We start from the raw sequence: 71,188 nt of genomic DNA, 5'->3' as shown, positions 1-71,188 counted from the left end.
AAATATTTATTAACAGTTTGCAGAATTACAGTACATTTCAAGCACAAACTCAATACAAAGACTGTTAACTGTGAGTGGACAACCCAATTAAGCATTACACTTGTTTACAACAGGGTCCACCATGTTCAATTCATCAAAACATTTAGTGTGGTGCCGTCCACTCAACAGTTTTTGTATTGAGTTGTACTTGTAATTCTGCACTGTTAATAAATAAATCAAATACACACACACACACACACACACACACACACACACACACACACAATAGGCCAAATTTTAAGTCTCACTCAGCCCTGCAATGTAGCCTATATTCTATGTATATATATATTGACGTATGTCAAAAGCAGAGATGCATATGCTACATACAAATTGCATTAAAAATAATAATTTAAAAGAATTACATTAAACCAGTCATTTATGATTTTGTGAATTGTGTTTACTATTTCAAAACTGACCACCCTAGCCTCAGTCCCAGCCTTGACCCCACCGAGGAAAACACTTCCCTAAAGACATTCAGCTGAGCTGTTCTTTTCGACATGCACCCTTCCAACTACTGAGCAGAATGCAGATCTGATGAATGTCATTTAAGCCTCAGCTAATGTCCCAGGTCGAACCAAGCCATGCATTGTCCACTCCAGTCTCCAGAGTCCAGACTTGAGCTTGCTTTTGTACTACAAACCTAAAAGCTCAAGCAAGGACAAACATACACAATCCTATATTCCTAATAAGTAGCAGAAGTTATAATTGGACCCTGCATGTAGCATAACATTTATTAAAAAAACATAAATACAAATAAAATGTATGCATTCGTGTTATTATTCACCCACACTATAGCATTCAATGATTGCTTCGAGAATGGCATTGTTTCGCTGGAGGGCGCTAACACAAAGCACCAGGTGGTCACAGGGAGAACTTGAGAAAGGAGGAGGCCATTCACTAGCTTGTTTGCTAAACCAGCCATAGCTAATGCTGGCTAGCGAGCTAAAACACCAGTTAATCTAATGTCGTCTTTCTTATCAAGTGATGGCAAACGAACAGTGTTCGCAAATCGAAGCTGGTGAGTATCGGGCCCCAACTTCTCTAATTCAAAATATGGTGTGTTGTGATATATATTATATATATATATATCAGTTAGCCAGCTTAACCATTGCACCCGAACGCTAGCTAGCATGGCTGACAAATAACCTTAGTGCCTAAATGCACCCTCTTTCCCATTTCAGAGTTGTATTACCTCATTGCCAGATTTCTGCAGTCTGGACCGTGCAAAAAATCAGCACAGGTAAATCTATGAATAGAAAAAATTACAACTCGCATAGATTAATCGTAAACATTGTCTTGAGCGTGTAGCTTTATAGTGCTAATAACTAACGCTACCACCGACTGTTTCATAGATTCTAGTTGAAGAACTGGAAGAGTACGAGGTAAGTTAAAGCTGCCCTTTCTGTTTTTATTCTCATGTGTGTTTCCGTACTCCTGCTCAGCTGCTTTTTGGTCACATTGTACTGTTTGGATTATTAGCAATGCGCTCAGCAGAGGAGCTGCTGAGCACCGTTGCAACATTGTATCCAGGTTTTTTAACAACGCGTTTCTAATTTTAGTTGATTCCTAAACGATGGAGTTGGGACGGGAAGATATACAAAAGGAACTTCGAAGACTGGGTGAGTGTACATTTGCAGAATTAAGTTTATTATATTTATTTAAAAAAATAGGCTTGGGCTTTTTTTTATTGGTTTTTTTTTTTAATCAACATTACTTATTTAGACTGATGTAGTAGTGCAACCGTGTAATTGTGTTTATTTGTCATTTAAGCTTTTCTAAAAGTGTAGGCCTATAGATAATAATTTTATCCAGGCTTATCTATTGTGTGGCGTTCTCAGGGGAGGGTCTAAAGGCTAATGCTAAAAGTAGGCTGCTGCAGAAGGACACAGAGGCTGTCAATCTTCACGTTAGAGCCAATCAAATCGCAGTTACCGTTGTAGAAAGCGGAAGAATTGGAAGGGGAGGCCTATGATTGGCCCTGAGCCCTGATTAGTATGTGTGCGTGAGCGTGCCATGGCGCGTGCATGTTTGTGAAAGAGAATGCTTATATATAAGCTATTACCATGCTCTTTGTTTAATATTTCAGCAAATGCAATTATGCAAATAAGAAATATGGCTATTATGGAAGGGGGGAACACAAAAATATCCACAAAATGACAAAACAGTGTTTTAAAATTGTTTTGAAATCTTCGCACATATGGCCGTTTGTGCCAAAATTTACATGTGTAAACTTATTTACTTATTGGTAGTAAAATAAGTAGAATAATATTATATAAAAAAAAAAAAAAAAAAAGGAAAAGGTCTGGCTGCTCGGAAGTAAAAAAAAGTGTGTCAAAGGTGCTCTTTGGCGGGGGACTGGGAACTTGCAACTAGGCAAATCATCTTCTGGTGATTTTTTTAAAAAAGCCTTTTATTTTAGTGGCTAGTTCAAATAAATAAAAGAAAACGTAGCGGCCAGCACGGCCTTCTTCAGGGTTTTTATTTTATATTATTGGTATTGCTACCTTGGTATTGTCCATTTTCAGGCGTTGGCCTCATTAGAAGAGTTGTTTTAGGGCCAGGCTTAGCCTTATTATGCAGAGTTCGACTTACTGGATGTTATTGTGCATCATTGATTATGTTGTCTTTTTTTTTTTAAACTCTTTATTTTGGAATTTTTGAATAGGCAAGACAGACACCAAAGACAAACAAGAGTACAATATGACAGAAACATTGACAGTAAAAGAAAACTGAATAAAAAACAAAAGACATTAAATAAAATTTTACATTAAATGACAACTGGAAAGACACCACCCATATTCACTCACTCCACATCCACCCCACCAGCTAAGTACTCTGTCCATTTCTCCCATCTTCTTTCACCCAGCTCTTTTTGCAGTCTTAAAGAATAGGTCATCTGTTCTAGGTGATGAAGTTGTTTCACAATGTTGAAAAATAGATCGGCAGTAGGACAATTATTTTGTAACCAATTTCTTGTAATAGCTTTTTTGCTTGCTACAAGTAGAATCTTAAGTAAGTATGAGTCATCCCGATTTAACCCGTCTGGGAGTTGTCCCAGGTACAAAGATGTGAATGAATCATCTATTCTAAAACCCATAATGTTTGAGATAAGTGTTGTCACTTCTTTCCAAAATGGCTGAATTACAGGACAAGACCAAAAGACATGTGCATGATCAACCACTGTATCTCCACATTCTCTCCAACAGTCCATATGGTTGCCAGTCTGTTTGGACTTCTGTTTTGGAGTAATAAAGAAGCAAATCTGGTTTTCCAACAAAAGTCTCTCCAAGTCAAGGAATTAGTGGTCGTTGATTGCGTTTCCCATATATTCATCCATACTTCATCACTTATATCAATTCCCAACTCTTTTTCCCATCGCTCTTTCACATATATTGTAGAGTCCTTTTTCAACGACATAAGCCCATTATATAGTTTACTCACAAGACCCCTGTTGCTTCCTGAGCCATAGGCATTTATAAATACAGTGATTAGGCTTGTTGTAATACCTGGAGTAGACCCTTTTACTTTTTTACTAAAATAATCCCTTACTTGCAAGTATCTGAAAAAGTCCTGGTTAGCCAACCCATATTTCTGCTTTAGGTTTTCAAAACTGTCAATATTTCCATTTTTAATCATAGTACATATAGAAGTGATGCCATTGTGGTGCCATTGTTTATATCTATTGTCTAATACTGCTGGTATGAAGTCAGGGTCATATGCTGGCCAACTTAAAAGTTTTGCCTCCCTCTGAAGCTGGAAGCGTTTAACAACTTCCAGCCATATTTTGAACGACAAATTTACCCACTGACGATTATGTTGTCTTAAACGAATTCATCTGGTATGCAGGCGTTTTCAGACTGTATATATGATAGCCGTTTCTCTGATCTTTCTAGGTGATTGTCAACCAGCACATTCCTGCCGACTACCTGCTGCGTATCTGTCAGCAGATTGGTCCGCTTATAGAGAAGGAGATCCCACCTAGCGTCCCTGGCGTCCAGACCCTCCTGGGTTTGGGAAAACAATCCTTGCTTCGTACCACCAAAAGTGTGTGATTTTGAAGTCCTGTTCTTCTCTGTATTGAACTTAAATGCACAATAAACTTAACGGCACAGGTTTATTCTTCTTTTTAGAAAAAACAATATTGGTTGGTTGGAAAGCAATTCTAAATGAGTTTGTCTCCAAAGTAGCCAACTGTATGTCTATTGATCTACTGTACCTATTGTACTGTAGGTTGTAGCCATAAAGTATGTACCGGCTCAGCTATTGCTGCACTCCACCGAGGGCGACCGCCAGAACCACCAGTCAGCCATGGAAACCCTCCCAGTGTCGGTATGTGAAGCGTGTTTTAATTTACAGTTAATGCCATGATGGAAAGTACTTAAGCCAGTAAAACAATATCTGGCCTCTTATCAATTGCTGTTTTGTTTTCATATTTAATTTATCTAGTGTCCACCATGGGTGCTCGCCAGGCCACAGGCATGGCCCGATTCGACCACATCCTGCCGTCTTCCAGCTACCAATGTATGAAGATACACAAACGTATCCTGGGTCACCTTTCTTCGGTCTACTGTGTAGCATTTGACCGTACTGGCCGGCGAATATTTACAGTGGGTACAATATTTCTTTGTCATCTGATCAAATTACAATCGAGTTTCTTTTTATTGTTTTAAAACTTTGTCATGGCTGCTGTTTCTTTTTTATATCAGGGATCTGATGACTGCCTGGTGAAAATCTGGGCTACAGACGATGGCCGTCTCCTGTCCACACTGCGTGGCCATGCTGCAGAGATCTCTGACATGGCTGTGAACCATGAGAACACTCTCATTGCCTCGGCCAGCTGTGACAAGGTCATCAGATTGTGGTGCTTGCGAACCTGTGCTCCCATCACTGTCCTGCAGAGCCACGCTGCCTCCATCACTTCTATACAGGTCAGATTGTATTCGTGCTATGTTTTAAGGTTATGCTCATTCTGTGAGGTCTACGAAGGGTTCCCGTTTCCCAAGATATGACACATTGTGAACATAATTTGCACTGGGCATCTGCGATCACAAATATTTTGTCTAGGTCTTAAATTCCTCAATCCAAAAGTGGAATACATGTGATAGCCTTTTGTAATTGAGATGTGTGTGTGTGTGTGTGTGTGTGTGTGTGTGTGTGTGTGTGTGTGTGTGTGTGTGTGTGTGTGTGTGTGTGTGTGTGTGTGTGTGTGTGTGTGTGTGTGTGTGTGTGTGTCATTAAGGGGAAAAATATTTTTCCATCCTGGCTTGCTTCGGCTCTACTTGGTTTTCTTTGCTTTCCCACTGTACTCGGACTGTACTGCCCCCCTTCTACTAGTACCCATGTCTAAACAATGCTCAGTTAATACTTATGCTACCTGGACATGATCTCCGTTTTAACCTAGGCAGCTCATTTCTGCTAACAATAAGGCAAGAAATAGGCCACGATGTTGCTTAAACAGCTAGTTTAAACATGTTTTAATAATTAAGAAATAGTATGCTTCTAAGTTAACACAGTGCAACACAAAAGAGAGGGCTGTATTTTGCGTGTCTTAAGTACCAGGTCTTATTACTTAATTTAAGACCTGGAGGCGTGATCAATGCCATTTGGCCAAAGAGCATTGACCACGCCTCCAGGTCTTAAATTAAGTAATGGCAAGGCACAAAATTCAGGATAGAGCCGTGGCGTGCCGAGCCAGGACTATGCAATGTATGTATATATATAAAAAAATACCTTAAAATAAGGTATGTTTGCTAATGAAGCCAATGTAAATGTTTGCACTAAGTACTAACCCTCAGTTACCGGTTCTCTGCCCATAGTTCTGCCCAGCGGTGAAGGGGACGACACGGTACCTTGCCTCCACTGGTGCAGATGGCATGGTGTGCTTCTGGCAGTGGCATTCGATCAGCATGAAATTTAAGTAAGAACCTTTGTGACCATTGACCACTGTTCTAGAGTACAGTTATTGCTGTTTTTACCTGTGGTTCAGCTGAAGATCTTTCAAAGCAAGTCAGTGTTTCCACAATGTTCCCTTTCTCCTCAGCGATCAACCATTCAAGTTTGTGGAGCGTTCACGTCCAGGTGTACAGGTGTCCACGTCATCCTTCAGTAGTGGTACGTGGTCAAGCACTCACCTTGAATATATGCATATATTTTATTTCATTCCAGATGTATGATTTAAGCTGCAGTGTCAAACTGGTGGAATCCATTCATTAGCTTAAGTGTGTGTGCGTGCGCTCCTGTGTGCGCTGTCCCCGAACATTCAGGGTTCGAACCTTCGCTCGTTAGGGTTGGCACTCGAAACCTTTTTTTTTAATTCTAAAATATTTATCGGCGAGAATGCGATATGCATAATAAGAGTACTATGTTCATTTTGTGTTTACATGTTTAGATGTTATTAATAATCAAGGGGGCACACAACCGGTGCGTCAGTGCACATAAGTGGTCAAAATGTTTTCTGAGCGTTAGATCAAAGACACCAACAGCTGAGACGGTTATGTAGAGAAATCTGACAGGCATTCAAAAGGAACTCAAATGTGATGTTAATGTCCTGTAAGTAGACTTAGAAATAAAACTAGTGTTGACTAATCATTACTTGTGACTCTTATTTTGAAGAGGACAGGTTAGTGCACAGGAAGTCTGTTTCAGTTGTAAACAAGCTACTATGACACTCCTCCCTCCCCCCCTTAAAAATACGAAAGCAGCTGCTGCACGCACACGTGAGCTTTCACACTTGCACAACAGGTCCGTCCTGCTGCCACATTTTGCCCAGGAGGGATCTTGTGCCCTAAAAATGTCCCTAGTCTATTTTACATGGCTCGTGTCTTAGAATGAGTTTGACACCCTTGGTAATAACACACAGTTGAATTTAGCAATGATTGGATCTTGCCATGGCTTTCTAACACAAAGTAATTTATAATAATTGTAATAATCCAAAGTCCTGCTTTACCCGCACATTGTGGACCTTTTTTTATTTTAATCCTTGTAAGAAATTGGAAAAAGTAGACGACTAGACATGGCAGAGGACGTTGTGCCATGTATGTCAAGTCCCCAGAAAGGCTTGCCAATGTTGAAGCTGCGAGACGCATGACGTAGTGGTGAAGGCTTGGTCCAAATGCGGAAGTAGACGGTTCTTCCGGGTGCTTCAAAACGCCACTGAGCAACTTCCATTGAAATGAACAGCAGGGGGGGGGGGGGGGGGCAGTCCGCCATCTATCGTTTTATAACTCTGATGTAGTGATGTATGTTCATAAATTGCCTAAAGCCATGATCAGGTGTGGAGTGTGGACTGCTGTGTAATGACTTCCATGTTTGTTTCATGGCCAATGTTCACAGGAGGGATGTTCCTGGCTACTGGTGGCACAGATCATGTGATCAGGGTGTACTACCTTGGTGGTGAAGCTCCCATGAAGCTCTCTGAGATGGATGCGCACACGGTGAGAAAATAAATTCAAAGCGGTTGACGCAAGCTGAATGGTATGCTAGTTTTAAAATTCATAGTACTCATTTTTGTCATGTCTTTTTCTAGGATAAAGTTGTCGTCGTCCAGTTTTGCAATAACAGCGACAGGTGAGTGTGTGTGTACTGTACTGAATATCTGAAGGTATCAACGCTCATGGTGTTTGTTGTTCTTGAATTCTAACAAATGTGTGTGAATGTTTCTTTTTGTGCGTTTGCTTGTCCTAAGCCTAAAGTTTGTGAGTGGCAGTCGTGATGGCACCGCCAAGATCTGGCAATACCAGCAACAAGAATGGAAGAGCATCACGTTAGACATTGCTGCCAGGCTGCCAGGGTAAGTTAAGTTAGTGTTTCAGATAATTGCTATGTGAACTTGTCTTCTACCATGTCAGATATTTGGCTTTCCATTTTTACCTGCATTACACAGTTGTTGTTGTTGTGTTTTTTTTTTACAGCCAAGCCAACAAGGTTTGTCTGTCCCTCAAAAATAGAGCTCATGCTGCTATGTACATGAAAAGGCAACATAACCACTTTTGTCCATAAAAGCCTGAAATGCCTTATATGTGCAAGGGAAAAGTATGAACAGTGTGAAAGTTGGTTGCACACAAGCATCCAGCCTGTATGGTGTGGCTTCCCCACTGAACGCCATCATGTGTTTGTGTAGTTTAATTTACAGAAATGCCATGCCGTTCTTAGACACTCTTCTTTTCTTTTTTTTATACCATGATCCCTTTGACCCGGTCTCCTTTGTAGTAAATTGGCTACGTGTGTGTGTGATTTTCATTTCTTTGTCTTCCTCCAGGAGTGCTGTTGTCAATGGGGATGATAAAACCAAACTGGTTGTGACCATGGTGGCCTGGGACCGCAGAGACCAGAGTGTCATTACCGCTGTTTCCAACTACCTGCTCAAAGTGTGGAACTCTACAACTGGACAGCTACAGCATGTGTTATCTGTGAGTACTGAATTGTATAATTCCTGCCGATTTCCTACTAGTTTCAACACTTCGTCAATTCGTGTTCGTTGCTGGGAATTGAACCTGGGTCTCTGTGGTGGCAGGCGATACGTTATACCTCTATGGGTACTCCCAGACAGTCGAGTCACGAAGATGCCAGATGCAGCTAAGAGCAGGAGTCACTTCCTGGTTTTTAAACAGCTGGTGGATGGAAAATAAGCTTGCGTGCGGCTGCAACCACGAAGTGACTCCTGCTCTAAGCTGCAGCTTGCGTCTTTGTGACGTGCCTGTCTGGATGCAGGTTATGCCAGCCAGATGCAGGTTATGCCAGCCAGATAACCCCCCCCCCCAGACAGGGGGTCTTTTCACAAGCTGATGTCCAATGTTCTGTCACTCTTCCAGGGTCATGATGACGAGGTGTTTGTGATGGAGGCTCATCCGTATGACTCTCGCATCATGCTCTCTGCTGGCCATGATGGCAATATCTTCGTGTGGGACTTGTCCAAAGGAGCCAAGATTCGCAATTTCTTCAATATGGTAAATGACCTGCAGTAAACAAAAGTGTGTGTGTGTGTGTGTGTGTGTGTGTGTGTGTGTGTGTGAGTGAGAGAGAGACCTTGTCTCACACGCACACACACATTGTTTAATTCAGGTAGTTTAGAAAAAGCATGACATTGGAATATATCAAATAGCGACACTATAGTTCATATTTAAATTATTTCTTTTTAATGTTACAGATTGAAGGACAAGGCCACGGTGCCATTTACGACTGCAAGTTCTCAACTGACGGACAGCATTTTGCCTGCACTGATTCCCATGGTCACCTGCTTATCTTTGGCTTTGGCTGCAGCAGGCCCTATGAGAAGGTGACAAGCCCCCCTCTCGTCTAATGTTCAACTCCTTTTTGTTTTAACTCCTCTTGTCAGGAACCATGATCAAATGATCAAAACCACATACATAATCAAAAATAGTAATGTGCCCCTTAACTCCCTTTCAGATTCCTGACCAGATGTTCTACCACACGGACTACCGACCTCTCATCCGCGACGCCAACAACTACGTCCTGGACGAGCAGACGCAGCAGGCCCCACATCTCATGCCTCCGCCCTTCTTGGTGGACATCGACGGGAACCCCCACCCGCCTCACTACCAGCGCTTGGTGCCGGGCAGGGAGAACTGCAAGGAGGAACAGCTCGTGCCCCAGCTCGGCTACATGGCTAACCGTAAAATACGATATTTTTCTCATTGATTTACATTCACAAAAACTGTCAAAAAAATGTCTACTTAAAGGAGAATTCCATGCTAGAAGGCTTTCTTACCTTTCTTTGGAGTCGTTACGTCCCCACCAAAGATGTCCAGGTGTTTTGTTTGTGCAAAAACTCCTTATTGGCTATTTTCCCTACCATAAGCGCTCAATGAATTGCATTGAATGGAATGGGAATTGAATGGGGCTATGGGGTGTTGTGCTAATTCGCTTATTTCCATCGAAATAAGTAGTAAACTGTGCCGCTTGGGATATTATTTACATTATGAAGAGAGGATATACAAATTAATTATAATTTTGAGCGATGGAAATAAGCGAATTAGCATAACACCCCATAGCCCCATTCAATTCAATGCAATTCATTTAGGGCTTATGGTGAGGGAAATAGCCAATAAGGAGCTTTTGCACAAAATAACACCTTGGACCTCTTTGGTGGGGACGTAACAACAACAAATAAAGGTAAGAAAGCCTTCTAGCATGGAATTCTCCTTTTTAAAAGCAAACGCTGTTGAGACGATGCTGAGTCTGGAGTCTTGTGTCTTTGCTGCTTATAGGTGATGGAGAGGTGGTTGAGCAGGTGATGGATCAGCAGACGGCAGAGAACGGAGAAAGTGTCCTGGACAACATCATCAGACAGCTTCAGAATCAGCAAGATGAGCAGCAGAACACGGAGGGAGCGCCTGAAGAAGCAGCAGCGGGTACGTCACTGTGTTTTACATAATACAAATGGGTTATCGTTGGATGTCCCCGAGGGCAGCATCCCTCGCTATAGAAAAATAATCTCATATCTATTACCAGCCGGAGACGTGGCTGAGATGGAGGCGGCTGACATGGGGGCGGCTGAGATGGAGGCGGCCTCGCCCCCCGTTGGGGATGATCTACAGAGGAGCGGCCAGGGGACGGACGGTGTGCGGCAGATCCCCCAAAGTACTCTCCGCAGTGAGGTGGCCACCGAAAGGGACCTGCTAGCCTGGAGCCGGCGAGTCGTGGTCAATGAGGTCCCCCGGGGGACATTGAGGTAGAAAGCAGGGCACAGCTACAGGCACTATACACATTTGACCCCCCCCCCCCCAGAAGTTTGTTTGGGTGTTATGGTTTGTTTCATAATATGGTTGTATTTATTTTTTTACTTAGGGTGATGACGGACTGCAGACGAGCCAAGGGGGAGGTGGAGTGCTCCCTGTACAATACGGAGAGGAAGAAGAAACCGGTGACCACCACGCCTAAGGTTCTTATTGTCTTCACACTGCGTCGTCGTAAACTAATAATACATTTTGTTGCCGTTTATAATGTTCTCCTCCTCCTCCTCCTCCTCCTGGGCGGCAGACGACAGGCCCGCTCACCAGGCGCATGCAGTCCCTTCGGCCTGCCAAGAAGAAGCCGCAGCAGCGCCATGCCTATCAGACCCGCTCGGCTCAGGGCAGCCGTCGCGGCAACAGGAGCAGGACCGCCGCCGTCGGCAGCCCCCGTAGTTCCGACAGTCAGATAGACTCGGACAGTGACGCAGAAGTGAGTGGTGGGGAAAAGCATGTCTGCACTTAAAAAGGGGACAACTTTATTTTTATTATTTTTTTCAACCAAGGCTCATGTTTTAGGTTGTTATTGGAGAAAGTAAAATATGGGTGTTTGTCATGTGTTTTTCATTTGCCGTTTTCTTTTGTTTTTAGGGATTTTTTTTGCTGTTTTTGACAGGGGGGGGGGCGGGGCATTCGAACATGGGGCTAAATATGTATTTTTTTACAAAATGTTATAGCGATTTCTTTTTTTATTATTTACTATAGTCCTACTAGACCCCAATAAATTACATCTGGCCACAAAAGATCTCAGGATCTACTGAATGTGAAGGTAGCCTACTGGGTGCAGCCACACTGTGTGTCATAGGCGCTCAATATGCCAGTTTGACACATTCAGTAGATCCAGTGATGTCAATGACAAATGACATCATCAACTTGTGACCCTCTTGAGTGAAAGAAGGTATTTTTTAATTGTAGTTATATAGAGCTGTATTAAGGCTTATTAGCCAGAAAACCTGAAAGTCACCCCAAAGTGTCTGTCTAACAGACACAAAATAACATTGAACATTTATTTAGGCCACCCTACATAATACTGAACAATATTGATGAATCTGAACGACTGAATCATGAATGGTATATACAATGTGTGGGTCTGTCTGTTCACAGGCAGTGGAACAGCAGGCCAGTGATGCTTCCTCTGACGGTGAAGCGCAATGGCAGAGTGACAGCAGTTCCAGGTAAACCGTCTAAACGGAGTAATGTCCATATGAGCCGAGTCCTTGTACAGTACACAGCTACGTTCCAACCAGATCTCTGACTGAGATCGACTGAACTGGTCGTTCTGGGATCTATGTAAAATATAAAAACGGGGGTAATTGTCTGATTGAGCCAGGGCACCAGGCTCTGGAATAGCCTTCCATATTAGATTGGTGCAGTGAGTGGTCTTTTCTGTTAAAATGAGTGTTAAATAGGACCCCTGTTATTGAACAAACACTATTGTAGTGGTTCCCGAATGTTTGTGCCTCGTCGGGACCCAAACTTATTAACCCATTCTGACCTGAGATCAGATTCATACGAGGTTTCCACTGGACACACACTGGTCTGATTAACCAATTCTGACCTGAGATCAGATTCTAAAAATGTCAGTCGTTCCTTAGATTTTTCAAAAATAGCAGACCTACAAGCTCGTAGCGCGCCACTCGGTGGCGCGCTATGAGCTTGTAGATCTGCTATTTTTCAATAGCTAAAGCATAACATGATGCTAACACCAAAATGGGTTTCCGGTCAGAATGGGTTAAAATACATTCTGAATGAACCATTTTTGAAGCCCCATTTATTAGTGAAAAAAAACTTTTTTCCTATTTATATAGAAATAGTTTATATTGTTTTGAAAAATCCTTAAATTATTTTTGAATAATGTATATCACAAATATACAGTAGAAAATAAAACGTGAAATTATAAAACAGATTTGTATGTAATGTTTAAAAAGAAAAAGGGTCAACTTGGTCCCAACCCAATGTTTGGGAAATACCTGCTCAGAAGAAAAATGTGTTATAACTTTAAAAAGAAAAGAAGAAAAAAACCTTTTTCTCATACACCCTTTGTTTTCTCAGTGAATCTTCCAGCGAGTATTCCGATTGGACAGCCGACGCCGGGATCAACCTCCAGCCCCCAAAGCGGTCGAGCAGACGGCAGGCACCGCCGCAGGCCGACAGCAGCTCGGAGGAGGAGGAGGAGGAGGAGGAGGAAGGGGACGCCGCAGACGCTCGGGGAGAGGAGGCCAAGAAGAAGGAGATCGAGAAGAGGAAGAAGAAGCCCAAACAGGCTAAACAGGTGAGCGGACTGGGGGGGGGGTCCTAGATGATTGGAAACGTATTTTGGCAAGATCACGTGAGCGAGTGTTGGTGCTGAACATCATGTCTCTGCTCAGAAACCCACCTCCTCCCTGGCTGGGGTCGATGCGGAGGAGTGGCTGCCTCCGCCGTGGATAATGGAGACGGTCCCTCGCCGCTCTCCTTTTGTTCCACAAATGGGAGATGAGGTAAGGGAGCGAGAGACTACTTTTGGGGGAAACAAAGTTCAAGCCAAGGCCTCCATTATTCCTTTCTTCCAGATATGACCAATAACATTTACTCAAATAAGTGTCTTCCCCCACAGGGGGGGGCAGTCAGACAGATATTTTGTGAAGCCACTGAGGAAATCGGGACTTCCTGAAAGTTCATATAATGGCCTGTTGTGGCGCTGTCATTGGGCCCAAAAAAACCCATAGCCCCATAGAGGTCCATGTATTTGGGCCCAAGTTCACCTAGACTGTATTACCTTAATAAACATGGTCATGAATACTTTCTGCTTCCAGTCACTAGTTTAAAGTCTCATTTCTCATGTCATAATATTCTTTTTGGAAAACGATGGTCCCATTTATTTAAAAAATGACCATAAAGTCGAGTATGTTCTGAGGGGCGTGGCTACCGTTACAGTCTATGATCGGGAGCCAACCCCCGTTCGAGTCAAAATAAAAACCAAGGAAGAATAAGGGGGGAAGTCCCGCCTCGTTGTCTGGGCCAGCCAATGGCCAGCTGGGCCCAAACGGATCTAGAATGATGGCGATTTACAATTCAAGGACTGACTGGCTTCATCTTACGTCCATATCAGACCCGGAGAACGCTTTGTACATATTCTTTTTACAGTCTATTCTTCCCCCTCACCCTACCAACAATGACCCCACCTTAACTACAACACTTAACCAAGACAAACCAGGCCAATGAGAAACTGAAAATATCAAAACAAAATGAAGAGAATTCTATTCTTACTCCCAACCTTCCTCCTCCAGCTCATGTACTTCCATCAGGGCCACCAGGCGTACGTCAGGGCTGTCCGTAGGGCCAAAGCTTACTCTATCAACCCTCAGAAACAGCCCTGGAACAAGGCCGACCTCAGGGTGAGATCCACTGTTCATTACTTAACCACCAAACGTTACGTTCCTTCATTCTAACCCTCCTCTAAACGTAACATTTTGCGATTGTGCGTTTCAGGACCAGGAGGCAGTGAAGGTGGTTGGCATTAAGTATGAGGTGGGACCTCCCACACTCTGCTGCCTAAAGCTGGCGTTCCTCGACCCCATCTCGGGGAAAATGACCTATGAGTCTTTCTCTTTAAAGTGAGTGTTTTAAAGCTTGTTGTATGACTGTGTGCGACGTGTTTTAATGATGAATGAATTCTCCGTTTCTATGGTCCCAATATATTCCGTTCCCATATTCCTCGCAGGTACCATGACATGCCTGATGTCATAGACTTCCTGGTACTGCTGCAATTTTACAACGAGGCAAAAGAGCGCAACTGGCAGCCAGGTTTGTCACTCCCCCCAACCCCTCCCCTTGCTATATTAAGTGAAGTTTGTGTTATAGCTTTAGTGTAACATTCACACTACAACTCCCCCCTTCGTCCTAAAAGGTATGCGGTTTCGCAGCATCATTGATGATGCCTGGTGGTTTGGCTCCGTGGAGGAGCAGCAGCCTCTGCAGCCAGAGTATCCAGACAGCCTGTTTCAGTGCTATGCAGTAAAGTAAGTTGTGTTGATGACTGACACTCCCAACCTTTTTGTATGGAGACGTGAGGGTGATTCTGACATGGGAGTGCATTGGTTTGAATGGCCTCATGATGTGGAGGTGTGATTGTACCAAGACATCAGAGACACATACTTCCCACAGATTACAACCACACGCGGAGATTTTGAAAACATGACCAATGACAAAAAACTCCCATATCTGCTGGGCGAAGTACAACAATGTGCAAACACAGCAGCAAGATTTGTGAGTTGCTGTGATAGGAGAAGGATATCAAATGGAACACAACCACCCTAAAGATGATCTATTGAAGATTCTGACCTTCAAAGTACATAATTTTTGTTTTGATTGTATTGCTGTATTGTTGTATTGTTCTTTCTGCTTTGGCAATGTAAATGTATGTTTTCTCATGCCAATAAAGCCCTTTGAATTGAATTGATTGTTCACTCTTCAGGTGGGATAATGGGGAGAGGGAGAAGATGAGCCCATGGGACATGGAGCCTATTCCCGAGGAAGGTCAGTCTCGTGATTTTACTGTAGCTCTGATAAAGATTCAACATACCGTACTTCTGGCATAACGGTGGCCAAAGAGAGTGATATCTGTAGTCGTTTATCATTTACTTGCTCATCTCATGGCTGATTATTTTCGAGCTTTTGGTGTCCTCAGTTTTAAACATCATGTACGGTTTATGTCAAAAGTTACGTTACAGTAAAGCTTTAAAAATGAACTGCATGCTGATTTTGATTAGTAGCAAAATAATAGATTCCATTTCGCCCATGTCATTCTTTTCTTGGGGTTTTCTTTCTCAACTCAGCCGAGTTGCCAGAACAGGTTGGCGATGGGGTGGAGGTGTCCGAGGAGGAAGTGAAGGCTCTGCTCTACAGCCCCCAGGAGGGGGAATGGGGGGCTCGCATACGGGACGAGGACTGCGAAAGGGTCATCAACGGCATCGACGACCTTCTCACACTGGGTAAGGTCAATGGAAAGAGCAGAGGGATCATTATGTCGACGTCATATCCTGTATGTAGCATGGAGCGTCGCAGTCCCGCCCGCCCCCCTTTCACGACGACGCTAGAACCCGAAGTGAATTTCTCGTTCATTTTCCCCGTAGACTTTTCCAAAAAGTATTTATTGAAAGACTATTACGCCGCGGACAAAGCCAACTGGAGGTTGTGACACATCATGACAATAAACACCATGTTTTTCGCTGATCAAATAATTAGTAAGAAGAAAAACAAAACAACAAGTGTTGTATCCTGCCGTGTTTTTCTTCTTACAAATTATTCGATCGGCCCAAAACATTGTGTTTACTGTTATTTGTCGTCACAAAAGGTGACCTTTTGAAAAGTCTATGAGGAAAATGAACGGGGAATTCCCTTCTGGTCCTCGGGGAGGGGGCCGGGGACTGCGGAGCTCTATATCATCAGCTGTTACCGGTAATGAGGCTTAACTGTAAAGTAAAGTTGGGCTTAAAGGTATATTCAGTGATTTCACTCAGGATAGAGGTTTTTTTGACCCCAGGGGTTAACTGGGGACAGGGAGGAACTCCTTATATGGTCAGCACACTCTATAGTAGAGAGGATTATCACAACAAAACAAAAAAAATAAGTGATATTTGAATTAAGTGAAATCACTGAATATACCTTTAGCTAAAGTAAAGTATATCTTTAATAGGCTTCGGAGTGAGAGTTTGTTATTTCTCTTTGTTTTACAGACGTAGCCAAGGCGTTTGCTTCACCGGTGGACTTGCGGGACTACCCTCTGTACTGCACCGTGGTCAGCTACCCCACTGACCTCCGCACCATACGCCGTCGACTGGAAAACCACTTCTACAGGTCCCGTCCCTTCACCCCGTTGTTCCATATTGTAACAAAGCGACGTCACACTGGGGGGGGGGGTTTGAGTTGGAAGCTCTGAGTTTAAAATGACTGCCTCCTCTCTCTCCCTGTATAGGCGCATCTCTGCGCTGATGTGGGAGGTGCGCTACATCGAGCACAACGCCCGCACCTTCAACGAGCCACAGAGCCCCATCGTAGCCGCCGCCAAGGTGGTGACTGACGTGCTTCTCCATTACATCGGGTGAGACGCCAGTGAAAGAATAGTCCCCGTGTCTACCCTCGTTAAGTGGGCTTTTTTTCCCCTAATTCCCTTATTTAACCCTAAACGTGTCCATTGTTATTTTGGCCAGTGACCAGAGCTGCACAGACATCTTGGACCTGTACCACAAACTGAAGTCTGAGGTCAGCAGTGGAGGCGAGGCGGAGGTGAGAGAAGTTGATCACAATGGGTTTGTGGGGCATCAGAGGCTGCTTTGTCTTTGGATTGTTCTGAACAGGGTAATAATAATAATAATAATAATAATATGCATTTGTGTGTCTTGTCGTTCTGCAGGCGGTTGAGGTGGATGTGGACTCTGACACTCCAGGGACATCCACGGGCCAACGGGTAAAGTAGAATGAATGCTAGTCAAGCTGCATGCTTTCTTAAGCCTGATATATATTATATGCGCCAGTGTCGAACACTGAAAAATGTGCAATCTACAAGCCGATCCGAGCTTGTAGATCAGGTATTTTAAGCGCATGGCACCTCATACGATGGCGTGTTAAGTTAAACGATAAATTACACAGATATAGCAAACAATGTGTAGTCTCTTGTCTATGTATAGTGGAAGAGTTATTTGTTATTAAAATAATAATCTCAATAAATGAATGCATACATTACACTGGCAATATTGTAAATCTTTGCTTCTAAAGAGACCCATTCTCAGCTATGCCTTCTCTCTGTGTCTTATCAGCGTTCCAACCCTAGTACGAAGAAACGCGGCGTGGTGTTGAACGTGAAGGCATGGCGAGGCCAATGTCGGGACCTGCTACGTCGCATGATGGACAACCCAGATTCAGAGCCATTCAAACAGGCTGTGGATCTCTTTGTTTACCCTGTAAGACACAGAAAGATAATTACCACCAGCTACAGAATGACTGATTTCATAATATTCTTTTCTATTCTTTTCTATTCATCTGATGGGAAATAATTACCTCTGAATCAAAAGCAGTGGCCGTAATGAAACTGTCTACTAAACGTCACTTCTCTAAATCCTCTCTCGCCTCAGGACTATCGAGACATTATCGACACTCCGATGGACATGGGCTCGGTGTCGGAGACACTGCTCGCCGCGAACTACGAGAACCCGATGGAGTTTGCCAAAGACATGCGGCTCATTTTTAGCAACTCCAAAGCATACACGCCCAACAAGAAATCACAGGTATAGGCAAGGGGCCCCCCGGCCTGCGGTCGTAGATATAAATCGTGTCAAATCCCCTCTGTGACAGTTTGATTCTAACGGTCGCCGGTATGTCAAGTTAAATTTACCTTCTTGTTTATTCCCCAGATGTACACCATAACTCTAAGTCTGTCGGCCTACTTCGAAAGGCACATTATCCCCGTCATCTCTGACTACAAGTCAGCCCTTCAGAATCAGCGACGGAGTCGCCAGAGACTCAATTACAGGAATAGAGTGCCCAGTGGAGGCAGCTCTCCTGCCACCAGTCCACCTCCCAGGTAACTGGACACCTACCACAGTAGAAGATTATACCTCTACAAACATTCTTTACCGTCTATATAAAGTAGTGCTCGTGTAATCATTATTTTCTTTACTTTCTTAATGTTCAGCCCGAAAGGGAAGCACAAGTCGTCGGGGAAGGCGTCGTCGAAACCAAAAAAATCCAAGCCCACCTCAAAGAGCCGCTCTCGTCGGCCGAACGACGGTATGAATCTCATGTGGTACAGTGGATGGTATGAGTGTGGTGCAGTGGTATGAGTGTGGTGCAGTGTACGGCACCTCTGTGGCGCGGTGGTTTTTGCTGCTCAGCAGTGTACTTTGCTCCCCTCCCCTTCATGCAGAGTGCAGCGGCGTCGCCATGGACGAGGACAGCCAACCCTCCTCTTCCAGTTTAGGGACGAGCAGTCGGAGCGGGAACCAAGAGCCGAGTCGGCTAACCCGCAGCCAAACAACAACGCCAACTAAGAAATCAGGTATATTAGTTGCAAAGCAGCCCATTTCGTTAAAAAAAGAAGGGGGGGGGAAGATACCACTTCCTTTTTTTCTGTAGAAACGGGAACTATATTTGGCTCCTCACCTTTCTTAGTCCACTTCCTCCCAGTGGCTTCTTACTTTATTTATTACTACTAACAACAACACTATACGTGTTTAAGGCAGTGACGTGTCTTGTGAGATTAGTCGCAAGGTGAAGGTTACAAGAACTCCACCCCTTAACCCATTTAGACCTGTTGTAACCGTATTCGTTGTTATACCTTTCAATCCGGGAGCTACCTCTGTGTCTCATTAGTTGTTGATGATGTAGCAACATATTAATTAGGTTTTCAGAAAACCTAGGTTAGGTTTTAGAAGGCGTTTTTAGAGTCTTAAAGGACCACTTCACCACTTTTCAACCTATCTTCATATAATGGGTCCTCACTAATAATCATGAAAAAATGGTGCAATTTCTTTCTTCTCTGTCTGCGTCTCATAGGAGGGCTGTGTAATAGAAACTGCAGGCTTTCTAGTCCTGAAAAGTTGCAATGCGAAAATGGAAGCCATCGTTCTCACGATAATGAAAATCGAAATATTTTGTAAAAAAAATCTTGTTTAAAAAAAGAAATCTGCCTAATGATGACTGCCACAGCCGTCCTATGAGACACAGACAGAGTAGAAAAAAACCATGCAATTTTTTCATGATTATTAGTGAGGACCTATTATATGAAGATAGGTTGAAAAGTGGTGAAGTGGTCCTTTAACCCATTTTGGGCAGAAACCCCTTTTGGTGTTGGCATCATGTTATGCTTTAGCTATTGAAAAATAGCAGATCTACAAGCTCATAGCTTGTAGGTCTGGACGACTGACATAGAAACATAGCTTTTTCAGAAAACTGTCACTGTTAGAAGACAATTTTAGAATCTGATCTCAGGTCAGAATTGGCTACGGGCAATTTATTTTCTTAAAGAAGGAAATTAAGCACCGATGTATGTGTGACGTTTCCAATGTCGTACAGAGATGAACTATTTGTTTCTTCCTTTTTTTTGTGTGTCAGGGCAACTGCTTAACATGGCTTTGACCAACGGATCCGGCCAGAGCCACAGCAGGCGAGCGTTAACGCAGTCAAACGACAACGAGGGACGCGCGTCCAACAGCTCCACGTCGGAGTCGTCGTCGTCGTCCTCGGACACCTTCTCCTCGTCCTCGGACACGTCCTCGTCCGACAGCGACAACAGCTCCGATTCGGAGGCGGCGGCGGCGGCGGAAGGGGGAGGGGGAGCGGGGGACCATGACTACAGCAAGGCCCCCTGCTCCTCGTCTGTGCCTAGTACTACCCATGACTACAGCAAGGCCCCCTGCTTGGCGGGGGAGCAGCATCTGCAGGCCTCTAAGGACCACCAGGCGGCAACCTCAGGGAAAAGGAGGCACAAGGGAGGGGAGGACGTCTCGCAGAGACCCAAAAGGCTGCGAGTAGAACTCCCAGCAGCAGAGGAGGAGGAGGAGGAGGAGGAAGGAGACGAGGAGGAAGACGACGACGAGGAGGAGGGAGAGGAGGAGGAGGAAGAAGAAGAGGAAGAGGAGACGGAAGAGGTGGAACAGAAACGACAACCACCACAGGAGGAGGCGGGAGGTGAAGAAGATGAGGAGGAGGAGCCCGAGGAGGAGGAGGATTCTGAAAAAGAGGAGGACTCTGAAAAAGAGGAGGACTCTGAAAAGGAGGAGGACTCTGAAAAGGAGGAGGACTCTGAAAAAGAGCAGGGTGGGGAGGCGGCGGTGGTCAGCGCCAAGAGGAGTAGCCGGGGCAAGTCGAGGCGGGTGAACACGCGCAACCAGGGCCGCAGGACGGTAATGTACGGGGACGACTCGGAGGACGACGGCCACGGGTCAAAGGATGACCCCCTGAACCTTGGCAAGTCCCGTTCGGGGCGGGTACGGCGCATGACTGAGAAAGCCCGTGTCAGCCACCTTATGGGTTGGAATCATTGACACGTCGCCGAGCCCCGCCCTCTGAGGCCCCATTTCTACTTTGTCACAGGTGCGACAAAGTACAAACGAGGCTTATGCGGCTGAAATGAAGAGACTGGTGTCTAGAAATAATATACTGCAGGGATTTTTTCTTTTTTGTTTATTTTTATATATATATATATATATATGACTTAAGTATATATGACTTTCTTTTTTTTTATCTGAGACTTGACTGGCTGGTGCTCTTGATAATGTTGCCAAGGAGAGCATCCCTCCCTGGTCTGTAGTAGTAGTAACTGCTCCACAAGGACCCTCTTTCAAAACTCAACTAACTCACCTCCGCCTTACCGCTCTCTGGAGCCTTCCACATGGGCCTGCTCTTCAACCTTGACGTCTTTTTATCATCTTTTCTTATCCACTACTTTACCAATACCTGCTTTCCTCCCCTACATCTTTTCCTCTCTCCTCTCTTCTCCCCAACCCACCACCTATAGTCTTTCTTTTCAGGTCACCAAAGAAAGGTTCCGAGATGCCAAAATACTGGTGCTCATGTTGTTTCTCAAGGAGTGTATTGGTTTCTGGTTTTCTCGACATTTAGTGTGTTTTTGTAAACTCATGCCCCACATTTAAAGAATTGCATACAGTAACTGATGTCAACTTTCCACGTGTTTGCTATATTCTCTAGCATTAATCTTTTGAAGAAAACCCATCTGAATCCCTACCTTAATTATGTTCTAGTTTTCGTATGGACTCGCAGCTCGGATAAGGAGTGGGCACTAGCAATACTAAGTAAACACAGTGGTAATCATTTCAATAGAATACTGCAACGCCATTAATAACAAGAATGAATTAATTCAATGAATTGCCAGCTGCATTATTATCTGCGGGGGTCTGCTATAACTGCCTCTGTGTCAGTTTCAGCGCAGTAGTTTAGGTAGGAACCAGAATTCTCTAAGGCGACACTATTGTGTTCCGACTGAGTCGTTCGTTTCCGCCCGGACATATTTGCGGTGCGCACATACGTCATCCAATGAGAACCAGCTGGTAGACTTGGCTTGCTATTGCATAGCAGCTGGTAAAAAAATAAACCGAACCCCAAATCAGACAAATTGACCTCCTAGGCCATTGAATGTTATGTCTCCCCATTTGCCTTTCGTTGCATATATTGTTCCATAGAATCATGGTACATGTTGACCTTTCATCATGTGGCATTGCTTGTCTTCCAATCTAGGGGACAAAATGAAATGGTGGTGGGTTTTAACTTCTTGGCATGAAGCCACCACATCTTGCTGTAACCCGCGATTGATCCAACGTCAGACACATCCACCCACAGTGGCTTCCATGGCACTGTCTGCACAGCATGTTCCAAAACAAAGGGTTACCCATAGCCAACTCTTCCATGGAATTTACATATTTTTTCAGTGTATTATACTCTTTACTTTAACTATTCCTAAATAATGAGGAAAGGGACATTTTTGCACATGATCTACCCTATGTGGCAGCTGACAGTGATACATATATTGGATACGTGACAAATTATGAAAAGATCAACCCTAGACTTAAATGCTTTTTTTTTTTTTTTTTTTTTTTGGTGAAAGAATGCTTAAACTGTGGCAGCATACTTTGTTCGATCTTGGATTTAAAAAACACGTTTTGCTATAATTAAAACTTAGAACAAAAGCAAAATGTGGCCTGTTAGATACAACACAACAAAACAAACAGCTAGATATTGGTTTATTGTATGCTTTTATTGGGTTGGAACAGATATAGGTGGCAGGTGACACCTGAAGGATAAATCCACAAAGTATCATTTGGGCTTATTGACTGGCCTTTGCCATGTTCTTCTAGCAGTTATTTGTGTCACGTGTTTTTTTTTTTTTCTTCTGCCCAACCCATTCACTGCAACTGCATTCTCTTTCATCTCTTGTTGTTGCAGCGCCATTTCCTTAAACAAGAGTGGTAGTATTAGTATGTTCATTTGAAGCCTTTGGTGTCGAGACTTATCCAATATTAGAAGAAATGTAATGTTCTGAGTTTTACACGGAGGCTTTCAGATGTTTATTTTTTCATTTATAGAGTATGGATAGGGGTCAATCTCAGAAATTAACTAAAGTCAACGTCAGTCTTATTTTCTCTGAGAGGTAGCATTAACTGGTGTGTGTGTGAAGGCTTCCATTGGGCCCAATACGTATGATTAATATTTTGGGAATGTGTTATTTTCATATCTAATAGAAGGCTTTTAAGCTAACCTCTAAAAAAAAAAAAAAACTGATTGCGAAAACAATGACATTCTAGCTGGGAAAACTTATGTGACTGGGTTTTTTTGTGTTTGTTTTTTACACTGTTTTTTGATTGTATGAGTTTTCTTTTTTAAATAAAGAAGTGGGTTTCTCATCTTGCTATGGCTTTTTGTCTTCCATGGTGTATGCTGAGATATTCTTAATACCAGAGATTAATAATGTTAATACACTTACCTGACCACATTCTTTGTGAAAAGGTTTCAGTACCTCTGGGGTTGTTATGGTGGTATAGTCATCACTCACTCATCACGTCAGTCAATTAAACTCCCCATTTTCTCCTTGGCCCTCAAAATTAAGCAATAGGCCATGCAAACCTTGCACCTTTGGTATGCAAATTTGGGGGCTGTACTCAGTTGTTTTGCTTAAGTAAAAGTACCAATACTGTAATTTAGAACTACTCTGTTACAAGTAAAAGTACGGAATTGAAAATGTACTTGAGTAAAAGTACAAAAGTATCGGCGAGTATGGCGAACTGAAAGAGCTCTAGCACTGTGCACTAAACACTCAAACATCGGTACACTTCATACACTTGATGCAGATAGTAATATGTAGGGCTTGTAGGCCATCACAATCAAAATGGTGCCGGTAGGCGTGACAGCCTATCGCAATGTCAGCATTCCCTATTGGCAAAATCTTCCCTTTTTTCTCTGGTTTTGGGTTGGTGAGTCATCTTTACTCCTCCAAAGAGTATACAGTGATGAGTCACCAATGCGCCACAGTCTGCTGTAATGGCAAATCCACCCACCATGATGAAAACACTTCCAACAACATGAAGTTATACTGGGGGCAATTCACAGCGGTTCATTGTTTTGGAATTCTTGCATCCACTATTGATGGTTGTACTGCATACTGAGGTTTGTCAGACACATTTTAAGACACTGCGCCGTACCATGAAACCACACGTTCAATGGAATAAATGGGTCGAGTGCACCATTACACCTAGGTTTATTTACTTTACCATATTTGTCCCATGGCACACAGCCAGAATTGCATAGTTTATCCAGCTTGTGAATGTTATAATAATAATAATAATAATAGCAAAACAAAGCTGGGAGTCTCATCATGCTTTGCTTGTGTGTTCTATCAGTTGTCCTATTCGTCCGGCAGCCGAGGTGGACGTGTGGGATTTTTATTGGCCTAAAATATTGTCTATATACAGTATACATACATTCATGAATCCACTTAACATCCCAAACTTTCCTTATGCTTTAAATAGCATGTGACTAGGTCAAACTAGGGGGTTTTCATGATTCCGAATCCATTCCAAGCATTAGTTTTGCACAAAATACACTGCTTGGGCCATGGCCACTTGCCCAAATGTGCCCGAAATGTGCTGACCTCGTCACATTTGTCATGACGTCTATGGCCGTTTTTAGCCCAAGGAGTGTTTTTTTGTGCAAAACTAATGCTTGGAATGGATTCAGAATCAGGAAAACCCCCTAGTTTGACACTAGTTTGACAAAGAATAAGGAATTTTGCCTGCCATAGGATGTTAATGGCAGAAACCCCTATAAAAGTTATTGACCAATACTGACAGCCGGTCAGCAAGTTGCTTCATGAATGTATTTATATAGACAATATTTTAGGCCAATAAAAAAGACTATAGCCAAATGTCCCACTTTAAACAAAAGAAGCCTCTCGTATGCTGGATAATTATTACAATGCAAAGCTCATGTAATTCCCAATTATACACAGCTACATAGAGCAGATGTACAGTAGCCTATACTGACTATACTATCACCTTGGGAATATGATATACAGTGATGGTCAATTTGGGAGTGCTGTGATGCAATACACTCATATATTTCACTATATCTCATACAAGATGTTATATTCAAGAAAAGTCTCATTTCCCACAACTAAAGAAGTGTATCATTAGGCTATTTGGAGGGAAGATTTCAAATAAATTACATTTGTGTTATATATGTTGTTTATTAATATCAATGACAAAACAAAATTTACCAACTGGATATCATAGAAATACCTTCATTAATGAATGCCTGAAGAAGGTCATCACCAGTGACTGAAACGTTGCCTATACTTCAAATAAATTATCCTTTTGTACCTATAGCACATCAACAGTGTGCAGGTGTATTTTTGTGATTAATATATTGACATAGTATACTATTAAATGCAGTCCTCACAATGTAGGCTATACTGCCACACAGTTTGTGCACACAGAATGGATTCAGTATACTGTGTATACAGTAAGTGGACAATCACAGACATCAGAAACAGCCTAATCCACAATAATAAATGAACACTTCATTTCGATAGTTTGTATTTGAACATATATTTGAACGTATAGCATATTAACACGTAAGCCTAAGCCTATGCTGAAATGATACAGTAGCCTGTTAACACAATTAATGTGCATGTACTGTACACACAAATGGCTGTGTAAACTAACAATGCTTAACTAATCAGTTACCGGTAACTTTGATTATGTCAGCTGTATTTCACATAGAAGAAACAAACACTTCCCCCACACATTAACACACAACTGTCACCGTTTATAACAGAGAGATAAATCTATCTATCAATTAAACCTAACCGTAAAAATGAAAAGAATCTAGTATTTGTCCTTTTCAATAACTACTACTACATAACTACATAAATCCCAAGACTCATTTTGTGATGCGCTGATACCATCAAAAGATGCTATCTATGGGCACCCGCTGGCCTAGTGGTCGGGTCCCGTTCATGACGACCTTTGCTGCATGTCTCTCCACTTCTCTCTCTCTCCCTCTTTCCTGTCCGTCTTCACTGTAACTATCAATAAAGGCACAAAAGCTTTTACAAGTTTACAAAAAAACTGTAAATCTGTGAAAAAAAATGCTCTCTATAACGTGTGTAGGTAAAATCAGAATTGTAGGGAGACTGGGGTCAAAAGCAACACTATTTACATTTTCCTTCATAATTTACAGACTATTTGAAATATAGGTCTACTACTAGCCTACTAGTCATCTTTCGACATGATAAACATATTAACGATACCATCTCTAAGCTGTCACTAGTAAGTAGTCAAGGACAAGATTACTTTTAATGCATTAAAGGGATATCTCACTTTCAAACTTGTTTGGGGTCATTTTAAAATCCACACAGGCTTTGGTGAGCACCCCGGACAGTTTTTAGATTCAGTACTTATTTATATATTTGAGTTCACAGACACACCCCTTCCTATACAAAGTAACCCATCGTAACTACAAACGTCATTTTCCACTACATTTTGAGCAAGACGCTGAACCGCTAAATGCTCCCGTTAATTCAGGTTGGTGCCTTGCATGGTTTCCCCCGCCACTGGTGTGTGTGTGTGTGTGTGTGTGTGTGTGTGTGTGTGTGTGTGTGTGTGTGTGTGTGTGTGTGTGTGTGTGTGAGTGTGTGTGCCTTTCAAGGCACTATGTAAATGCACCACCATTTACCATTTTACTAATGATAGATTAAAAAACATCCGTCCTTGGTTCTGGTGACTCATACTGCCCTCCGAATACGTGAGAGCCGAGGGCCATATTTTGTTTTACTTTTATTTTATTTTTGTGTTGTATTTTATATAATTTATAGAATCAGTGTAGCAATACTCTCACGTCTAAAGAAAAAAATCATTATTAATGTCAGTAAGAACTCCTCTAGCCCAGAGACCATGAAGACCTTTTCTATTACTTTTCATTGTTAGAATTATAACTTCTGTCCATGGAGAATTCTCCAACCGTATTCTTCTCTACGTGGAAGAGTAAACACCGCAAAGCCTATTCCAACCCCCAAATCACCTTCTACTGTATACAGTACATTAATCTACTGTGTATTCATCTTGAAACATCGACATGCTGGCCTCTAACAAAAGACAGAGCTGCCTTCCTTCTCAGTTTTACGGCGCCATCTTTCATGTCACAGGCAATAAAGGTTTTTCAAAGCATTTAATATACTGCAACTGTGCATGCCTCTTATTCTTTAACTTCAAATGTGCCTCTGGTGGTTACATGCTCTCCACACTAACATGCCAGAGCTACACTATGCCACTCTGCATATGGAGATGCAAAGGGTAGGGATGGTAGAGCAACGGCGACTGGGGCGGGGCAATGTAATATCTACTGAAAATGGGGTCTGCCATGTATGGCGCCGGCTGATAAAAGCAGGTCACGTTGGCAGTGTTTGGGATGGCATTCTGCTCACCTAGCACCCTCAGCGCCAGCACGGTGATCATATTGAGCGTCTGTCTCCTCTCGTGCCCCATCAAACACACAGTGCTCTCGTCTACCACTCGCCGCAGAGTCATCAGATAGTCGTACTTGCTTGTCTCCTCGTCGCCGACAAAATGGCCCCGCAGGTAGGCCTCGACCTTGCGCCGTTGCTCGCTCACGTCGGGAAAGTCAATGAAGAAACGGGAGCACATGTAGCGCTCGAGGGACTTGATCTCCATCTCACTGGCCGGCCTGAAGTTTCGCACCAGTAAGTCACTGTACTTCAGCAAGCCCCCTCCTCGAATCTCCTCCGGGCTGTGTGTCACAATGAGATGGTTTCGGAGGTGGCCGATGGCCTGCTCAAAGTCTCCGTACGTGCACTCTGCCTCAACGATAATTGTGGCATTGCCTTCCGATAAGTCTGCCCATGAGCCTGACTCTGTGTTATCTCTGAATCCGTCTGTTGGCTGTGGCTCCTGGGAAGCCAGGGTGTGCTGCATGTCTCCGTCTGCTGCAAGTGAATGACTTTGAGCCGTTGTGTCAGAGAGTTTCGCCTTCAAATCTTCTTTTGAGACTTTTCCGTCTTGGCACGTGACAGGGGTATCATATGTGGGACTTGTGCAGGTTTCCGCATCCCTTGAAGACTTGTGCACAGAGTCTGGCAGAGTAGAGTAATGAACCTCTGCATTCTGCTGTACAGGAGGCTTTGGCTGGATTGTTTGGGGTATTTCTATGGGGGGAAACAGCTGTGCTGTAAGGTCTGACAAATCTGTCAATAAAGGCCCATTTTCAGGGAGCGCCAACTTGCTGCTATTCTTCCGTGATACTTTTCTTTGTAATTGAGGGGACGGGCAATAATCTGGTACAATGTCCTGGGATGTGTTGCAGGTTTTCTTAGCTGGAGGAGGAAGTGAGAATTTAAAATGGGAGTCTTGTAGAACTAGTGGTGCATTGTCACTCACATGGATTAGCGAGTCTACTTTGAACTGAGGTGTTTCTTGACGTTGGATTATTTCTTCTATCGACATTTTTGTATGTAACAAGGAAAGTGGTTTGGAAGCTTTAGACTCTGGTAGAGCTTCCTTCTTCTGCAGAGTCATGCACACATTTGTCACAGATGGTTCTGCATCGTCAAATAAAGGTTTAGGGGATGAGGTTGACACGTAGTCTCTTCTGTTAAATTGTCTTGCCTCCTTATTGCTTCCATGCAGTTTAAACGCCATGTTGTCCCCAGAGGGAATGTCTATGTCTTCTGCATCCTCTTCACCCTCCAGAGATGTTAAATCAAGTCCAGTGCTCTCACTTTGTTTCACTTCTGGGTCTTGCTTTTCCTTTACACACTCAACTACTGGATGCAGAAAGTCTTCCTCAGGCCTAATGGCATCTTCATCCTGGCAAGGACTTTCACTGCTGCCTGCCATCGTTGAGTGTTTTTCTTTGTCCTCTCTTAGATTGTAAGATTTCCGTGATTCTGTTTCTCTCCCCTCCGGTCCGACATTTGACAACTTCACACCATGCAATTGTAATCCCTTAAACTTCTCACCTTGTTTCTTTTCAGTCTCCCAGTAGGACTCTAGCATACGGTTGAGTATTATCTGGAAGGAGTCCACACTGAACTCAAACTGCCTTCGCAGGGAGCTTACAAACCTAAGCCCCACAGGTCTAGTCCTGTTGTTGGACAAAGAAATAAGGCCCCATCTGTCATGCTCATTGAAAACCATGACCATCTTTTGCACATAGGCCTCCTTCATGGTGAGGCAAGTAATCTTGCGCCTGTTCACGCCACACGGGAGAAAGTCTCTGAGGCTCTCCAGCACCACCTCTTTAATGACCTGGAAGTTCTCTTGTCGAGGCAGCTCCACTCGGAAAACGATGTCAAGGTCTCTGTAGCCCATGCCGTTGTCTCTCACCATCACGTGGCTGGCAGTCGAGCCATTGAGGCGGATGTCTTTGACCCGGATGTCTCTTTCAGCCAGGCGATCCTTCACTACACGAATGATATCTTTTGCTCTCACCTCCAATGTGGGAAAGTTCCCTCTCCCGTGAATGGGAATGACCTCAGTCAGAACTTTATCCAGAGCCTGGACTTGTTCTAGGGTCAATTTGTGGAACCTTTTATCCATCTGAAGCGCCATTATCTTAATCTGTAAAAAAAAAAAAAGAAGGACTTTTAGATCACATTATGGCATATTAATAGTGAACACAAAGATTTAAGTAAAGGTAAAATGGCCAAACCAATTAATTGATATTGTATTGAGTTAAAGCAAGAAGTTAGAAGGGGTACTGCAATCCAAACTGCACAGTTTATATATGATGCATTAATCATGTAATTTAATAATTCTGCACACTTTATCAGTGATTTCATTATTTACCGTGATGATGTTCCAATCTAAAAGCGAATACACACTCCTCCTGTAAAGAACAGCATGTTTCTAAAGTTGTGAGTATTGTTTACAAATCAGGTAGATTTCTTTAGGGTGCTAGTTTACTCTAACTTGTGTTGTGTCTATTTAATGTAATAAAGAAGCAGTTACCATCATTACAGATGTTTTGTTTTGTATTAAGAGGGAACTCTCAAGTTTTCTTTATTTTTTCATTCATGCACACAGTAGAACAAACGGTAAGCCTGTATATCCTGGAACAGCATGGACACACACCGGCTGCGTCCCCCGCGCGCCGCGCCGCGCCGCCCGGCGCGCCGATAGAACACAGTTCTATTTTCCAGGCGGCGCCGCGCGGCGCCGCGCAGCAACGCACGGCGCCGCACACGGTCGCAGACGGTGTGTGGTGGGCTTGACTGTAACTTCTATGTAAACCAAGATTCATTAGCCCCCTCTAAATAGCCAGCCCCCCCAATAGCACCCCCAGTCACAATTTTCTGGAGCCGACATCGCTGCTGGCAGAGCTTGCAGGAATTATATATTACAATTTAAAAGTTTTGAGTAAAGATCTCTTTCAGTATAGCACTTCATTTAAGCAAAATAAAACAAATCTGGTCGACTATGTAAGTGATTTTTTTCCCCACAATAAAAAAGATAGCCTACTTTTGTACTGGCTGACTTATGTGCAGGCGATAGCCAAGCTATCCAGAACTTGTTCTTTTTTTTTTACAATGAGATGTGATTTTGTAAATATGTGCCATAAGGGGGCTAGTGAGTGGTTTTAAGGACACAACCAAAGACTGCACAACCAAGGAATTATATAGGACCTTTATAAAGCTAAGCATCTGCCAACCTATCTTATCGTATTTTGCTAAATTAGTTTAGAAGTTGCACTTGCCAATGTCAGTGTATTTATGCCCACTTTCCTTTATTTTATAAATAACTTTTTGCACGTTCTCTGGTCTGAAATAATAAGACAAAACTGAGGTGTGCAAGGACAATAGCAACCCCCAGTCTTGTAGCACTATAGCAGGACCCCTGCATTGTGGCTGCCAAGTGGTTTCTTTTACAAGAGCAATATACTGTATTTATTTCACTTTGTGCATGACATAATTGCTTGTGTTTAGAGGTCAAATTGTATTTAATGTTTAGGTTATAATGCGACCATGAATGGCCTGCCAAACCTTGTTGAAAACATATGACAGACAGGGTTTGGTTTTTAGTAGTGACGTCACTGACATGCAATATTGATTGGCATTTTCGCACACATCAAGTAGTCAATGACTATAACTTACTGATGTTTATGCTGAAGTCAAGTCCATCTAAGTTGCCATGGATATGAATCAACTGATAGGCTATTCTATTATCTAATATTGGTATAATAAAAAAAGTATATATATATAATAATGATAATATTTTATAATAATAAAATTATAATTTCCTGCACGTTTTCAAGCATAGATGCAGGCAGGGCAGCCACATAATGGTTTACAATTTTAGACTTCGTTTTGAATTGGCTAATATATATGATATATATCGAATATATATTCGACTCAGAACTCACCTGCAGTATTCTTGTGTGATTAAAACATACACAACTGAATTAAAGTATCCTCTCTAGGCTACTTAATTGTTCTGCAGCGATCAAAACAAAACAAGATCCAAAGTAACGGCCGGTTTAAATCTCCAACAGCGTTAGACACTGAGGAAGCGCAGAGGTGTTGATGACAGACAGACTGTCCAATGCAATGTTTAAGTTGTGCAGCTTATGAATCTCTTTGGTCTTTTCTCTCAGCGGGGTACCGGTGTTTCCATGGCAATCTGGCGTCACGAACTTGACGACGAGCAGTGCACTGCACTGACTTGTCATCACACCAACAAAAGTCTGAAAGAGCCAAACTGCCCAATGAATAGGCTACCGCGCAGTATAGACCAGTCTTTTCCTTTTTTTCTTTTTCTGTTTTAAGCTGAACTTTCACTGTAAATGCTACTTCTTGCATGTTGTCACCTCGAGCAGACTGCAGCGCGCAGAAGGGTGAAATATCATCATCATCAGACAGAGAGTGAGTCACTCCCCCTGCTGGCCTACCATACGAAACAATACAATTTGGTCTCTGCAAAAAAGTCCTCCCTTTAATACCAATTTATTTTCTTTACCTTTTTTAACTGCATATAATGATGATTTCCTTTTTTTTCTCCATAGAAGTGTATATTTGTAGGTCATTAAATGTTCTGATCAATTGAATGTGGAGGACCCTTATGTAGGCCTAAACAAGTCTTCTTAGTGCTTTTTATTGTTCTATCCGCGAGTAGCAATTTTTCTATTGACCTGTACATTTTCTGCATAGTGTGAAATCAATCAATCAATCAATCAATCAATCAATCAATCAATCAACCGACCGACCAATCAATCAATCAATCAATCAATCAATCAATCAATCAATCAATCAATAAATCACTCAATCAATCAACCAATCAATCAATAAAAAAGTATTGATCTTGCATATCAATTCTTTATTTATTTTCATAAGACATAATTAACAAAGTCAACATGGAACTATAATACTATTATATAATACTCAGTCTAAGCTTTTCATCGAGAGGGGAATTCACTTCTTTTGTGACGTAACTGAGCACGTGACGATGACGTCGTTCATATTTTGGTAGTTTACCAGGAAGTAGGAAAAGGAAGGAGGCGAAGGAAAAAATTGCTCGCAAAAATAACAACTTTATTGTGTTTTACTTTATTTACTAATATATACACGCCTCGACGGCTTCCCGTAAGGATTTGATCCGCTTCGTTTGGGGATTGTGACGTCTCACGCTAGCTCAACATGTCGAACATGGAGAGTATCCTTTTGAAAACTTCGCGAGAAAGATATGACTCAAAATGGTAACGTACTTAAGTAGTCACTATAAAGTAAACAACCTAACAGCAAGCTTTGGTTTTTACTTCATACTACTCATTATGAAGTATTTTTGGTCGTTCTGTAACGAAGTACTAAAAACTACATGCTGTGGTTGTTCTGTCGAAGCAGTGAATCATTCACGACGTGTTTGTACATGAAAAACTATTCAGGACCGAGTGTTATAGACATATAATAGGCATATTATGTGACTGATTGGAGTGCAGTACATATAAAGCTTAAAGCCAGGGCTGCCAAATAACATTGGACTGGACAGTGAGAATCCAGGATATTAGGGGGGCAAATAGCTCTGGTCCATACATAGCTCTAATGCCGTGCTAGCTCTGGTCCATAGCTCTAATACCTTAGAGCTAGGGGGCAAATAACAGTGGCAGTATTTCTTAACAGAGCAGATGTAATTTCCTGTGTTCTGGTGAATTTTAAGAGTTTGATACTTTCATCAGGCGAGCTTTACTAGCATTGGAAAAATGAAATTATTACAACGATAACTGTGGGGGGAGGGGTGGGGAAAGGGAGAAAATGGAAAACAAATGTGATTGAATTTCTACTAATAAAACATCTTAAAAAAAACAGTTTCAGCCATTAAAACGCAAAGCGTAGGCCTACAGAAATAGATTTTCTGACTGAATTTCATGTGTTCTGGTGTATTTGGGGACTTTGATACCAAATAGAATCCAGTAGAAATGAAAATGCAGGGGTCCAACAGGAGATATGTGGTCGAAATGCAGGAGACTCCTGCGGGACCCAGGACTGTTGGCAGCCCTGTATAAAACTGGTCACCAAAATACTTCATCGGGTGATTTTAGTGAGCAACTACTGTATGTGTGGCATCAGGCCACCAAGAAAGGGGGGGGGGGACTAGTTTAAGAGGCAGGTACATCTGGTACAACAGTCGGCCCCTTTAGCAAGCCAGATTGAGTTATGGATTGTCACACTAGACAAATTAGATAAAGTACTTCTCATTTATAAAGTGTCAACATTTACTTGTATTACTTACTTGTATGTCATCGAGCGCTGTTAGTCTTTAACCTCCCGTCACAGAACAACTCTTCAACCTAAAGTTTGCTGCCAAAGAACTTCTACGCAATTCGAAAAAATGTGACAAAGAGGAAAAGATAGAGAAGGCTAAAATCAAGAAAGTAAGTACTGACGATGATTAAGCAGTCAACGTGGCGGCACTGACATATCTCTACTTGCCGGCTGATGGGTTGTGTGTCCTCATATCAGGCGATCCAGAAAGGAAACATGGAAGTGGCCAGGATCCACGCAGAAAATGCTATTAGACAGAAGAATCAGTCGGTCAACTTCCTGCGAATGAGTGCTCGAATCGATGCAGTCGCAGCGAGGGTCCAAACGGCAGTCACGATGAACAAGGTATGGTTATTCTGAATAACCTACCTGGACATTACATTCATCCATATATACATAATCTACATAATCATAAATTCAGAAATGCAGTTTGCTAAGTTTCTGTTGTTGTTGATCTACACAGTGCTACTACTGTATGTCAGCAACACGTTTCATTTATATTCGGATAATGCTGTATTATTCCACAGGTCACAAAATCTATGGCTGGAGTGGTGAAAGGCATGGATTCGACACTGAAGAGTATGAATCTAGAAAAGGTAATGCGTGTGCTCGTAAAAGAGACAAAATATGAAAAGCGAGAATAAATAGTTTCCCGTAAAGCTGATAATCTGATATACCGGTAGTATTATTAATATTGGACTGCTAGCTAGGGCACCACGCAGCTGAATTGTGTGCAGTACTCCCCATTCCTGACATGTTGGGGTCTCAGGCTTGTCTCACATTTTCTCATACGCCGTCACTTATATTGGTGAAGCGGCGCAAACGTGCCGCAAAGCTCGGCCACTTTGCAAAGCCGATGGCGGGTCAGGTTGGCGGAACAGGGAAGCCGGTGCCACACCCCTCCCAAACACGCAGACTTTGTGCGCAGAGTTACGGATGACTCATGCAGATATTTATCAGGTTACGTTTTGTGAATTCATACTGTAGATGAATATGTTTGTTACAAAAATATGCTCAATGATTTCTGTTCGGCGGTAACCCCTTTTGGTGTTAGCATTATGTTATGCTTTAGCTATTGAAAAACAGCAGATCTACAAGCTCATAGCGTGCCATTCGGTGGCGCGCTATGAGCTTGTAGATCTGCTATTTTTGAAAAATATTTTTTTGAAAACTCAGGATGTAGAAGACATTTTTAGAATCTGATCTCAGGTCAAAATGGGTTAAAAAAAGAAAGTCTGCCTGTTACTGGCACTTACTGCAAGAATAAATAAATAAATGTTTGATAGTGTTATTTTCTCAGATTTCAGCTCTCATGGACAAATTTGAACATCAGTTTGAAACTCTGGATGTTCAGACAGCCCAAATGGAAGACACCATGAGCAGCACGACAACACTTACAACACCACAGGTACACATGCTCTGCTTTCCCCATTATCTTCACCAGTTTGAGCTGTAATTATGATATTGAAAAACTCATTTCATTTGCCCAAATATATTTATGTTTCAGAACCAAGTGGAGTCACTGATGCATGAACTGGCCGATGAAGCAGGGTAAGAAATATACTGCACATTTTGTTGGTATTTTTTTATTTTTCTCTATGTAAAATATTTTGGTGTAATATAATATGTTGAAATTGCATCTTTTAGGTTGGATCTGAACATGGAGCTACCCCAGGGACAGACAGGATCCGTCGTCGGCGCCAGTGTTGCTTCGGCAGAACAGGTACACACACACACACACACACACACACACACACACACACACACACACACGTGTGTTTGTATTATTTGTACTTGTATTACTATGTAGTTAATTTGGGTTTTTGTATTTTGTAATTTGTAGTAAATCATTATTTCATGACACTTTCATTTTATGAAAAGTAGCACATATACAAGCTCACAACATGCAACGCGTTGTGAGCTTGTCACGATATTTGCAATGCGTGACACCAAAAATAAATCAGTCATGGCTAACCCTAGTTTTGTGTGGCCAAACTGTCTTGAAAAATACTTTTTCAAATGCATGTAAGGGGATGGGCATGTCTGTCATACAGTCTGGAGCACAGAAGCTCTGATCATGAGCAACGGATGTGACGCCTACTCCCTGATTCCGTTTCATCTTTACACTTGCGCAAATTTGACCTAATATATAAATCCAAATCATCTAAGCATACATTTGCTGCTTAGCAGAAATGGAAATAAAATATTTTTGTGAACGGAAATGTGTAGTTCGTATATAGCATTCATAGATTGTGGAATAGTTGACTGATTACGTGACACTACTCTTAACTCTAAACAATACATTAGGGATGCACCGAAAGGGAAATTCTTGGCCGAAATTGAATACCGAATATAGGAAACGACCTAATACCGAATATCTGAATATGATTAATATTATATATCTTTATTACTCACATATATATATATATAGTATTTACATATTACAACTTAAAGATGGAGTGCCGTGAACCACACCTGGGGGTCTATTAGAGTAATGTTAACTCCATAGACACATGCAAAATAGAAAAAGTACAAAAATCACGGCACTCCATCTTTAAGTACATACATGTTGCACTCACGCACACATACACTTGTCCTAACCTAAATAGACCCCCCACACACACACACACACACACACACACACACACACACACACACACACATCCACCATGTATTCTATTGCCTTTGTCTATCTATGACAAATGTTGTTCCTTTGTTTTCAAGGATGAATTGTCTCAAAGGCTTGCCAAACTCCGAGACCAAATGTAAGAAGAAAGACTTCAGTCGATGGGGGACATAACTGAGAGCTTCAGGTCAACTGTGTACTATCTGAAACTCAAAACTGCTCCATTACTTTAAAATGACATTAATAATGTCTTAATTTTGCCTTTCCATCACATACTTCTCTCTTCGGGTTCTACTGTATAATATTTTAGTCTATGGGCCTTATTTGTTTCCGGTACCTCACCATGCATACTTGTGGGTGCATGCCAAAAACTGAAAAGAGTGTGTATAAAAGATATGCATATTCTGAAAATGTATGTTTCAGAAGTGTGTAAATTGGAATTTTATTTCATATATTTCTTGGGCATAAGTGTGTAATTTGTGGTTAAACAAAGAAATATATATGTAATATGGTTTTGTTTCTCCTATTATAAAACATTCTGGAGGTGAATTGACTTCCGGTGTTGTGTATTGTGCTTTTTTGTGGATTTGTAGAAAACTTGTCTTTGTCTTTGTATGACAATTATGTTTATTCTTTTGGGAAATGGGATGTAGCTTGGAAATGACATAAGCAGATTTTATAACCTTTTTTGCCCTTGGTTTTTCAATAAATGTAATAGAAATCATTTAGTCTAATGTCACTGGATACTTGTATGCCATCTTGCTCTACCCTGGATGAGTCAGGTCTACTAGAATTCTACTAAATATTGACTGGGCAGAGTAAAGCAATAGTAAGCCGATATTGAGACGATAGCTTCTAATTGGGGTGTAATGTTAAGCCTAAGCTTCTCATAATAAAGAAAGCTAAACTAATTAAAGATTTGCGGTCAACATAAGTCTATGTTATGTCTTTGTGTATTTGGTATTTTTGGAGCTTTCACCACTGCCTGTCCGATTTAGCCTAAAATGTAGACTCGTAGAAGATGTATTTATCGATTCTGACATTTTCAACAATGTCAGAATCGATAAATACATCTACGAGAGTCTAAATTTTAGGCTACGGACTCAGCTTAGAACACAACCACTAAAATAATGACATGACTCGTATTGTGTTAATATACCTTAAGATTTCCGGGGACCCCCAGGGGTCCTTGAGGGAGTTCCAGGGGGTCCCCAAGTAAATGATACTTAGGAACCAAATGGACCCTTATGGGTTTGTAACTCACAGAACGGTTCCATTTGTTCACTCTATTAATTAAATTAAATGCCATAGACTAATTCAGGTCAAACCGGGGGCCCTTGAAATGAACATGAACATCACTGCTAGAGCTGTAAAAACTCTTCTCTTGTGGGGGACCTTGGCATATCATTTTAAATGAGTGTCATTTGAAAAGGTTTGGGAACCACTGCTCTAACTGGAGCACACAGACAGAACCCAGCTCCAGCTGACGTCTCGGGCTCCACCTGGTGGCCATCAGTTGGGAGTCTTGGGACTGGGTAGTCAATCAGCGTAAACAGGAAGCAGCTGATCTGTACTTCACTGCCAGCTTGTGATCAAGAAGAAAGACCAGTGACCAAGTAATGTATAAAGATTATTTTAAGACCAACAAAACGGTCTATACGAAATTGCTAACCCGTCTTCCATGCCAGGCAAACCATTGGAACATGGCTAGCTTGAATTTAACATAGCTTTGCTAAGCTGTCTCAACACTTTATTCGGTTTGGTTGATATATGCTAGCTAGCGCTTTAGCATAGCTTTATTGCATGAACAAAAAAAAATGTGATTGACGTAATGTGTTTTTGTTTTATAAACTCAAAGTTACGCAAACATGGCTCAGTTTACGGCCGTCTCCCCCAACAATGATTATGGTCCCGTTTGTGAGTTAATTTAAGAGAACACTAAGATGAACTATATATGCTCTCCTTAACACCTATATGTGAAAATGTTCTCATTTTGACCAGCCTGCAGCTGTCCACAGCCGCGCGAGTAACTGAAGAAGTGGGAGGCCACACCTGGGGGGGAAACGGAAGCAAGAAGACCATTTCAAAGTAATACTCTGCTTGTTCAATAAAGGGAATGTCAAGCACGGCTATGAAAAAGAAGGTGAGTCTCTGTCATTAACCACTGTTGATTTCCTGTTAGTGTTTTTGGCTATATAGAAGTGTATATTTGTACGTCTCTAAATGTTATGATGAATTGAACATGGTGGACCCTATTGTAATCAAGTGTAATGCTTTATGGTGTCCTCCACAGTTTTGTATTGAGTTGCGCTTGAAATGTACTGTAATTCTCCAATCTGTTAATACATACTTCAATCAATCAAAGTCTCATATTACAGTAAATTCTGGGGCCAGGTGAATTGAGTGATAACGACCTTGTCGTGCGCTGTGTTCAGGTGCTGTTGATGGGGAAGAGTGGGTCTGGGAAGACCAGCATGAGGTCAATCATATTTGCCAACTACATCGCCCGAGACACACGGCGCCTTGGAGCCACAAGTACGTAGAATGGAATCATGTCAACTCATGAGCGTTTATTTTGTAATAATCAATAATTACATGTTTTTAATATACAAATGATCTCTCCTTCAAAATGTAGTTGACGTGGAACACTCCCATGTGCGGTTTCTTGGCAATCTGGTTCTGAACCTCTGGGATTGTGGCGGGTAAATCTTATTTATTATTATTTATTAGTCTTCTGACCAGCTACAAAGAAGTCAGAGCTAATGATCTGACTGGTTTTTCTGCTCTCTCTCTCTCTCTCTCTCTCTCTCTCTCTCTCACATCAGGCAGGACAACTTCATGGAGAACTATTTCACAAGCCAGAGGGACAACATTTTCAGGAACGTGGAGGTGCTGATCTATGTATTCGATGTCGAAAGCCGTGAGCTGGAGAAAGACATGCATTACTACCAGTCTTGCCTGGAAGCCATCCTGCAAAACTCCCCTGATGCAAAAGTGTTCTGCCTTGTGCACAAAATGGATCTGGTGCAGGAAGACCAAAGAGATTTGGTAAGACAGATGTGGTTTGGAAATCAACAGTACACCCCCCCACACACACACACACACACACACACACACACACACGCACACACAATGACTTGCCAAATCCGGCTGATATTACTGCTCTTCTGTGCAAATTCTGTTCTGCTTTAAAGGGATAGTTCAGATTGTTTTAACTTGCATTGTATGAAATACTTGCCATTAATATAGTGGTTGCAACTGTATTAATTGATTGCCCGAGTCCCGTGGTGGGAGTTCTCCTCTGGTTTTGGTGAAATATCAAGTAGTTCCGGTCATTTTGTGGGGGGCACTGGGGGCCACGCAGTAAAAGTAAATTAATCCACAAAACGAACGTAATTTGTATTGTTGACCCATTTCTACAATATTAGCTCGACTTTCGTTCAACTTTGACCCCTCCATCACATGGAACTATTGTTTGGGCGTAGTGATATGGACACAAAAAGCATAGTTCTGTGTGATAGAGGGGTAAAGAAATAACAAAATAATATTTTAGAAATAGGTCAACAATTGTTTTGAATTGGATTCGTTGGATTCATTTACCTTTACTTCGTGGCCCCCAGTGCCCCCCACAAAATGACCGGAACTACTTGATATTTCACCAAAACCAGAGCAGAACTCCCCCCACGGGACAATCAATTAATACAGTCGCAACCACTATATTAATGGCAAGTATTTCATACAACTTAAGTTAAATATGATAGTTATACGTCATGTGACTGGATGTCATCAGTATTGGCATGCAACTAAAGGGCCCTACCTAGCCCCTCACACAGCAGCAGACTTTTTACCCGTGTGCGCAGAGGCATTCCCGTCAGGGCGTTAGTGAGAGACTCGCTATAAGCACTGGACCAGGTCTAGGCCCTACCCTGCTCACTATGCTATAGTCTGTTAGTGTCAACAACTTATCACACCATATCGACAGTGTGTTCAGCTTGTAGAAATGATTAACTGTAGTGAAGGAATATCTTTCTATCCATCTTTCACCTTTCATCTTTTCCACTTTTTTAAATGCTATAGTGTAGCAGTGAATACTATAATGTGGTGGTGGTGTTAATGTTCACTGTTGATAATGTGCCATTCTATTGGAAAGTGAAAGTGGTTTGAACTCCTTTTTAAAGTAACACTCTCAATCCATGTGACTGACGTTCTAGATCTTCAAGGAGCGCGAAGAAGACTTGAGGAGACTGTCCAGACCACTGGCGTGCACATGCTTCAGGACGTCAATTTGGGATGAAACGCTGTACAAGGTTGAGAATCTTATTTCACCACGTGTTGAACTGTGTGCTAGTACTGGCAATCTCTTAACAAACCACTGTCTCTCCATGTTCTTAGGCATGGTCCAGTATTGTATATCAGCTGATCCCAAACGTACAGCAGTTGGAGACAAACCTCCGAAACTTTGCACAAATCATAGAAGCAGACGAAGTTCTTCTGTTTGAGAGAGCCACATTTCTGGTAAGAGAAAGCAGGCTGCTTGAGTTGGGATGTAATTTATGCTCGTATTTAAAAATGTATTTCTCCTGTGATTGCCGTGTTATTTAGTATTGTATTGCCTGTCACAATTATTGAATCAGCGCAATTATGTGAGATAATCACAATTATTTTTCATAATCATTGCCATGTTGAAAAAATGTCATACATGTTCACACATTTTCCCAGAATTGTGTAAATAGCAGCAACATGTCATGCTTGTAGATCAGCTATTTCCTCTATTTATTTATTTTTCAATTTTTAAGTATGATTTAATGTAATTTCTTTATATATTTAAGCTATTTGTCATATGTGCCCTGTGCAATTTGTGAGTATGAAGCCTAAAAACCAAACTGAAATTAAAATTCTAATCGTATGTTCCAATGCCAAAAACACAATGAATCGCAATTACTTTAGACAATTAATAGTCAACTTAAACCTAATATCGTTACACATTATGTTGTAGGTGATCTCCCACTATCAGTGCAAAGAACAACGTGATGCCCACCGGTTTGAGAAGATCAGCAACATAATTAAACAGTTCAAGCTCAGTTGTAGGTAAGCACACAACGCCCCCCTCGGGTAGGAAAAGACCATTTGCCTCCAAGACTGCTTGATACGTGTAACTCGGTGATTCTGATTTTAGACTTTATTTATTTCAGTAAACTTGCAGCCTCCTTCCAAAGCATGGAGGTGAGGAACTCCAACTTTGCAGCCTTCATCGATGTCTTTACATCCAACACATACGTCATGGTGATCATGTCAGACCCCTCCATACGTAAGTTTGAATATTCAGTTCATAGAACCATGCATTGAAATGATATTATTACAATTGTAATTCTTAGGACTTTTACAAAAATCACCTGGTTGATCCTGCCAGTAGCATATTCTTGTCTCAAAGATTAAGCCATGCATGTCTTAAGGCTTGTACAGTGAAACAGCGATATCGGCATAATGCATGTCTTTTTATTTTATAGCATCTGCAGCGACGCTCATCAATATTCGCAATGCTAGGAAACACTTTGAGAAGCTGGAGCGTGTGGACGGACCCAAGCACAGTCTGCATATGCGAATGCGCTAGCTAAAGGAATGGGAGTAAGTGGATACACTCAACCAATCAGTCCAAACGTCAGACCACAGGACGTGGTCCCGCCGTGATTTCAAATGAGCAGCCCTGCACTGCCTCTCCTGTATCTTCACACTCAATCACAGTTATTATTGAGTTATTGTTTGAAAATCAGTTTTTGATTTTTGGTTAAGTCTAATTTCTACAGTGATCATTATGTATCATGATCAGTGATGCTATTTTGTCGAAATATTTGTCCTAACATTAAGAATTAAAGGAGGAAAAAATAAATGCTTGCGTTTACATTTAAGGGGCCAACTATGATTGTCGTGCTTTGCCATGCTAATATTGGTATGGAATTATGATGTCATTAATAAATGGACAAAACTCCCAAAACAAAAGGTCAGAACATTGCATAAGTGAATTGTATGCAAAATCCTGTTTGGATAATTCATTACAATATATTTTAAACTTTATTTAATTTTAACAAGATTTGGTAAAAAGGGTATTTCACTTCAAAATACTTATTGGGTCATTTTAACATCGACTCTGATTCTTTATGTTCTCATTTTCTTAAAATGTTTACAAAAGATAAAGTAACAGAAAAAGATATTAAAGCCATTAGGACAATATCAGAGCCGCTTAACTGTCACAAAAGCTAGAGTATACTTTAAAATCATTCCTGAGGTTTAAAAAAAAAAGTGAAACGCCCTCAAATATTTATTTGAAAATTACCAGACTGGTCACTGACTACTTTTAAGCACTTAGTGTTTAGCCCATGACTTCCAAGTGTTGATTATACAACAACAAACTTAAGTTGTATCCTTACCCACGAGTTATGTCGAGGTTGGCAATTGAATTGTCATGCTCTGCTTGACCGCATTTAGCTGGTATCTATCTACGAGGCATTTGAATTTATTAGTCTTTCCCCTCTTTCCCTAAAATGCATTTATTTCAATCTGTTTAGGGTTTTGTTAATGTTAACAGAACTAATCTATTAAAGAATGAGCATATTTTTATATTGTTTAAACTTGACCAGTCCAGTTCAGCTTCATGTGGAAATCGGCAGTTCAATTCATTTTCTTTTTTACGAATCAACATATATGATCCTCCTAGGACTTATAAGCCATGAGGAGTAGAGAGGCCAGATGTACAGTCAGTGTTAGAACGCAATACCCAATTAAAAGGAAATATTTCCTCAACTGATGCCACCGGAAAAATGGCAATTATCGCAAATCACTGTTTACCCAAAGACTGCTTCTTTTAATGTTTAATACACATACCTTCATCCTATTTTAAAGCTATAGCACAATATAAACATCCTCAAGACATTCAAGTTAAATTGATGTTGACATACAGTAGAAAAAGACCTCAAGTCAGTAGCCTGTAGTTTGTACAATATTTTCATGTTCCACTGTAACAATTGTCTTACATTCGTTCTTATGGTGGAAGTCAAAGGGACTGGCAGGAGTTTCATTCTTTATACTGAGTTTGAAATGTATTGACCTTAAAAACCTCTTCACTGGTACAGTTCACATTTATACATTGGGCTTAGTTTGTATATTATTTCCATGTGCAAATCTTTCTGTGTTGGCAACGGCTGCAGAATCTGTCTCAGTGACAGCTTCTGCGTCTGTGTCAATTATGTCATCGTCTGCCAACAGGCCAGTGCAGCATGTGTGGTTCAGCTGTTGCTCCAGAACAGTGACCCGCTGCTTCAGCCGCTGTTGAGTGGCCGTGTGTTCACTAAGAAGCCGAGCAAATCGAGTCTGCAAGGTGTCAAGAGAAGATTCTAGTCTCTCCAGCTTCTCCTCTGTGTCCGGTTTACCCAGCCCCCCGCTTTCGGCGTTCTCATCCAGTAGGCCCTCTTTCATCAGTATCTCCCGACCCCTCTCCTCGAGTACCTTCTTTGCATCTGGGTACTCAGTCACTGCCTCCATCAAGTCGTCCTTGGAGAGGCAAAACAGGTCCGAGTAACCAAGGCTACGGATGTTGGCCGTTCGACGATTTCCCATTTTGCTGCCCTTTATATTAAGAATGCTAATTTCCCCAAAGCAGCTGCCAGCCGTTAGAAGGGCGTATTGTGTGACGCCGTCGTCTGCCACCACAGCCAGCCTGCCCTCTTTGATGATGTACATCTCTTTTCCTATATCGCCCTTACGGCAGATATAGTCACCTGGACTGTACACTTGTGGGCGGAGCTTAAGCACCAGCTCCACCAATAGTCCCGCCTCACAGTCCTGAAAGATGCGGACCTTTTTCAGTGTTTCCAGGTGTACATTAATTGCAATCTCTGCCCTTAGTTTGTTAGGCAGGTTCTTAAGCACCTCTTGCTCATCCACAGCTTTCTTGTTAGTCCAGAGATAATCGAACCATTTAATGACGCGTCCCTCCAGCTCTTTGCTGACCCTGCGGAAGTGCATGTAATGTTTGATGGCGTCAATGCGGGCCTGAAACTCTGCGCGCGTCGCGTTCATGTTGGCGATCATGGAGCCCACGTTTCCCACGATCGTAGCAAAGATCAACACCCCGACAAGGAAATCAAAAACTACAAATAGATATTCTTCATCTCGCACCGGCGCCGGCATCTCTCCAATGGTGGTGAGAGTAAGGGTCGACCAGTACAGGCAGTAGACGTATCCCCTGGTCAATGACCCGTACTCTGGGTTGGAGATGTTCGGATACACCCAGGTATCGGAACCGAACCCCAGAGACTTTGAGATGGCGAAGTAGATGCAGGCGTTCCAGTGAATGATGACCAGAATGTAGAGCACCAGGTTGCAGATGCGGAAGATGTTTGGGTAGTTGGTGCGCGTTTCGGTGCGGTCGAAGAACTCAAACATGCGCGGGAAGCGCAGCAGGCGGTTGAACCTGAGCTGTGGCGTGTGGATGCCTGTGGTGATGTAGGCCAAATCGGTGGGCAGGATGGACACCACGTCGAGTTTGAACTGAAATGTACGTATGTAGCTGTCTCTTAGCTTGGCATGATCCTTCACCAACAGGCCTTGCTCCAGGAACCCTATACAACAAGGGAAGCACAGTTTTAAACGACCATACAATGTATATTGTCTACAGCAGTGGTTTCCAAAGTCAAGTGGGGTCTGGGGACCTCCAGGGGGTCCCCAGCTAAATGATAGTTTGTAACCAAATGGACCCTTAAGTGCATTCTAACTGTATTTAAACAATACTTCAATGTATCTTATGACAGGAAAGTGTGTTGAAATGATCTACCTGTGCGAAGTCTGACCATTGTGTCCATTATGTAGACAAGATCAGAGAGATAGTCCAACACCAGCCAGCAGATATAATTTCCCAACTGCAACTTGTCAAAACATGCCCTATGGATAAAATAAAAAACATTTGACATTTAACTAAAGCATTCAACTCCTGTTCAGTATTGGACAAGCGGGTCTGCTCCGAGTCTCTCTCACGTGACTGAACTTTTCCCCCTTACCCCCAGGCAAATGCCAGCCACCCGTCTGAGAAAACTCATTTCGGCCGCATGTATCCCCAACCTTATTCTTTTGGTCATGACCATAGATGAGAGAGGATTGCTCGGTAGACAGAGAGCAGCTTTGCCTTTAAACTGTAAGTTTTTTTTTCTTCCTATTTCTTATTCTTTCCTTCAGTACCTAGCCACAACAAGGATCCAGTTGTACAGCACGGCTGTTGCGATTACAAATAGCCAGCGATAGTATGCATCATCTGATGGGGACACGACGAACACCTCCCACTTTTTCCTAAAAAAAAACATGGAGGGGTAATAAAGGACACAATATTATTCAGTGACCTATTGTATATATTCACTGAACAACATGTATATGTCCCTACACAGCTCAACAGACTGATAATTTCATTATCAAACATGCTAATACATTGTTTGAGAGATATATTGTCACATATTGAATGCTAATAATTGTACTCGTACCTAAAGATTCCTTTGCTATTGTTGCCATTGGAGTCACTGTTGCGACTGGGGGCAGCTCTTATTTCACCGCCCCCTCGAAAGCGCTCCAGGAAAGAGTCTGGCCGCTCCTCTTCTTCTATTAGACGTCTGTGTGCCCAATCTCTCAGTGTCACCACCAAGCTCACAAATCTAAGAGAGAAATACCAACCAAATATTAGCACTGCAGATTTCTAGTCCACGCATACCTATTTTCATTAAAGGAGAATTCCATACTAAAAGGCTTTCTTACCTTTATTTGTAGTTGTTACGTCCCCACCAAAGAGTTCCAGGTGTTATTTTGTGCAAAAGTGCATTATTGGCTATTGGGGGTTGGGTTTTTGTGCTAATTTGCCTATTTCCATCGAAATAAGTAGTAAAGTGTGCCGCTTGGGATACTATTTACATTATTCTTGAGCGATGTAAATAAGCGAATTAGCACAACACCCCATAGCCCCATTCAACTCAATGCAATTCAATGCAATTCGTTGAGTGCTTATGGTAGGGGAAATAGCCAATAATGTGCTTTTGCACAAAATAACACCTGGACCTCTTTGGTGGGGTCGTAACCACTACAAATAAAGGTAAGAAAGCCTTCTAGTATGGAATTCTCCTTTAACACTGCTGGTTTTATCAGTGGAAGCATTCTGTGTTTTTTGGTAACTCGTGTGGAACCTGGTCCTAAGTCCATGTATACAAGGGATAGAGACTGATGATGGCTGTTGTCTGATAAGTGTTTAGGATTGCATGTGTTGGACATTCTATTAGCATACCAGGCCAGGCTTCCACAACTTTACCTTGTGAAAGCACCTCCTCTTTGTAAAGAATTTCTAGAATTGCGTCCTTGAGGATCAAGGTCAGCCACTCTTTGTAGCTCGGAAGATGTGTCATCACATGCTGATGGCACCCTTGAAACGGAAACAAATGCCAAATGTTGAATACAAACCGTGTTTTTTTTTTTGTTTTAATGATCTGTGACAAAATATTGGTACATAGCATATTCGTACAATATGACAAAATTACTGAATGGAGGAATGCATACAGTGAGAGTGCCTATGATTGAATTGGGAAATGCAAATTGTCTGTAGTTCTTAATGGCCAACCTGCTAGGAATACTCTCTCTGTCATTCTCCTCCTCTAAAGTGGTCTTCACTGAAAGGTTATGGGGCGACACCTCTCTCCCAGCCACCTGGCCTGTCATCTTCAAATCTGTTATTAGGAGAAATAATGTATTTTTATGTTATTGTACCCCTCAACAAGCCATCTCGATTCTATGGTCAGTGTCACCATCATAACCGAGGGAAAGAGAAAGAGGGTGAACATAAAGTCTGGAGTGTTTATGTGTTGTGTTTAAACAAATTATAGTCGAGGGACGTATAGGACGGTTGGGATTGCCTGCCACGGTCCCTGCTCTGGCCTATTGCAGGGAAAGTGGTTGCTGTGGTGAGTCTGGTGACTGGCACATACTACACAATGTATAACAATGGCGTCGTAGCAGGGATCTGACATGACTTTATTTAAAATGTAGCTTTTATTTGAGGATGAGTACGAGGACATTGCACTCTAAACATATAAATCTATTTAAAAAAAAAGTGTGGTTTTGCGGCCAGAGCTGGATAACGAGGGGGGAGGGGGCAACAGATGTCTGTGGTGCATGTTTGGAAATGGACACAGATGAGGAGGTGTTTAGACGGTGTTACCGTTGTGTGACTAATTGGTAGATCATTAAGGAAAACACAGGCAGTCATCCTGAGGCACAGCGCTCAGTGAGACAGTCACCCTAACCTCCCTGAGGAGCTTCATCACTAGGAGACTACAAAGCCCAATGTGATATACTACATACTATAGTATAACGTCTCATGACCCTATACTGTGTAGACACAGTTAAACAAACACTGCAGAGACAGCATGTGATGTTTGTCCCTCTCCATTATTCTTTTTACTGGAGATGGGCAAGATTTATTCTAAGTATTTATTCTTACAATAATATATTATACTAACATTAGGTCAAGACAATTGACTCATAAGCACATTCTAGTACTGAATTCTGGTGAATTGTAATTGTCGACTTGGATTTAATTCATGACCTCTCTTTTTTTCCCTCTAAAACGATATCCAGACAGTCCATGTGTCTAATGTATGACAAAGGGTAAATCTTGCCTAATAATCTTACTGTCATTCATACTTTATTCCATTTCAATAACATAATAAAACATGGTGTAAAAAAATAACGAATGGATAAAATGTCATATATAGCTATAATTGATCACTTGACTCTGTATATCCCTGGAGTGCTAAATGATAGGAATGCATTAGCATTCATACATTTATTATCAATTGATTGAGATGGATTTTTGCCTACCTTAGTTCCGTCCAGCTACTCCAACAAAATCCTTGGTGCTTTCACAAAGAGACAGCCAGGGCTCAATCCCATTAACCAGTCCATTGTCAATGTCCATTTACAGGACTATACTCTGCCTGTTCCTGTTGTACTCTACTCTACTCAGAGCTCCCAAGACCATTGCTTACCCCGTTGCTGCTGAACATGTAACACTTTGCCTGTGAGTGTGTTTCCAGTGGTAAATACAGGCATAAGTACAGGCATAAGTGCAGTTGTATCCTCACAGGTGTGATAACAGGTCTTCTGATGGACTAGCTATAGAGGAGGTTGGTGGACAAGCTGCTGTAGGAAATAAAGGGCGGAGAGATGCTCAAACAGATGCTTGGTAAAAAAAACAAAAAACCTGGTGGTCGTATCTCTCTTCACACAGACCTGTAAGAAACGGCTTAAAAGTGAACAGGAAGGAATAAGTTGTCGGGCAATACACAGACCTACATGATATTTACGTCACAAAGACACATGGGTATTAACGAAGCACAGAGCGCTTGAGAACACAGATGATGAGGCCGCAAGAGACAGGCATTTGCGTTTCATGTCTTCCTTGCCGTAAGGCTGTCTGACAGAGCATGACACTCCTATTTAATGAAATACCCTAAGAGAGAGAGAGAGAGTGGAGCTTTGAGGCCCTAGGCTAGGGTCTCTATAGGCCCTCTACGCTGTAGCCCAATGGACCGTCAACTGCAGTGTATAGCCTAGTTAGTAGACCAGAATGTTGCTATAGCAAATGGATTTAGGAGAAATGTGTCTTCTGTCAAGTATGTTATATATAGCCTAAATCTGACATATGTATGGGGACCATTGTCTGAAAGACGGTAAGACCACTGTGAAAAGGAAACTCAGGAGTAGTAGGCTACCGATTTAATAATGTATTCCAACTCCACAGATAATATCATTTCTAAACTAATAAATGAATGTTCAACTCATAAATACACTCATAAAACGAAACATGGGCCTACAGGGATTAGTTTTTTTCCCCCGGTGTAGTTGTGCAATAGCTGTGTACTAAATGGCAGCTATGATGGTAAAGGTATTTGAGGTTACATAGTCATTCAAATCAATAGAGCAAAGCACCCTTATTTGGGCTTTAACTTTCCCCCCCTGAATTGTAGGAGTTTCTTATAAACAGTGTTATCTGTTATTCCATTTTCCTCGCTTTCAATAACAAAACAGCCTAAAGGCACAACAAGTAGCCCCTAGAGCAGGGATACTCAAATAGATTTACCTGTGGGCCACATTACAAAAATGGCAAGGGGCCAGTAGATAAAATTACGACATTAATGATACTTGATAACTTCTCTCTTTCAATTGCTTTATTTTCGCAAAATGTATCAAAGTACAATGTGCATGCACACAATATGTAAATAAATAAATGTGTTACATTTTCTTGCATAAACACAAAGAGCTGTCTGGCTGTCTGTCTGCCTGTCTGAGTAGCTGTCTGCCTGCCTGCCTAATTGTCCATGAGTAGCTGTCTGTCTGCCTGTCTATGAGTAGCTGTCTGCCTGCCTGCCTAATTGTCCATGAGTAGCTGTCTGTCTGCCTGTCTATGAGTAGCTGTCTGCCTTCCTGCCTGTCCAATTGTCCATGAGTAGCTGTCTGTCTGTCTATGAGTAGCTGTCTGCCTGCCTGCCCAATTGTCTATGAGTAGCTGTCTGTCTGTCTATGAGTAGCTGTCTGCCTTCCTGCCTGTCCAATTGTCCATGAGTAGCTGTCTGTCTGTCTATGAGTAGCTGTCTGCCTTCCTGCCTGTCCAATTGTCCATGAGTAGCTGTCTGCCTGCCTGTCCAATTCTCCATGAGTAGCTGTCTGTCTGCCTGTCTATGAGTAGCTGTCTGACTGCCTGCCTGTCCAATTCTCCATGAGTAGCTGTCTGTCTGTCTGCCTGTCTATGAGTAGCTGTCTGCCTGCCTGCCAGCCAGCAAGTTGGTTAACAGAAAATAAATTGTTATGGCTGAGTAAAATAAAATACAATAAACACAATTTGCCTGAAAATAGATTACCCAGCTATGACCTTTTTCATGAAAAAAAATGAGTAGTGATATGGCTGACTGAGTAAAATAAAACAATCTACCTGAAAATAGATAGCTATAAGTGAAGAGCAATTTCCGCAATTACCATTTCCGCAATTTCCGCAATTTCCTCAATTTCCATTTCCGCAATTTCCATTTCCACCATTTCCGCAATTACCATTTCCGCAATTTCCATTTCCGCATTTCCGCAATTTCCATTTCCACCATTTCCGCAATTACAATTAACTACAACTATTAATGGCAGCTGGGTTTCATCATTCAAATAAAATAGAATTCTGTCCGTTTAGCTATAAAATTATGTCAGGGAATAGGGATACACAGTATATGTCTTTCATTTGCATTGCATCTCCCCCCCCCCCCCCCCCCCCCAAGCTTTTATTTTCGTTCGAGTAATAGTACAACTCTAATAGTATTACTTATAATAATGTAATTAAAGATAACTTCATTCAGATTTATTTATTTTTATTTCATTTTCCAGATTTATTTTTCTTCTTTTTTTTAGATTTTCATTGGTGGGCCAGTCATAATGGTCCCGCGGGCCTGATGTGGCCCGCGGGCCTGAGGTTGAGTATCACTGCCCTAGAGGCCATACTACTCCTCAAACCCTAAACTCTAGCCCAAATGTATTGTGCTATAGAGATTTAGGGAACCCCCAGAAGATATTTGTAATCAACCCCCAGGGGGTCCCCAGGCCCCACTTCGAGAACCACTGCTGGAAACTGACCCAAGTTTGACACAGCAGTATCAAGAAAATATGTGGGGTTCATCATGGAATCTGCACATCAAATTAGGTATATTGAGTGAAATGTTGGCATTTTAGCCTGAGGGTGGCACTAGAGGATAGGTCATGGGGTCACTTAGTGTCATGGCAATTTTACTTTCTGAGACAACTTGTGTTGTGTGCACTTAGAAATGTTAGACTAATTTAAGGGAAAAGTCACCCAAATCAGTAGGGGCCATCCATCAGGGAGCTCAGTGAGTTGCATGGCAATTGTGTGCCAGTGGACATGTTGGCCTAAACCCAGGGTCATGAAAGTGCAGATAAAATCCCATGGCATTTCTGTCAGTAATTCGTTTTTTCATTCACAATTTGAAATTAGGGAGGGAAAGGAATAGAAGGTGAATTCATTTTTTTTTCCAATGTCATATTTATTATGTATAAAGCACTTAACCACATGACCAAATCAAACGATTTAGTCATTGTCATAGAATATCATGAAGCTACCTGGAATGGAGCCATTGTTTATATTTGGTAATGCTGAATACAAAAGAGAGAACCTCAAAGCGCAATACAAGTTGTCATCAAGACAAAAAAGGCACAGAAGAAGCCAAGAGAGTAAACTCTGTCTGATCCTCGAGTTTCATCCAACATAATGAAAAACAAAACGAACAAAAAAAACTAAACAGATTGATACAAAAACAGCCAGTCACCCCCACCACAGCTTTCACCAAATGTATAACCCCAAGAAATGGATGTATTCAAGAATACAGAGAGCACATCAGGCTTGGTCATTTACTATAGCTTGACCTTTACGGCTTCTGTAGATATGTAGCAGTTCACGATACCAGTTTTAAAAATACGAGACATGCACTTCCAGAATAGGTAGAGAGGGAATGTTTGGGTGCTTTGTTTGAGATGCCACACCTAAACCCCTCCCCTCCCACTTCTGTCTTTGCCAAGTCAAACAGATATACAGTATTAAGGAGTGTGGTATTGCGGGAATGCTTACTTCTTCATTAACATTTGAGGATATAATTAACTTATCAGTCCGAGTAAAAATATGTAAACAACCTTGCAGCTGGAAATATCCAGACATAAGAAAAGAAAAACAGCATTTCTATACATTATCAAACATTTTTGCATAATTGAGAAGTAACATACCAAGTTGTTTTCTGTAACACAATGCCCTTTTAGGAATGTAACATTTTGGGCTTACCTTAAATAACAAGACAGCATATTATTCTTCAGTACATTACAAGGGGGGGCGGGGGGGGGGGGGGGGGGTTACCAAGATGAACATTTTTTTAAATTTGTTTGGAAACAATCAAGGTGATATTTTCATCCTAAAATTGTTACTTCTTGAAAAATATCATTCCTTCAAATAGGGGATGGGGGGTCTCCTTCATTCAAGCAAATGGCTGGTAGGTGGGTATTTTTCATCAAGTGCCACACAAAACACAGCCAGGTCCATTATGCTCGCTTCATTCCTCTGCCCATCAAGCAGGCAAAGATCGTCATCACCAGCTTGGCCTTCACTTCCACAAGGTCTTCTGGGAGTGCGTAGACACGTGCGCCAATCTTTCTCGCCATAGACACAGCATATCTGTGAGGGGGGGGCGTTGAGATTAACGCATAGAATAAACAATGCATTCACACATTGTGTTGACCGTTTAAGTCTGACACGTCAAACGTTGAAATTAGCCAATCTACGCATGGTCGGTGTGTTGCGAGCGTGTCGATTTACATTCCCCTGTGCAACACCAGTGTATGAGGTGTATATATTTCTGAGAATTTTCACGTATAACGGTACGCCCACAGGTTAAAGGAATAATTCACCGGGTGTCTGGGGCTAGGGTTAGGGTGTCATATATAGTTATATTTAACCCATTCTGACCTGAGATCAGATTCATACGAGGTTTCCACGGGACACACACTGGTCTGATTAACCCATTCTGACCTGAGATCAGATTCTAAAAATGTCAGTCGTTCTTCGAATTTTTCAAAAATAGCAGACCTACAAGCCGTATCGCGCCACTCGGTGGCGCGATATGAGCTTGTAGATCTGCTATTTTTCAATAGCTAAAGCATAACATGATGCCAACACCAAAATGGGTGCCCGGTCAGAATGGGTTAACAGAGACGTCACCGGATCTCTCCTCCCATCCACTTGCATGGAGTTGCTCACCATTTTGGGTTGGAACAGGGGATGGATTTGGGGAATGTTTCGGCCATACATGAACGTCCCGAGCCGAAAACGTTAACGAGTAACATGCGTGTGTGTGCGATATATGGAATATGTGTGATATATGGCATATGGAATGTCGGAACAGGTTCTGCCATATATGGAGATCTAAGGGTTTTGAGGTCAGATGTAGAGTTGCTGGCCATTATTGATGACATCAGGGTCGCTTAATTGCGACAGCACGTCGCATTTACTATGACATCAGGTCATCAGATCTCCATCCCTGATGATGTCACGAGACCTGGGCACCTGGGAACTCCCATGTACGGGGATTTTGAGTGACTGACTGACGGGAAATGTACGATTTCATAGTAAATGCGACCTGCAGTCGCAAAACAACGGACACGCTGTGAACTATCCCTAGCAGACATGATACAAAGTTATGAAATCACAACATATACATAGTATTGATCAGGTAAGCTGTTAATATCTTACTTGGCATTGTCCAGCTTGTCATCGTCCGAGAGGCTGCCTGTCTTTACTAGGTCATAGGTGATACTTCCAGGTTGGATGGCATCTATCAGGTCAACCACTGCCAAACTGCTACTGATCTCCTTGTCCTGACGAGCATAGAGGTAGATGTTAATCCACTCCAGTGATAAAAATACACACAATCATTATGAATGGGTTTACTGAATAAATACAGTGAGATATCAGATTTGTTAAAACTTCAGAGAATGTGCCAATTTGTTTTTTTATTATCGATACCTCTAATATCTCGAATATATTGCAAGTGAGTTCTAATATCTCGAATATATTGCAAGTGAGTTATACAGTAACAACTTAATTGCATCATGATAAAGTTAAAATGTAATAAACTGCTACCTGCCAGGTGTTCCTCTGGAGTCACATTCAATGATTAACTATCTCTAGATGTCAAATAATACCTATGTGACCTCAGTTAAAATTGTTTCCACAAAAGGCATGAGAAAACCTAATCCAAAGAGCCATATACAGCCGACAAACCTTGAAGCTTGAAATCTTCGTAGCTTTCCCAGCCTCAGACAAAGTCTTGTTGACCCATTTTACAATGATGTCATCATTCGCTTTCTGTCCATCTCCCAAATCCTCCAGTACATTCAGTGTATATCTGAAAGGGACAACAAATAAGCACGTTTACAATTTAACAAAAAAAGGATTTGCACATCCATTAAGTCAGTAAGTATACGGGTCGAAGTAGCTTATTGTCAGTATCAGCCGAGCACTGAGGAAGTCTATCCCTTTTACAATGCGCTATAGGACCCCTGGGAGATGGATTGCTCAGGTGGAGACACACCTACAGAACAATCGGCTCCCAGTACTTAACGGGTTACGGCATGTTTTACCAAAACCATGCTACTAATAAGCCAAGCTCGAGTACCAGGGATGAGGTATTGAACCCAGGCCCAGGACCTCAAAAGGAGAGCGCATCGATCAACAACTGACATGCATTCACCAAAATAATAATAAGCCATGATATATTGTATAGTGCAATAAATGTGTTCTGCCTGTGGGAACTTATGCTCCCGTTTTCTTTGTATGATCTTGATGTATAAAAGAGTCAAAAAGGACAAACAAACCTTTAAGTCATAAATAATGCCGATAACAGCAAAGCAACTGAAAGGCCCGAGTTGTGCAATTTCAGGTCAAACAATATACACGTCAAATCACAGTCACACCTTGTAGGACCACTCGGAATGCTAAATGGAGGCAATTTATTGCAGTGTATTTTGGTCTCCAAGGAAATTATGAATTGCAACATGGGTGGCCAATTAAGTACTCTTTAACTGTTGAGAACAAAACAAAATGGTTTGACCTTATTTCATTTGAAAAGTGACGTGCATATAAGGCTAAGCATTGCCGTATTACCTTCTCATCAGCTGCCACACCAGAGCAAGAGTAAGGGTGGCATTGCCATCGTTCAGGTCCTGCCCGCCAATGCCAACGAGGGAGAACTTTGCCGTCGTCTTGCCCAACTCCACTGCGTAGTTACAATTCTCCAACTAGGAGCAAAAAAAATAGAAATCAGGGTTGATTTCTGTTTTAATGTTCTTGAAATGGTGTACAGGGGATTAAGACCATCGTGTGAAAATGGTTCACCTTTTTCATGTTGGTTCCAATCTTGGGATATGGCGGCTTGTTAACCTTGTTCGTCCAGTCAACGGGTACTTTAATCTTCTCATACAATTGAAGGATGACCATGGCATCCTGTAGGTCTCTACAAAAGAACATTTGATAATCATTAACATCAAAACAACTACTAGACAACACCTATAGTAAATACCGTGCTGAAATAAATAAAACATGCAATATGTTACTAAAAAAAGGGAAATTGTGAGCTTGCTTACCCATACAGATGATTCACATGTGGGTTTACCCCCAGGGAATTCATCCAGTTTCTGAATGTTCTCTCTTCTCGTGACTCACCTAGGGAGAAAATAGAAGAGGACAGGAGTTAAGTTAAATGGTCATTCAAGAATAAGAGTATGACAATCTGGCATCAAAATCTGTCCACTAAGGAAAAATGTAAAGAGTTCTCAGTAAGACAGTCATTTGTCTATGTCATTGCACCAATCCACATTTCTTTCAAAACCTTTAATGTGACGGTTAGAGCCAGTATAATTCGGCATACAGAGTTGAAGTTTATCTATGGGGACATCAATTTCAGAAACTGACATTAAATTAAATTGCTTGTTCACCTTCCAGCAGTCCCCAGTCAATGTCCTCATTCTCAGGTTTGGTTAGAGATGGATATTTGTTGAACAGATTGGCCACAAAGGCCAGGTTGAGTTTAGGGTTGCCACTGACGACATCCGCTGGAGTGACAAACTGGCGGCAGCCCAGCCGGTCCGCCTGTTGCAACATGGCCTCTGCCCTCTTCAGGTCATCTTTCTCCTGAAACACGCAGAGCATCGGTTCCGGTCAGGGATGGATCGTAAACTCACACAGGAGGCATTTTTCTATAAAGTCTGGTTCAGACCAAAGATCTGTGATGTGACGGAGCCGTTTTCAGCCCCCATTTACAAGTGCACTTACGCTGAAGCCTGCCATGCTGATGTCTATGCGCGGCTGGTCCTCCTCCGTGCCTTTAGGAGAGATTTGGTTCAGGAGGTGGAAATATGCCTTGGAGTCCTGAAACAGACAGATGAATAGATGAACACCGTTTGCAACAAAGCCTCCCCCAAAATATTAGCCTTTTTTTTTTCACAGCTTTGAAATTTGTTTGGACGCTTAGTGCACTAGCAGCAAAGTTGAGGTTCTCAACTTTGAAGCCACACTTTTTGCTGCCGGAGTGGCCAGACACTGGAAAAGCGCAGCGACGCTCGTCTCCATAGACTTTACATTTAAAGTCGATGCTCATCGTGTCAGTGTCAAGATCTTTCACAAAGAGAGAAGAACTTGCCATACTTCCTACCCAACTAGATTCTAGAATAGAACATTGTGTAAACATTACAGGATTTCTATTCCAGCGAACAGTCCTTACCGAGTATCTTGCTGTCGCTAGAGATATAATTATGATCGTCACAGCAACTATAACAATTGGTGGTTTCAAATGTTACTGTAGGTTTATAGCAGCTTTAGGATAGGAACTCTGATCTCTTGGGAGTGTTACTGTTACTAATTCAACCAACAGCTGCATTGTGAGCAATACAGGCATAACACTGCTGTGTTTGTTTTGTCAATAGGGACAAACCATCAGTTACAGAGGTAGTAGAAGAGAAAAGGCAGAAATGTAAGGCTCACCTTTATATCAGAGCTGAAGTTGTTAATCTTCTGCCAGCCAGCATTCTCCAGGTGGTAGTTGGCCCATCGCAACAGAAGTTCTTCGGGCGACAGCTTCATCAGATCTTCCAAGGTCTCTCCATCTCTTAGCAAGGCTGCCAATGCTGAGGGTGAGATGTAAGGAGGCATTACTACCGGTTACACAGCCAAACCATTTCAACTGACCCGCCTGTACCTTCGGGGTCGGCTCATAATTCCGACCTGTCCCATATTTCAGATGGAAACGTGGGCCATGTGAATAATGGAATGGCACCGTTACCGTACCTTCGTTCCTGCTGAGCTCGATGTCGGCAAACAGGCCAATCTTAATGATCTGCCACAGAAGGCCCAGCACCAAATGAGGCTTCCCCTCCCGCAAGTCTAGAGCTCCAATGTTCACAACATGGCAGCCAATGGCAGAGGCAGAGTTCAGCGCCAGGTTCAGATTTTCCTATAAGATAAAAACCATTAGCTGGAGGAAGTTTCAATGAAAGGGAGAGAAAAAAACCCCCCCATTTTCCTTTGTACTGACCTGTACTGTAAACGGCGTCAGCTTCTTCTTATTTATGGTTCGCTCGTCGATCGTGTCGGGCACCGACAGGTTGATCATTTTGCTATACAACCACAGAAAGGTAAACAAGAAAGGTTTATGACTATGAGCCATCTAAGCATAATATGATGCTGGTATTTGCCATTTATACAGCTCCTATCAGTAGGGTGCCTAGGCAACAAAGTCATGATTTGGGCTTTGAAGCACACAATAAATCTCACCAGAGTACTATACCATCTCCCACGGCCGTGAACAGAGAGTCCGTGTTGGGGTCCATTGGCAGGACATGTTTGCAGTCATTATCATTTTCCAGAGCACTGTTGATCCAGTTGACGAATGCAAAGCGCTCCTCCTCTGCAAGGATGCAATATTAAGACATCATTTAGCCAACAAAAAAAAGCAAAGCAAGCCATTTTTATATATATATTGCCTCTTGGGAAGGCAATTAAGGTAGGCAACGCTGTGTCCATTGTGATGTCTCAAAGCAATTACATTGAGAAAGATACGTTATGGGCAAAATGGCCAATGGGAGAATATGGTCAGTTGTCTCTACTATGCAATACATGGTGTTGTTTTTCAGGAAAACATTAAGCCCGATTTACTTAGATGTGCGCAGGTGTTGCACATTGAAAATCGACACACTGATCTAGCTATTTTCAGAGTATGGTAAGATGCACACAAGTATGACTGAGCGTTGCGTGACTCAGGCTTTAGTGTCGTGTCTTACCAGAGAAGGAGTGTTGCGTGCCTTCACTAGATTGCACGGATGTTCCTCCTATGGCGAGGATGCCTTCTTTTCTGTTGATGGCCTTTCGGAAGCTTTTAGCAATATCACTGCTTTTCAGTTCTTGGAATATCTGTAAAATAAAATAAAATAAAATAAAATAATAATGCTAAACTGTATTCCACGACAATAAAGTCTAAACGGAATATTCCTGTTGATAATGTTATTCCGTAAGGCACCTTCAAACCCAAGTGATAAGACAAGCAACCAGAAATAGAACTAGACAAGTAACTAGAAATACTGGACTATGATTTGATTTATTCAATTGCTAGCAACCGTTATTCATACATTGAAGGTTGAAAGACAATTGACTTATTTCCATACACAAAATCGAAAAACATAGCCATACATAAATAGTTTTTATATACACACAGTTTTTTCTTTTACAATTTCTTATACTGTACATCAAGGAATCCACCCAAAAATGTCAAATACATTTTGTATAATTGATTGAATCGATTATATTTTTATTGAGACCGATACTCGAGTACTGAGTATCGAGTACCAGCCCTAGAGGCCTTATTGTATTATTCAGGCCACAATGAGCTACTCGGCCTGGAATTTAGTGACTTTTTTAAAATGATAATTATACATGCACCACAAAGCAAACACAAGGCCACAGAGTCTACGCTTACGTTACTGTAGTTGTACACTCGAGGAAGAGGAAGTATAACCACAACATAACAATGATGGCTCTGCACTGCAGTCGCAGACAAATGTTTCTTTCAAATGTGTAAATGCATAAAAGTGCCTACAGTGGTAGCCCAGATTGACGTTTATGGACACTGACCGATTTAATCAATCGAATGTACATAATTAACCGAAGAGACACATTGTGTTCATTATAAAAAACAACTTATTTTAGCAAACCAAACAATAAATAATGCAAATGCATTTGTTTTTTTCCCTTAAAGTGGTCATACCCTACATAACTGTGGTTTAAACTAAATAAGGAAAAAATGTTGAAAACTCCTCACATCCCTAAAAATAGTAAGATTACAAATGAGCCCACCACACCTCTCCTTCCTCTAGCGGCTAGCCACTCTCCAGATGTCAGTAGGCACATTCAGGCATAATGGCGCAGAGGAAATTCTTATATATGGTCTTATATTGCATTACATTTTTTTATTTATATATTTTCTTATTCATAACAATAGCTATACAATCTCTTATCCTCTATTGATTATAGGAAACAACCAGCATGTCCCATTTAAAAATGTCGACAGTGGGGGACAATTCTGTCCTACATTGTGTTTGTTGTGTGTAGATTTGGTATTGTGCTACTTTAGTTTGCATCTTACAAAGTGAATAGGAAAATAACCACTTGTGCAGCCTCATCAGTCAAAACTAATGTGCAAAGACAACATGCCAAAGTGACAGTGCAGTGGGATTGTAAGCTGAACAAACAAATGCATGTTGTTGACATGGGGAGGTACCTCCTGACAAACATAATGAAAATTGTCAATGTTTACCACTGCTTGACACTGGGTTAGTACTTTATCATTGATTGGCCCTAATCAAATACACCCAAGATGGTTCTAGCCTTGAAGTCTGATACATTTTATATTTTTGAGCCCCTCCTATATACAGGTTTAATGTTTGTTTTAAAAAAATGACAATGAAGGGGAAATGTATGTCATCTTGTCCCTAAACACAAACATTAAATGCCATTAACAATAAAGAGAATTTAATGTTTGTTTTGTGGACACACGGTCCCAATGGCTAATATCATATATTATTTGTTTTGTACATATCTAACTTAGCCGTTTTTCAGACGTGGGTTGTTTGTTTAAAAAAAAAAAAAAAACCAAATTACTTCTGCAGTAACCGTTTTTCCCCCCCTCCACCGATCATTCCATTACTGTGAGACATGGAAGTTATGAAAAGTTTAAAAAAAAAAAGAAAAAAAAAGAAAACTGCTGTGGTCCTCTTTGGTGACTCAGCAGGCAATATGGGCTCATGTCATGATATAGAGACTGTAAAGTATTTGAACATTTTAGGGAAAGAAAAACAAGTAACTGGACATTTTTAATCCCACTACGGAACAACACTATGCGCCTCATGTCCAAATTATTGCCCTCTCATCACTGGCGAAACAAAATACTGGAACTCACACCACTTTGCTGACCTCATTTCCTCATTCCCCATGTGTGCGCATGTGGAGAGGGGTGGTGGTGGGGGTTCCGCGCTATTGTGCACAGAGTGAATGCTCGGTGGCTAAAAAAGGTGCTTTCCACACAGTGGGTCTCACTCAGCAGTAGCCAGTGGTTCCTTTGCCAGACAAGGAACCAGACACCAACCGCCGGCAAGGCATTTCTGACCAATAGGTGAAAAACTAGTCAAACCAGATTCGCAGGCAACAAGTTTAACGGAATACCAACAGAAGGAGCAGTGAATAACTTGACATACCGATACAAACTCGTCAAAGCTGATCTTGTTATCTTTGTTGCGATCCAGTTTCTGGATGATGTCCCTGACCCGGTAGCCGGGCAGGGGGACGTTGGCAGCTTTGAAGAGCTCATGGAGTTCATCGTCACAGATATATCCGTTGCTGTCCAGATCTACGAGAAGCCAGAATATAATGGTAGAACAGAGTCAAAGAAGGTACCACAGAGGCTATATAAAACACATGTTGATTACCAATGTTACCATTGCAGACAAATAGAAAATAGAAACATCCTACAAAGTCATAGTAAAATTATAATATGCCTTCCAGATCTATGTGAGAAGCCAGAAAATAATGGTACAATAATAGTCAAACAAGATACCACAGGGCAGGCTATATAAAACAAATGTTAATTACCAATGTTAGACAATAGAAACATCTTACAAAGTGATAGTATGTGATGTATTGCCATCCTTTTGTTCTTGCTTAATGTAAATCGCTCTGGATTAAGAGCGTCTGCTAAATGTCTAAATTGTAAATTGATAGTAAAATGATATGCCCCCCCCCCTCCCCCATCTATCTAATAATACCAGAAAAGAACAAACTCACCAACTTTCCCAAAAGCTTCTCTCAATTCTTCCATCTCGTCTTTTGCGATCTTTCCTGCCATTTTCCTGTGATTGACCTGAAGTGGTCAGTCAGAGAGAGAGCGGTGGCCGGGTTCCTCTAAAGAGAAAGAGAGCACAATGTCAGAAGGACACAGAGTCTATAGGCCCAACAGGCTAGGGGAGATAAGGGCTCTTGTCCTTGTGGGCTGGATGCACCAGTTTCTGAAACATTAGCATTACTACTGGGAGGGGGGGGTGGGGTGGTGGTGGGTGGGGGTGGCGGCTTACGTCCAACAACTTTCATCATTATAGAAGTAGTATAAATGGCAAATCTTCCAGAACACACAAATCTTCCAGAACACTCAAATGCATACATAGGAAAACAAGGAATCAGACAGCTGGGGAATCAGTTCAGTTTCAAAGCCAAAAGGAACCACCTTGCTATACTGCACGGCTCTCAGACCAAAGAGATCTGAACATCACATAAGAACAGAAATCAATTTAAATTAGGCTCCTCCGATCATGTTCTGGTCTAGATTTAGTGGAACAGGAATGCAGCGTGCCTGTGCAGACTCAGGGGTGTGCTTGCTTTCTCATTCAGGTTACTCTTTATGCTAAACTGGAACGATAGCATTCCTCTATGATAAAAGTGACACACAACAGGAAAGGATCTGACTGCATAGTCAAGGAGCATAGATTCTCAACAAAAAAAATACAGTGCTACCCTTACTTTGAAGTCTGTATGTTATAAGCCAACCTTTCATAACAATGTTTTGTCTGAGCTATATCTCATTCATAGACATTAATTATCAAATTATCATTTAAATTATCACTTCACACACCCATGTGAAGTGAGGGGGGCTCTTTTCATCACACATATTACATCATCTCACTCCAGCCACATCACAATTTGCGTCTTCAATGTTTGTCTTTACGCAATGTTTGTGTCTACACAAATACTCAAAACTGGCCATTCATTGTCAATGGCGTTTGTGTTAGGACAAACTTTTTGTTTACACACGCACTAAAAGCTGGACATAGGAGGGGCTGCTCCTAGAATCCTCCTAGAAGCCTGAAATAATAACTTCCTGACTGATACATTTATCCATATCATTTGTCAAAGCGGAAATCAGTAGTGGATGCTCAGAAACATACATACACAATGAGGCAAGACAAGAATTCAGACTTCAAAGTATGAGTAAGCAGTCAAAGCTTACATGACCCGTCAATGTCAAATTGTCAATGCAATGAAAACCCAGTCTGGCTCAAAGAACAACAGAGATTCACAGTTTTTGAGGGGCGCTATTCAGCTATAGTGTAGGATTTTTATCCTAACACAAACATTAGATGCCATCGACAATGATTTGGAGAATTTACGTCATATGTTTAAATCGGTATTTTTGTCCTACACAAACATTAAATTCCTATTGGCAATGAATGGAGAATTTACGTCATATGTAGACGAACAAATCGGCTATTTTTGTCCCACACAAAGATGAAATTCTCATTGACAATGAATGGATGATGTAAGATGATAAGAGCACCCCTCACTTCACACGATTTTTATATCTGCCAACAGCTACAGCTCTGGCCAAATAGTAAACAGACATGTCACATCACATGAGGGCCTGTTGATCGATTAGGTCAGATAAAGAGCCGGGAGACATTGTGTCCATTGTCCCACAACTGTCCTAGACGCATCTAAGCAAACTAAGTACATCCCAATCCCATGTCTTCAAGTCGAGTCGAAGTGCAGATCTCACAATCATTCCAAAATTATAGGTACGAAAGAGAGCTCTAAAGTCAGATTATATAATAATATAGCATAATATTATATAGCATAGTGAGTTATATTAAATGTTTACTTCTCAGAATTCTTTGGTAAATTTGAGTAAGTTGGCCATTTCTGACCAAAGGCAGCATCTATGGAACACATTCAATCGGAAAAACAATGGATAAGGAAAACTGACTAATTACTATTAATAAACTATGGATAGAGGATATGATGGTTCAGCATACAATAATAATACAAAAAGCATTTTGTATTTTTTAAAAAGCATTACTGATGAAAACAAAACACTTTGCCTCACAATTACTCAAGGGAGTTTCCCCAACTCCCATAACAACACCATTACTTTAGTTTAGAGTCTAAACTAAAGTAATGTGTCAGTCTAAACTTTAGACTGACACAGCTATGTGCAATAAAGAGTACAGTGTATGTAATCACATAGGTGATAATGATAATCTACAGTATCTAAAACATATTTTCCCACACTTCACTCAAAATAAAAGAAAAACTGCAAAATGTTGCTAATTAAGTACAAACCCGTAGCAAAAAAAAAGTTTGGAAAGTGACGTGTGCCAGCCACTGGGCCTATATTTAGCTCGATTTCTCCAGAAGGATGTGAAATGAGACTGCAGATGTCGGCCAGGCTACAATAAAGGACTACAAACATTACCTCATTTACCAACTCTTGTCACACCCTCGGCGGAGAGGGGGAGAACGGAGGAGTGGGGGGAGTTAAGTACACGGGGCACAGGGCACAGATGGCAATAGACAAATGTTATGGGGTATCATTGGTGGCACAGAAGAATAGAGGGCTTGTGCGTCGCATTCATAAACTGTGGCAGTAAATCTCCAGAGACCTTAATAGAAACCAAGTCCAGAACGTTAAGACTCCAAAGACAGTTGCTGTCACCGACAGCTGAATGAGGCTTGCTCGTGGAACAGAAACATGATTGCACACACTGCAGTGCTCATGCAAAAGGCACTGTAAGCTATTGGTGGCAAATTCAGATATCATAAGAAGTAGCCATGTTGTGCCGTGATAGCTCTAAGCTCTTATAATTCAAATATTTGCTTAGATTTCAAATACAGAAGTAAAAAAGCCAAAGCTCTGTTGTAACAAAAAAACAAGACGATCAGAGCTATGCCGTTATACTTCCTTGCTTCCTAGCGTCCATCCTCCTATAAGAAAGTGCCAGCTTTAATTACTACGCCAAAAGAACACATCAACACCATTTACAGTTATTTAAATTTTTAGAGGGGTGTTCCCATGATGGCAGAGTAAAGTTTGAAGAGCCAACAGACCCCGCCCTGCCTATGCTTCATCCACAGAGTAACATGGGAAATATATAAAGTAACACGAATAGACTGGGCACTCTTCCCAAGTGTGGTCAAGTTCATGTGCACACACCCAACATAGTCTGCAAGAACATGGACATTTTCAGCCCTGTCAGAATCACCCGCAGATAGCTTCAAAGCCTACACACTCCATAACACAAGCCTTTCATTTCCCTTTAACTCCAAGTGAACAGGCACTACAAACCACACCGACAGGTAAGGCAGTGCTAAGGCAGCAAACTATTTCAGTTTGCACTACTCTGAATTATGTCATTCACCACCCAAAGAATAGGGCGTGTTTTAGGCATAATTATGGAAAGGAGGAAAAGCATCCAAAACAAGGCTACGTGCCATGGACACTTGGTCATGTGCCTTGTGGTGAATATTCAAATCAAACACTGAGGTGGAACCCTCACCATCACTAGCAAATCTTTAGTACATTAATGAAAATGTGCTTTTTAACATAAGATAAACCTTTATTGATCCCCGGAGGCAACGGTGTTACCAGTTTTGCATGCAATGGAGCATGTAACAGTCGCCTGTGACTGGGGTGTAAACAAAGGAATTTGTTTTATATCCATCAGAGGAATGTCATCAGGCTGGTTACCGAATTCCTAATGAAGCAGGTTAGGTTGTTTCAACTTCAAATAATCCAAATCCACAAAATGAGTTTCCATTGCTACACCTAATTATTTTATAAATAATATCTATACCGGTAGGTAGGTAGGTAGTAGGTACTGTCAGTGACCTACTAGGCTTTGATGCTGTAAACGACGCTGCACATGTGCACAGGAAGTCCACAATATAGCCCCATAATAAAACACATTTCAAATAAGTTAATGTTTTGCAAACACCAAAACTGCCCTTTTCTGCCTATAAATATAGGCAGAAATAAGATGGAACAATTAAAAACAGAAAATGATTGAAAGGCCTGCACAGCTGCTTGCGGAGCCATCCGGATTGAGTAACACATTTCAACATGTGGATTAAATACTGACAGAATGGAGTGGGGCAACCTGTCCAATCCCATAGGTAAATTGCACTTGGGTGTAAACCAATGTTATGCAAGATCCTTCCCCCCCCCCCCCCCCCCCCCCCCCCCGACAGTCTAGAATGGATTCTTTCCAGAGAGATTTTGTTTTTTCCTGCATGCATTTAGAACATACAGACATTCTTACAATGAGAGGGCAGGGCATAACCTCCCAATTTAGATTGCACACAACAAACTGGACAAACCATAAACACACAAGCAATTAATGATGTCAATGTTGGTGTTGGCCATCTGGCAACACATGGCAAATACAACTGTTTAGATGGGACAAATGACAATTCTCCTTGGCTTCAATAGAATGCACCATACATATACATATACACATACAGCCCTACTGATACCAAGAGCTGGTCCAAGTCCAATATATTTCCCTAGAGAGGATCTACAAAACAAAAGGGGGGAAGCAAGAGTCTATAGAACAATGTTATCAGGAACCAATAGTGTTAAGTGATGCATTAGGAGAGAGGATGGGTGACTGACTGTCTAGATGAGAATTGTATTGGATCCCTGACCAACAAAAAAGGAGAGAGAGAGAGACATATCTCTTCTAGTACACACTAGTATACACAGGCTTTGATTTACTAATTCACAGGACAAGAAGTGAAACATTAAGCACCTGACTATAGAGCATGTGTAATGCATTAGATAGGCTACTGTCTGTGTGTGTATACACTGTACACTGCGTTTTGTGGCTGGCATTCAAACGGGCTACAAACAGGTGCCTTTAGCTTCCTTTCAACACATGCATTATTTTTGCTCCCCCCCGTTGTTGGTCTCTGCAAATAACCACCCCCTCCTCCATGCACTTGCATTCAAATTCATCAATGTTAGACCTCAAAGGATTACTCACTTGAACCATATGACCCAACGCCAAAATATGTACTAACAAGGCAACGGTACACTATAAAAAATGAGTCAGAATGAGATCCTAATTTAAATAACGATATTAAAGTAATGCCTTATTGTCGTTTCTTCACAATGTTCAAGGCTAGCAAAAATACAATTAGGCACACCTGACCTGACACCTTAACCATTAGGTACTACTACTTCACTTTAGTTTACATTGCATCGCAGACTAGTAGTTGGCATCAACCGCTCCTACTCCAGTGTCCATGTCGCTGTTGTACAAGTTGCCACTACATCAGTCTGTCTGGACATGAATGTTTAAAAGAAATGCAGGCTCCATCTGTAGTACGGCTTAACAAGCCAGTCTAGTAAAGAAACGTAGTTCTTGAAATTCTCGCTTTTAGTGGGTGGGTCACAAATACTTTACATTTCTGCGTTTTAAAAGTGTGGATTTTACTTGGATATATATGCTGCTACAGTATTTAGTATTCATTGTAATTGCAATGATACAAACTTCCATAGGATGTCTTAACCTGGGTTAACTCCAGGCAAAAGTTGGCTGGCCGCCTGGCCCCACAGGAGTGGAAATAATTTATTACAATACATAGACGATGTGGTAGCGTCGCGAACAGAGATGAATAGGCTACACACAGTGAAAGTGCTAGCTGGGCTAGCAACGGACATGCAGGAAACTATTCCCGTGTAACAGCAGTTTATCACTAAAACAAACAAATGCAGCCATGGCCGACAAGTCGGATCACACCACATATTATAACAAGACAATTTTCTCAAAAAAGAAGAAGAGTATAGCACACATCAAGGCGCCACTTCATATACTCACTTTCTGTGTGCGCCTTAAATTCCAGACAACGTCCAGACTCCAGTTGGACCGGAGACGTACTCCCTCATCCACGTAGGAGCAAAAAAAAAGTAGAAAGAGAGACTGGAATGTTGTTCACCCCGCCCAGGCACTGACGTGACATTTAGGTTGGGATATTACGTTTGTCAAAAAATTCAATGAAGACATCTGACTCTCAACACATCCTAAAACATTGCACATCAATGCACAGAGAACCTAATTGGTAGGTAGCCTGCCCTCCTACTACATACATTCCACGCAGGCTTGGGTAGAGTCAGGAAAGCAATATAGCCTACCAATTAAAAGTGTGTTGTGTATCAACCCAAACCAAATACTTGAGTTAGCTTTTCATCTATCAATATTGAACTTGGCAAGGTTAGTAGGCCTATTAACAGGGAAACATCTGTGCAGGAATTCCTGATTTTGACCATATTATTATTATCCTTATTCTGATCATTACATTTTCATGAAATCCATTCTCGATTTTGATGACCCAAAAGTCATGACCTAAGTCATATCTTGGACAGCTCCCATTCATTTCAACAGTTTAAATCTGTTCTTTTGCTAATAAACAAACAAACAGATAGGCCTACTGATTGATTGATTGAATAATTTATTAACAGTTTAACAGAGAATTACAGTACATTTAAAGTACAACTCAATACATAAAGTTAACTGTGGACGACACCATAAAAGCATTACACTTGTTATCGGGTCCACCATGTTCAATTCATCATAACATTTAGAGGCATACAAATAGGCTACTACTTCGTACTGATGGGACCAATTATAACACCCTGCCACGTACTGCTTCATTCGTATGACAGTAACAAAAGGATGTAAAAATATAACAGATGTGCTTATAGCAAAAAAAATAAGGCTGTTTATAGCTGTTTTAACAATTTTTTCGTCCAACCCTCTATATGTCATGAATACTATTTAAAGAGACATGCATTTGTAATGAATGAAATTAAAGTGTTTGAACATGATAGAAATGTTAGAATAGCCTACATTTCACAGTGCTTCCACTTTGGTTGACTTGCACCTGCTAAACAAGGCACCATATTTTGAATAAAGAAATTACATAAAATTGAAGGTGAAATGTAACACGTGGCATTTCTCTCCAGCCCGGAATGCTAGTTTACAGTAGGTCTCACTCCTACTCCTCTTAAAACAATGAAAACAAAGTGAGAGTGGGATTCATTAGTCTACTCATTAGTCTCCTCATTAGCAACCTCATGGAGCCAGTCAGGATATTCTGAAATGTAAAGCATGTTTTTCATGACTGCATGGCACTCTGAATAAAAAGATTAGGATACTCTCTAAACACCTGTAGAAGTTGTAAGGGAGTCCATGCTGAACCAATGTGAACCATTTCGGCTTATGGAGGAAGAGGATAGCCATCATCTCATTCTCACCACCGTCACAACAGTGTCTGTGTGGTGTGACCGGGCCCAGGTCCTTGTCGATGTGAACCCAGAGAAACTTGAAGCCACTCACTCTCTCCACTGTAGAGGAAACATTGATGTGAATAGGGTGTGTGCTCACTGTATACAGTAGCTATACGTAGCTTCCAGAGTCCACAATCATCTCCTGTGTTTTGCTGACGGTGAGATAGAGGTTGTTTTCATTTTCAGGGGGCACTCATTTCCTGTAGTCTCATCATTGTCAGCAATCAGGTCATCAACGGTGGTGTCATCAGCAAACTTTATAATAGAATTTGGTCACACTGTTGCATGAGTAAACAGGGACTATGCTACAGGAGGGGGCTGAGCACACACACCCAGGGTTGAGTCACCTGCGGTCTGCCTGCATGTCAGGAAGTCCAGGATCTATAGCTCCACGGCACAGGGTGATGTTGAGTCCTCTAGGTCTCTCAACTTGATATTCATCAGTTCTAGGTGAGAGAAGGCAGTGTGGATCGTGAAAGGCGATGATGTGGTCCGTGAATTTTGACCATCTACTTGGAGCACTTCATGATGACTGGTGTGTGCAACAAGGTGGTAGTCATTCTGGCAGAGACCTTTTGTTTACTTAACAGGGATGATAGTGGTTTGTAAAGACGCCTTCCAGCTGGTTTGCACACACCTTAACCCTAGAACACTAAACATATTTTTTGTTACACCATCACTAAACACAGGTATATTTTACCCAATATAAAATATTCCATAAAAGACATTTCTCATCTAAATATATTGCAGTACAGCAATACATGACAACTTGAGGTACTCTTCTTTAATATGTCATCATGACTTTTCACAAAAAAACAAAAAATAGATTTCATGGGGCCCTATATCATGGGGGGGCAAAATCGGTGAAAAACGTGCATATTATTTTTTAAATGTTCCTAAAAAAGAAGAGGAATGAAGTTTGTAACTTCTCCTTTGGTCCACCCATTCCTAAGACATGTGAGATTTGTCCAGTGAAGAAAAAATGTAATAATAAAAAAAGAAAGAAATATCCATTGTGGGTGTATTGGATTTTTCTGGATTTTTCTCTATCACACTATCACTAAACAAGTCACCCGAACACCTGCCTGTAAGAAAAACCAGAGATGTGGGCAGGGAAACAAACCTACCTTTCACTGAGCATCATGAAGGTACTGAAAGATCCACCCACCTCAGACATTAGCAACATTATGAAATGAAAATTGCAAAAATATAATCGTCCGGGTGAAAATCACCAATGTTTAGTGTTCTAGGGTTAAAGGACCACTTCACCACTTTTAAACCTATCTTCATATATAAAATAGTACCATTTTTTCTACTCGGTCAATGTCTCGTAAGGCTGTGGGTCTTCCAGTGACATCATCGTTTAGGCAGAATTGTTTTTAAATATTTATTTTTATTTTTAATATTTAGATTTTTATTATCGTGAGAACGATGGCTTCCATTATCGCAACAATTCAACTTTTCAGGAATAGAAAGCCTGCAGTTTCTATTAGGCCGGTTTAGCAGTCCAGGCACCTTGGCTGGTAATCCAGCATTACAGTGTATCGTGGGTTCGAGTCCCGATCCCGACGAACTTTGCTGTGTGTCTTCCGCCCATCTCTCTCCCTGTTTCCTGTCAACTCATCTTATCTATCTATCAATAAATAAATAAAAAGGCCCCAAAAATATCTTTAAAAAACCAACATTTACTATTCTCTGCCTATCGCAACTCGAACGGCCCTGATTCAGCTAAACAAACTTCGCAACGTTCAACACTGCAACTCGCTTGCTTTAGCTTGCTCGGTGGTGTCTCACGTGGCTCAAGTTCGCTCTAGTCCATAGAGTTATACAGTATATAAACAAGCACCCCATCGACTTCCAGGCTCAAAAGGCCTCTCTAACCACTAAGCTACGGCCGCTCCTCAAACTTCTAAATAAAAACAAATGTTATGCTGATTTTAGTAACATAATTTCTCACTACACAAGGCCTATAACGAAAAAACATAAAGGGGTGGGTGTGTGTGTGAGTGTGGGGGGGGGACGACACTCAGATTTTACAAGGGCCACTTTCGAATTGCAGCCGTAGGTGCCCTTTGTCTTGATGGCTGTTGGTAGGGTGTTCCACATTTTGGTGGCCTATAGGAACGAAACATGGCTTGTTGAACTCCCTCTGGTGTTGTGGATGTGGACTTCGTTGACATTGAGGAAGAGTTTAGACGGGTACAACATGGGTATCTTGGTGATGTAGCGAATCTTGTGGACCAGACCCATTGCAAGATGCTGTACTCAATGAGTACTGACTGTCATCAACCCTAAGCCATTCCAGCCTGTCAAAATGGGCAGGGGTGAGGTGGGTTCAGGGAGTGAGGCCAAGTAGTAGCCTGACCAGTTTGTTTTTGGGAAGTCTGGAGCCTAGTTTGTTTTTTGTCCGGCGAGTTGTCCTCACTTTTCGTGGCGAGTCGGAAAACCGCCGACTTCTCCGGTTACCATGGAACCAAGGTAGGTAATTTCATCTAATCAATCAATAAATCAATCAATCAATAAACCAACCAACCAACCAACCAACCAACCAATCAATCAATGCTGGTTTTAGCCTCGTAGCAGTTTTGACCTATGTACTATCATTGAAATGTACCCACCATTATAC

The 71,188-nt window shown here is 41.7% G+C and overlaps 5 protein-coding genes across 5 annotated transcripts; 3 read left to right on the top strand and 2 right to left on the bottom strand.

Annotated features, from left to right (window-relative positions):
* The first annotated feature begins 850 nt into the window (after positions 1-850).
* On the top strand, positions 851-23,182 carry brwd3 (bromodomain and WD repeat domain containing 3). Its single transcript, XM_080779714.1, has 40 exons — positions 851-1,057; positions 1,221-1,279; positions 1,392-1,421; positions 1,599-1,658; positions 3,933-4,083; positions 4,270-4,368; positions 4,486-4,646; positions 4,746-4,967; positions 5,856-5,956; positions 6,080-6,150; positions 7,372-7,472; positions 7,565-7,605; positions 7,724-7,828; positions 8,297-8,447; positions 8,850-8,984; positions 9,185-9,313; positions 9,445-9,670; positions 10,266-10,409; positions 10,510-10,729; positions 10,846-10,939; positions 11,038-11,220; positions 11,892-11,962; positions 12,840-13,059; positions 13,157-13,267; positions 14,057-14,164; positions 14,259-14,383; positions 14,491-14,573; positions 14,677-14,788; positions 15,244-15,305; positions 15,605-15,760; positions 16,505-16,625; positions 16,744-16,869; positions 16,979-17,054; positions 17,182-17,235; positions 17,585-17,728; positions 17,900-18,052; positions 18,179-18,348; positions 18,460-18,554; positions 18,691-18,822; positions 19,878-23,182. The coding sequence occupies exons 1-40, from the start codon at positions 1,024-1,026 to the stop codon at positions 20,807-20,809; spliced, it is 5,568 nt and encodes a 1,855-aa protein (XP_080635840.1). The 5' UTR covers positions 851-1,023; the 3' UTR covers positions 20,810-23,182.
* Positions 23,183-32,307: 9,125 nt separating this feature from the next.
* On the top strand, positions 32,308-37,163 carry LOC308326727 (charged multivesicular body protein 1B1). The gene is made up of 8 exons (XM_080779725.1): positions 32,308-32,497; positions 33,616-33,713; positions 33,802-33,948; positions 34,131-34,199; positions 34,904-35,011; positions 35,111-35,154; positions 35,251-35,326; positions 36,328-37,163. The coding sequence occupies exons 1-8, from the start codon at positions 32,482-32,484 to the stop codon at positions 36,370-36,372; spliced, it is 603 nt and encodes a 200-aa protein (XP_080635851.1). The 5' UTR covers positions 32,308-32,481; the 3' UTR covers positions 36,373-37,163.
* A 589-nt stretch (positions 37,164-37,752) lies between these two features.
* On the top strand, positions 37,753-42,116 carry rraga (Ras-related GTP binding A). The gene is made up of 10 exons (XM_080779724.1): positions 37,753-37,845; positions 38,231-38,372; positions 38,665-38,764; positions 38,865-38,931; positions 39,055-39,277; positions 40,441-40,536; positions 40,622-40,744; positions 41,226-41,317; positions 41,422-41,537; positions 41,737-42,116. The coding sequence occupies exons 2-10, from the start codon at positions 38,346-38,348 to the stop codon at positions 41,838-41,840; spliced, it is 948 nt and encodes a 315-aa protein (XP_080635850.1). The 5' UTR covers positions 37,753-37,845; positions 38,231-38,345; the 3' UTR covers positions 41,841-42,116.
* Positions 42,117-43,363: 1,247 nt separating this feature from the next.
* cnga2b (cyclic nucleotide gated channel subunit alpha 2b) lies at positions 43,364-46,969 on the bottom strand (the record flags this gene model as incomplete). Its single annotated transcript, XM_080781014.1, has 6 exons — positions 43,364-44,844; positions 45,057-45,163; positions 45,458-45,565; positions 45,754-45,921; positions 46,566-46,676; positions 46,872-46,969. The coding sequence occupies 6 exons, from the start codon at positions 46,967-46,969 to the stop codon at positions 43,364-43,366; spliced, it is 2,073 nt and encodes a 690-aa protein (XP_080637140.1).
* Positions 46,970-51,327: 4,358 nt separating this feature from the next.
* On the bottom strand, positions 51,328-67,241 carry pls3 (plastin 3 (T isoform)). Its single transcript, XM_080779720.1, has 16 exons — positions 67,094-67,241; positions 61,233-61,349; positions 60,647-60,798; positions 58,181-58,310; positions 57,675-57,807; positions 57,436-57,517; positions 57,189-57,354; positions 56,886-57,028; positions 56,178-56,273; positions 55,841-56,036; positions 55,490-55,568; positions 55,242-55,359; positions 55,011-55,144; positions 54,129-54,252; positions 53,598-53,722; positions 51,328-52,523 (listed from the first exon to the last, which is right to left on the bottom strand). The coding sequence occupies exons 2-16, from the start codon at positions 61,291-61,293 to the stop codon at positions 52,391-52,393; spliced, it is 1,872 nt and encodes a 623-aa protein (XP_080635846.1). The 5' UTR covers positions 61,294-61,349; positions 67,094-67,241; the 3' UTR covers positions 51,328-52,390.
* Between the last annotated feature and the right edge of the window lie 3,947 nt (positions 67,242-71,188).

This window comes from Protomyctophum bolini (assembly GCF_963924005.1).
Source record: "Protomyctophum bolini genome assembly, chromosome: 13".
Taxonomy (NCBI): Eukaryota; Metazoa; Chordata; class Actinopteri; order Myctophiformes; family Myctophidae; genus Protomyctophum; species Protomyctophum bolini.
Note: the sequence above shows the minus strand (reverse complement) of the source record. Positions and strands in the feature narration are given on the sequence as shown.

What these genes read in the sequence shown, in the direction of transcription:
- rraga (XM_080779724.1), top strand. Translation starts at nt 38,346, where the DNA reads ATGTCAAGCACGGCTATGAAAAAGAAG. An exon ending in ACGGCGCCTTGGAGCCACAA is followed by an intron (nt 38,765 to 38,864) that starts GTACGTAGAATG and finishes TTCAAAATGTAG; the next exon opens with TTGACGTGGAACACTCCCAT. An exon ending in AGGAAGACCAAAGAGATTTG is followed by an intron (nt 39,278 to 40,440) that starts GTAAGACAGATG and finishes CTGACGTTCTAG; the next exon opens with ATCTTCAAGGAGCGCGAAGA.
- pls3 (XM_080779720.1), bottom strand. Translation starts at nt 61,293, where the DNA reads ATGGCAGGAAAGATCGCAAAAGACGAGATGGAAGAATTGAGAGAAGCT. An exon ending in ACTTCAGCTCTGATATAAAG is followed by an intron (nt 56,274 to 56,885) that starts GTGAGCCTTACA and finishes TGTCTGTTTCAG; the next exon opens with GACTCCAAGGCATATTTCCA. An exon ending in GTGTGGCAGCTGATGAGAAG is followed by an intron (nt 54,253 to 55,010) that starts GTAATACGGCAA and finishes TGTCCCTTTCAG; the next exon opens with ATATACACTGAATGTACTGG.
- LOC308326727 (XM_080779725.1), top strand. An exon ending in GAACTGGCCGATGAAGCAGG is followed by an intron (nt 35,155 to 35,250) that starts GTAAGAAATATA and finishes TGCATCTTTTAG; the next exon opens with GTTGGATCTGAACATGGAGC. An exon ending in GTGTTGCTTCGGCAGAACAG is followed by an intron (nt 35,327 to 36,327) that starts GTACACACACAC and finishes TTTGTTTTCAAG; the next exon opens with GATGAATTGTCTCAAAGGCT.
- brwd3 (XM_080779714.1), top strand. Translation starts at nt 1,024, where the DNA reads ATGGCAAACGAACAGTGTTCGCAAATCGAAGCTG. An exon ending in TATGAGTCTTTCTCTTTAAA is followed by an intron (nt 14,384 to 14,490) that starts GTGAGTGTTTTA and finishes TATTCCTCGCAG; the next exon opens with GTACCATGACATGCCTGATG. An exon ending in GCAGTGGAGGCGAGGCGGAG is followed by an intron (nt 17,055 to 17,181) that starts GTGAGAGAAGTT and finishes GTCGTTCTGCAG; the next exon opens with GCGGTTGAGGTGGATGTGGA.